Raw genomic sequence first — 72,089 nt, forward strand, 5'->3', positions numbered from 1 at the left:
TGCGTTCCCATTTCCACTCTGGTATAGTCATCTGCTGAAGTAGGCCACCTAGCCTCTGGTGCTCATATTTAACTTGCTGGCAATTTAAACACTTAGCTACATACTCAACTATGTCCTTTTTCATTCGTCGCCCAATAATGCTGCATCGGGTCACGATACATCTTCGTAGTACCTGGATGAATAGAATACTGAGAACTATGTGCCTCGTCTAGGATCATTTTCCTCAGTTCATCCACATTAGGAACCCATAGACCATCCTAGAGTCGCAGAACACCATCTGCTCCAATAGTAACTTCCTTGGCACCACCCCGTAGTAACAATTCTCGAAGAACCACTAAGTGTGGATCATCATACTGGCGAGCCTTGATCTATTCAAATAGTGAAGACTGAGCTACAACACATGCAAGTCCATTGGCCAAGGACTGAATATCCAAAGCTAATGGCCTCTCCTATGCTGAAATGAACGCCAAACTACCCATACTCTTTGCCTTTCTACTCAAGGAGTCTGCAACCACATTTGCTTTGCCCGGATGATATAGGATAGTAATATCATAATTTTTCAGTAACTCCAGCCATCTGCGCTGCCTCAAATTTAGGTCCATCTGCTTGAAGAAATGTTGCAAACTGTGATGATCAGTTTAAACTTCACAAGACACCCCATAAAGATAATGCATCAAAATCTTAAGAGCATGAACAATCGTAGCTAACTCCAAATTATGTACCGGATAATTCTTCTCGTGGGGCTTCAGTTGATGTGAAGCATATGCAATAACTCGCCCTTCCTGCATTAATACACAACTCAAACCAACGCGTGGAGCGTCACAATATACTGTATTATCTAACTTTAGTCCTTGATTATCCTCGATTATCCACTCGAATCTAACCAAAAATAATTCGATACAGTCACCAAGAATTATAGAATCAATTTCATAAGAAAATACTACATTTTCAATAAAATTTTGAAATTAATTAAAAATTCGTCTATGGGGTCCACATCTCGGAATATGACATAAGTTACGAAATCCGACAATCCATTTAATTACGAGTCCAACCATAGGAGTTTCACTCAAATCCGACTCCGAATCGATACCAAAATCTCAAAAATTCATTTCTATGAGATTTCAAAATTTTCCCAAATATCAATCTCAAAACACTAATTAAATGGTGAAAACAATGATATATTCGTGTATATTGACCAAATCCGAGTTAGAATCACTTACCCCAATGTCTTTCCTTGAAAATTTATCAAAAATTACATATGCTCAAGCTTCAATTTGTCAAAAATGACGAATGGGACGAATGCCCTCCTTTATAATTCTGCCGAGGTAGCCCTCGATCATGAACTCGATCCTCGGCCTCGATCGTGGTTCGATCATGGCGCTCGATCATGGTCTCGATCCTCGGCCTCGATCATGGCCTCGATACTCGTTCTCGATCGTGACTTTGATCATGGCCCTCGAGCCTTTGCCTTCGATCATGACCCTCGAGCCCTGCCTTCGATCACGCCCCTCGATCTTGGGCTCAATCACAGCCTAGAATTTCCAGCAGAAGAGAAATATTGCAGTAGTTGTTTTAAGTCCAACTTTTGATCCGTTAACCATTCGAAACTCACCCGAGGCCCTCCGAACCTCAACCAAATATATCAACAAGTCCTAAAACATAATACGAACTTATTTGAAACATAAAATCATATAAAACGACGCTAAAACCACAAATCATGCTCCAATTCAAGCTTAACGAAACTTAAAATTTCCAACATTCGATGTCGAAACCTCTCAAATCAAGTCCGATTGACCTCAAATTTTGCACACAAGTCATAAATAACATAACAGAGCTATGAAAATTTTCAGAACTTGATTCCAACTCCGATGTCAAAAATTCAACTCCCCGATCAAACTTCCAAACTTAAATTCCTATTTTAGCCATTTCAAACTTAATTTAACTACGAACTTCCAAATAAAAATTTGAATACGCTCCTAAGTCCAAAATTATCATACAGAGCTGTTGGAATCGTCGAAATTTTATTCCGAGGTTATTTTCTCAAAATATTGACCGAAGTCAAACTTGGTCTTTTAAAGCCAACTTAAGGAACCAAGTGCTCTGATTTCAACACAAACACTTCCAAATCCCGAGCCAACCATTTCTGTAAGTCATAAATCATTAAAAGTACATACGAGAAGTTTTATTTTAGGGAAGTAGGTTCTAAAAGTCAAAATGCCGGTTAGGTCATTACACAATATGAAAAGGGTAAGTATACACACTTAAAACCTTTTCACATGGGTAGTATTATCTTCTTTGGGAGCCGAGATTATCACTTATTTTCCTCCCAGTTTCAATCTTTCCTTACTGTTTAAGATGACTCTCGGTTATCGAGCACATATACCTCGATACTGGCTTGCATCGACCGGGAACCGGCGAAGCTTTGTCTATCTTAAAATCAGAGGTAAGAACACACCCCCCGGGAACACACTCCTTAGGTCGTGGCTCCACCGGTGTTTTGTTGGCGACAGGTCGCGAAAAGAAAGCATTTTCTTTCTCAAGAACGGTTTTTGACATTTTCGCCATTGGGATTTGAAGATTGAAGAGAGAGGAAGATAACAAGATTTGGTGTTCTAAAGAGGGATTTTTGCAGTAAAAATCACAAATTTACAGATGAAGATCTCAAAAGATGCGAAAGGGAACTTAGATGATTTGGGGATGTAAAAGTAAAAAATGGTAAAAAGAGGGGCTATTTATAGGGTTGGCAATGACGGTTCAATGTCAACAATGGCCGACCATCTTCTGACACGTATTTAATGCCTTGGTAAACTGAACCGACGGGACATCTATCACGTACGTCATGGTCAGGCTCGATGCAAATGTCAGTTTGAATCGAGTCATACCATTGAAAAATCATGTCGTTTCTCGCCACATTCTACCCAAGAAATGAGGGGACTATCTGTATACGGTCAAAACCGGTTTCGACCTTCGTATGATTGGTCAAGATTGGAACATAATGGACCGAAGGTCATCTTCATAATATCGGGTATGAGATCCGAAGCCAGGTTACCGAGCTCAAATTTCTAGGACCGATAAAATACCGAGCTCGAAGTCATTACCGAGCCTGAGTCCAAATCGAACTATGAAGTAAAGCGATGTCGTCGAGCTTAAGAGCCAGAGACCGACCAATATCGAGCCCGATTCGATACCGAGCCCTGAGCCAATATTTAGCTCGAGTCAATATCGAGCTTGAGTTATTATCAAGCTCTAAATCTGGAAATCGACCAATACCGAATCCAACCAAGATCGAGCCAAGAGACAAGAGTCGTTACAGCTGCACTAAGGGAGAGAATCTCGATGTGAATTTCGAAAAAACTAATATATCGTGGAATCCCCACTATATATTTTTAATTATATCTAAAGTAGAATTCCTCCACTATAAGAGGGATAACTACTATTTCTGTACAGAATCGAACATTAAGGCATATAAACACTCTTATATTATTGATATTCATAGAGAAAAACGTATTGATATTTATATTAAGATTATCCTCTTGTGAGATTTATACATTGGCGGCTTAACTCATATGTTCGGCAGAGGATCGAGTAGATCGGACGGCTTAACTCACAGGTAGAAGGGCTACTGGCCGAGGCAGAAGAATTTAAAAAGAGTATGGATACCCTTGCCTCGAAAAATGAAGTCGTTCAAGCTCAATTGGAGTTGTCTGATGCCCAACTTCGATCTGCAAAAGAGAATGCCTCGGGACTGATCGAGAAGATGAAAGAGCTTTAACATCGGTTGGATTTGGCCATTTCAGATAAAGCACGCTTGGCTAATGAACTTGAAGTAGTCAGATCTCAAGTGATCGAGGCCAATAAAAGAGCCAATACTAAAGTGGCTCAGTTCAGGATCGATGTTGAGGTTAACCAAGCCAAAGCCAAGAGCATGGTCGAACATGTAAGATGGCAATCTCAGATAGAAGCTCTCGAGGAGGTCAGTGCTCAGGGCTTCGATGTTGGGGACGATATTGAAGGTGTCAGGGCAGAGAAAAATAAGGCTCGAAGGTTGGCCTTTCCCGAGAAGGACTCTGATAGCTCGGGTGAGTCTGAAGATGAGGAAGATGCTGAGAACATGACCTCCGATGAAGATCGAGCCATTTAAGGCCTTAGGTAGTTTGTTTTGTTCTTTTTAATACCGCTTTCGGTCTTTGTATAAAGAACTTCCTTTTGGCTGAGTTGCCTTTGTACAAATTTTTGTATATATAAAACTTTCTTTCTTTTGAAGCAAAATAACCTTTTAAGCTAAATAGATAGTTTGAATTTTAATCATTGTTGCCTTCGGGCTTTGTGGGTAATTCCCTTTGCTTTGTCGAGCTCGAATAGCCTTCAACCTTAAATAGTCAAGTGTTTATTTGAACTCAAAATAATGAGTAACTCACTCGAAGTAATGTAGTCCTTAGGCTTAGTAGTCTAGTGAGGACTTGGTCGAACTTGAAATATTAATATCCCTTAGGCTTAGTGGTCGAGTGAGGACTTGCTCGAACTCGAAATAAGAATAGCCCCTATGCTTAGTAGTGGAGTGAGTTCGTGCCCGAACTCAAAGTAATGTAGCATGTAGTCTTAGTAGTCGAGTGAGTGATTGCTCGAACTCGAAATAAGATTATCCCTTAGGCTTAGTAGTCAAGTGAGTGCTTACTCAAACTCGAAGTAATATAGCCCGTAGGCTTAGTAGTCGAGTGAGTGCTTGCTCGAACTCGAAGTAATATAGCTCGTATGCTTAGTATTCGAGTGAGTGCTTGCTCGAACTCGAAGTAATGTAGCCAGTAGGCTTAGTAGTCGAGTGAGTGCTTGCTCGAACTCGAAATAATGTAACCCGTAGGCTTAGTAGTCGAGTGATTGCTTGCTCGAACTCGAAGTAATGTAGCCCGTAGGCATAGTAGTCGAGTGAGTGTTTACTCGAACTCGAAGTAATGTAGCCCGTAGGCTTAGTAGTCGAGTGAGTTCTTGCTCGAACTAGAAGTAATGTAGCTCGTAGGCTTAGTAGTCGAGTGAGTGCTTGCTCGAACTCGAAGTAATGTAGCCCGTAGGCTTAGTAGTCGAGTGAGTGCTTGCTCGAACTCGAAGTATTGTAGCCTGTATGCTTAGTAGTCGAGTGAGTGCTTGCTCGAACTCGAAGTAATGTAGCCCGATGCTTAGTAGTCAAGTGAGTGCTTGCTCAAACTCGAAGTAATGTAGCCCGTAGGCTTAGTAGTCGAGTGAGTGCTTGCTCGAACTCGAAGTAATATAGCCCGTAGGCTTAGTAGTCGAGTGCGTGCTTTCTCGAACTCGAAGTAATGTAGCCCTTAGGCTTAGTAGTCGAGTGAGTGCTTGCTCGAACTCGAAGTAATGTAGCATGTAGGCTTAGTAGTCGAGTGAGTGTTTACTCGAACTCGAATTAATGTAGCCCGTAGGCTTAGTAATCGAGTGAGTGATTGCTAAAACTCGAAGTAATGTAGCATGTAGGCTTTAGAAGTCGAGTTAGTGATTGCTCGAACTCGAAATAAGATTAGCCCTTAGACTTAGTAGTCGAGTGAGTGATTGCTTGAACTCGAAAGTAACATAGCCTGTAGGTTTAGTAGTCGAGTGAGTATTTACTCGAACTCGAAGTAATATAGCCTGTAGGCTTAGTAATCGAATGAGTGCTTGCTCGAATTCGAAGTAATGTAGCCCGTAGGCTTAGTAGTCGAGTGAGTGTTTACTCGACTTCGTAGATAGTCCCCGAGTGAGAATGGTTGATCGAACTTGTTGATTTTTCGGTTGGCGGTCCCCGATTTATGGGGTAATGGTCGGGCCTTAAGCCTGTTTGCATAATAGATCTCGAAATAGAGGAAATTTTCTTGGATATATGATATCGGTAAAGCTCAAATTTTTTCTTTGTAAGTCATTATACATGTATTCATGTTTTGTTCCAGGGCTCGGGCCAACTACATGGGCATGGCTCATTTGACCATTTGGCCCTTATAATTTTTCCTATCGAGACCTCATTGCCATGAAGTAACGAAGTAACTTCCTTTGCACCGAACTTTATAATCATCGATGATATATTCGATGACAATCCCCCCCCCAGTATTTGAGGTTGATTGTAAGGAGGCCTCGGATACAGTTGAGTGATTCCAAGTTAGCACGATCAATGGCTACCTCATTAAAAAACCTTACAGAAAAACCCATTTGGGACAAACACCGATCTAAGGGAAAAAGAGTGCAACGCATGCTTTCTGGCCTAAAGGCTTCGAGTTGAATTATCCATCCTTGTCTTTGGTCGAGCACCTGCAAGGGTTAGTTTCGAAATATAATTGAACATTGGAGGATCGTACCTTAGCAATAGTATCATTTTAGGTGTGACACGTTCCAATTGCTTGGTAGTTGATTGTCATTTATCACACCGAGCTTGTAGGATTTCCACTATACGGCCGGTATCGGTCTCTGATCGACCTTTGTTCTCGGTTGGTAGCCCTTTTAATAATTGATTATTTTGGATTGATATCGATTGTACGCATCAGCCCAAGTAATAGTTGGATACCCAATCAGGTTTTTCTTTAACCGCCGTGAAGCCATCGAACTTCGTTCGTTCAAACCTTGAGTGAAAGCCTGAACAACCCAGTCGTATGTGGCTGGTGGTAGACCCATTCGTTCCATTTGGAAACGAGATACGAACTCCTTTAGCATCTCGTTATCCTTTTGTCTTACCTTGAATAGGACTGACTTCTTAGTCTCGACCTTTATGGCCCCAACATATGCTTTTACGAAAGAATTTGCAAGCATAGCAAAATAATCGATATAATTAGATGGTAAATTATGATACCATATCATTGCTCCCTTTGACAGGGTTTTACCGATTTTATTCAATGATACGAATTCGATTTCATAGTCCTCTAGATCGTTCCCTTTAATGGCATATGTGTAAGAGGTAACATGTTCGTTGGGGTCGGTAGTTCCGTTATATTTAGGAATCTTAGGCATGCGAAACTTTTTAAGGATCAGTTTAGGAGCCGCGCTTGGGGAAAAGGGCTTTTGTACGGATTTTTTTAGAATCTAAGCCCTTCAATATCGGTGGTTCCCCCGATATCTGATCAACCTTAGAGTTATAGGTTTCCACCTTTTTGTCGTTTCCCTCGATCCCCCTTTCTCCTGATTCTATTCGTTTGGTCAAATCTTCGAACATCTTAGTAATTTCGGGATTCGTCCCCGACTCTTGCTCATTTGACCTTACTATAGCTGGTTCCGTTACGTGGGTGACTTCTCGGGGTGGACTGGGCTCAGTATCTAGGTTTGACTCTGTAACTGAGCTATTGCTGCTTGTTGAGCTTGCAACATTTCAAAAATCATGCGCAAGCTGATTCCGTTTTCATTAACGTTATGCGTATCTCAGGCTGTAGATCGAGTACCACCATGAATGCTATTTTCAGGTTCAAAACGTAGGTTTGCCTCAATGGCCATATGCGATTAACGTCTAATGGCACTTCGACTCGTGCTCCAACGACGTCGACAAGCGGTATTTCGGTCCTAGGCGTCAAGTTGTTGTTCTCACCTTGAAGGCCAACTTCGTTATCGATGGGTAAGGCCATTTAATTGATAGCTCGTCGTTGCTAATCCGAAATCAAAGACACTTCCGAAAACAAGCGTAAAATGGCGTGTTTTGCAGATTCTTATCAAATAACCACTATTATTCTTAGCCTCACGGTGGGCACCAAGATGTAGTTGAATTTATACGTAGTTCTAAGGGTATGTGGTATAACTTGACACCAATCGTAAAGAGTATGTAGAAATATCGAATATTGACTATAAATAAAAGAAACAAACTGAGTTGAAAGGAAGATGATTTATGAACAAGCAAAATGAAATTATGTATGGAGCTAAAAAGGATATTCTCTGAATATGAGAATGTCTCAACAGTATTTGAGTTACAGTGTATTTATGACCTCCCCTCTACAGAAATAATCACAATCCCTCTTATTGTGGAGGGATCCTACTTTAGATATAATAAAAAATACATTATGGGAAACTCATGATAAATCATCTTTTCCCTAATTTCCGAAGAGATTCCCTTTCTTAGTGCGACTGTAATGGCTCTTGTCTCTTGGCTTGATCTTGATTGGACTTAGTATCGGTAGGTTTCCAGGCTTAGAGCTCGATGTGGGCTCGAGTTCGATATTGACTCGGGGTCCGGTTTTGGCTCTTAAGCTCGATTCCGTCACTTCTTAGCATAGTTCGATTTGGACTCGAACTCGAACTCGATTATGACGTCGAGCTTGGTATTTAATCTGACTCCGAAACTCAAAGCTTGTTCGTGACTTCTTCAAATCTCACCTCGATATTATGAAGACGCTCTTCGGTCCATCTTCACCAATCGTACGAAGGTTGAAAACGGTTTTGACCGTATATAGTAATATATACGTCAAATTCAATCGACCAACTAAGTCCCAGTTCGAAACTTAGTTGAAGTTAACTGTTGATCATCTCCATATTCATTGCACTCTATCTAGAGATGTGTTTCAACATATTCTAAATAATGGGCCAGCTTATTTGGACGCTCCCATTTAACCTATCGCTATGCCAAATTTCAGACAAAGACGTTTGAAGTTGTGCTTGCATCCAAATTGATTGAAGTTAGGCTTTGACAGCCGAACTTTAGACACATATTTTTTAAAGAGGAATTTTGAGAAACCACTATTGTTTAGTGGCTATTAACTTCCTATAGGTACCATATACATAATTACCTCCGATAACTACTATTAAGTTGTTACGGTACTGTATTCACATGTATTCGCGGTGCTGTATTCATGAATACAACAACAAAAAGCGCCTAAAATCAGGGCAGTTCAGCTGTACGTGCATGTATTCACATATATTCGCGCCATGTATTCATGAATACAATAGTAAAAAATACCTAAAATCTGGGGCAGTCCAGCTGTACGTGCATGTATTCACATGTATTCGCGCTGCTGTATTCATGAATACAGTAGTAAAAAGTGCCTAACGTCAGGGGCAGTCCAGTTGTACGTGCATGTATTCACATATATTCAAGTTGCTGTATTCATGAATACAGCTGTACGCGCATGTATTCACATGTATTCGCGCTGCTGTATTCATGAATACATTAGTAAAAAGTGCCTAAAATCAGGGTAGTCCAGCTGTACGCGCATGTATTCACATGTATTCAAGTTGTTGTATTCATGAATACAATTGTACGCGCATGTATTCACATGTATTCACGCCATGTATTCATGAATACAATAACGTCAATACCTTAAAAATAGGTATGTCCAGTTGTCTAAGAGAGATGAAAAACATAAATAGCGTATTTCATGTCTCAATGGTAGTATATACTATAAAATACTTATTTTGCTATAAAATATAAAATGTAGCTATAGAAAATAATATTTTAAAATAATTTTGGCTTATAATAAATATGATGTATACCTTTGCGGTAAGAGGTAAAAGGTAAAATTTCCTTTTTAAAATTCAGACTCACGCGTCTGAAGTTGATTTGATTTAAGTGGAACTTCGGCTATGCCTTAAATGGATGTCCCGAAATCGGCTATCTGTACAATTCCCTCAAAGATGTCAAAACTCTATGGGCCAAGGCTTAACCAGGCCCAAATGAGGTGGTTTGGGTTTGTGTTTTCTGGGCCATTCTTGGCCCGTTGAAAGACTCTTAAGGGAAATAATGGCGGGAGACAACAAAAACAACAAGATATTTTTACCCTAACTTGTGAAGTATAGATAGACCGTTTTCAATAGACACTCTGGCTCAGTTAATATAAACAACATGTTAATGAAGCATCATATCAATGAAAATATAGATAAGAAGAGACAGTATCAAAAAGTCATATAAAAGCAGAATAAAAATAAAAAGATAATAAGATGATCAATAATGAAGAAAACACGTATAAACGATTAGTCATAAAAGCCTACTACCAATAGAAAGCGATAATGACTTCTATCAACTGCGAGAGACAGCAAAATGTTCAAACCATTTTTTCCGAAAACGCCGTAAAAACCCAAAACGCCAGTCACATTTTTTTCAACGCACATGGAGCAGTTCCTAACATTTATGTCCCTAAACTACCCCCGAACACACACTCATTACACTGTGTCATACTCTCCCACACGCACCACTGCCTCTCTCTCAACAATCATCGTGGAGTAGAAGAAGGTTGAAGAGAAAGCTAGACGTAGATTTCGAAGACTATCGCAAACTCTCTTCTCCTGAGGTCCGTACGCAGGTCGACATTATCGAGTCTACTTTCTCTTCAACTGAAGCTGATCGTGCCTCCGCAAAACGTGCTATTCACGTGTTCTTCGAGCTAGCTAAGAACGGTAAAACTCAAAGTCTAGTTTCTCTTTTCATTTATACCGGATCAGTTATTTTTTCATTTTACAGGCACTTTTCTGCTTATCGAGAGTTGATTCAACTAATTTTTTGAAGTTAATTCGGACTAAATTTATTTCATTTTTTTTCCTGAAAATTTTGAACTTAGATATCCAAAAACAGCACGAAAAGTATTGTGTTATATGAAAAAATTCAGTGCAACTGTTAGTAAAAATTGTGTAGTTTGAATATGGAGAAGTGTAGAGTTAACAACTAATTTTTTGAAGTTAAATTGGACTTGATTAATTGATTTTTTTTCTAGAAATATAGAACTTAAATATCTAAAAACTGCACGAAAAGTATTGTATTGTATGAAAAAAAATTCATTACAAATGTTAGTAAATTCGTATAGTTTGAATATCAGCTAGTGTCAAGTTAAATCAACTGTTTGGCACTTTTCTGCTTATTGACAGTTAATTCGACTAACTTTTAAAGTTAAAATTTAAATATATTAATTGAATTTTTTTTCTGAAAAATAAAACTTAATTCTAGTGGAAAGTTTGAGTACGGCAAAGTGTTGAGATAGAGCCATACCTGTGTACATGTAGAGAGTTGGATTAGTTTATTTCAATAAGTTTGGGACTGAGAGTTTGGTTTTTGATATTTGAGGATTTTTGTGTTGCAGAGGAATTTGTGAATGTGGCTGTAGACTGTGGTGCTGTTCCAGCTTTGGTGAAGCATCCTAAGGTGCCGTCCCTCGGGAGTGAATTAGGAGATAGTGGACAGATGCCGTACGGGCATGAGATCAAGAAAGGAAGTGCTTTTACACTTGGGCTTCTTGCCATAAAAGTTAGTATCTGGAATCGTATTTATATATGTTCTTTGAATTGCTCCATAATATCTGCACTTCAGCATATACAGGAGCTATGTTATGTTATTGAATACACGAGCTTCCTTGCTTACAGAATAGGAGCTATGTCTTGTTATTGAATACATTCCACTTCAATTGGTATTTTGGTTTTACTTGCATATTTGCATGTATCATTTGGTTTAATTGTGCACACTCTCTTGCCACTTTTGAAAAAGACGCATTAGCAATGACAGTAGAATGATTGCATACTTGTGTTTCTTATCAGTTCTTTTTTGCTCAACGGGAATTTGGATTTCTAGTCTATCCTGTATGTACCTTCGTTTATTAATTGTTTGTTTTTAACTATTTCTGTGTCTTTAAACAGCCGGAGCAACAGCAACTCATTGTTGATGCTGGAGCTCTGCCCCATCTTGTGGATCTGCTGAAGAGGCACAATAAAGCACAAAACCTCGTGCAGTCAATGGTGTTATCCGGAGAGCAGTTGATGCAATCACCAATCTTAATAACAGCATTAAAAGTCGCAGCAGGTTAATTTCTTTGTTCTCTGAAATTTTGGGTTTCTAAAAAAAATAAATCAAAAGAAGACATGTTGTTCATACTTCATCTGTATTTTGTATGTGTAGGATTGAAGGTTGTATTCCTCCTCTTGTTGAATTGATTGAGTTTGTTGATTCGTAGGTGCAAAGAGCAGCTGCAGGAGCCTTGCGAACTTTGGCATTTAAAAAGGATGAAAACAAAAATCAGGTTAGTAGCTTCATTCTGGTTTATGGAAATTATCTTTGAACTTCTTGCATTATCTGTTCTAATGGGATAATTTCTCCAAATTGATTTCAGATTGTTGATTGCAATGTATTACCTATTCTTATTCTAATGCTGCGGTCCAAAGATACGGCCGTACAGTATGAAGCGGTTAGGCATCATTTTACAAGTTCATAATACTATTTCTATTTTTGTTTCATATTTAATTAGGTATAAAGTTCTGGCAATGCTTCAAGTGATAATCATCCTTAGACGTAACAAAATTGTGGCATAACTCAAAAAGGAAGTTCTTCCTTGCTTATTGAACTTCCTTTTTGAAGTGTGACACATGCTCGTGCCTAGGGTGTACATAGGCCGGGTTTGTTCGGATTTTTAATTATTAAACCAAATCAATGGTGTTAGATTTTTAAATTTATAAACCAAATCAAACCCACAAAGTCGGATTTTTTCAATCTCGGTTTTTTCGGGTTTCCTGGTTTTTTTCTAGTAAAGTTTTCATATCATAAAATATGTAACTTGTGTTCCAAATATTTCTTAAGTTCTAGTAAAATACAACTATATAACGTGTTTTTCAAGAAACTAACGCAATAATATGAGATAAGTCATAGCATTATATTAAAATATTCAATAACAAAGATAAAATAATAAAATTACATAAAATAAATATTGCTAACTAATAAGCCATAATGAAAATTAACATAATCTAAAAATACGATATAGGTAAGTATAGCTAATAAGTACTAATATTAATTATATAACTAAGCACTAAAGAAAAAGATAAACTAACTTATGCATTTTCATTTTAAACCAATATAACACTAAAATAATTGTTTAACACTTTCGTCATTCCTAGTATTGAGTTGAATTTCTTTTGTTAGCATTAGTATTGATTTGAACTTTGTTTAAGTTACTACATTTATGGGCTATAAAATTTGTTTACCATTCAAGAATGTTAAGTCTAAATTTGAAATAATATGTTAAAAGATAAAATTGTGAAAAAGTTTAAGAAATATTTATAAATTACATTACAATAAATATTTATATGTATAATATATATTTAAAAATTATATAAATGTACTATCGAGTTTGTTTGGTTTCAGTTTGACTTTTTTTAGTTAAAACTAAACCAAACCAAACCAATTATGGTCGGGTTTTATTTTCCAATACCAAACCACATCGGATTTTTTTCCCGGTTTGACTCGGATTATCGGTTTGGTACGGTTTATCGGTTTTCTTTGTACACACCCTACTCGTGGCATCTTCGACATGGCCTTATCCCCTTTTATGAATCAAAACTTATACCAGAAAATATACTCATAGTAGTGGTTCCAGCAGACCATGTTTCTCTGATTATTTAGCATTCAAGAATTTATTTTCTGCCTTTACCTGTGTGTCGATAATGAATAGGCATGGCTTGTGCCTTAATGGAGTAGAATGATTACAGAGGATTCATATGGCATTGATTGATTGACTTGTATTTTTGGATGATGGATCATGTAGTGACACTTGATTACTTGTTTTTAGTTTTATTGGTAGATTCAAATACTGTTGAATATTTGATTATGGTATAACGTTGAATTCCACTGGCGGGAAGGACTAATAGTATGTTCTAAGAAGGTGCACTTCATATTATTTTTAATGGAAGAAAGAATTACTAGCTTGTTAAATGATGAAGAAGTTCATGTTGATTATCGCCACTAACTCTGTCAAGGATGATCTTTTCTACTATGTTGTTGCTTGGGTAACTTACATCTGATCCATGTAATATGACTTCTTTACCGTGAAATAGCATAAAATCCAACTATTGCGTCTTAACTAACACCTAATTTTGCTAGGGTAGAGAAGGAAATGTAATACTCCAAAATATATATGGAGTTAACGACAAACTTTTCTAGTGTACTTTCCTTTGGTAAAATTTTATTGACGGCAAAATTTTGTTGACTACTAGAAAAGTCTCCTAAACATAAAAGGAGAAATTTAGTACTCCAAAATATAAAATATTCCTAGATTAATTTTTATTAACTACAAAAAAAAAAATCTCCTAAGCCTAAAAGAAGAAATTTAATACTCCGAAATATAAAAGGAAAACTTTAATTCTCCAAAATATATATGGAGTTAACGGCAAACTTTTCTAGTGTACTTTCCTTTTGCAAAATTTTTTTGACTACAAGAAAAGTCTCCTAAACATAGAAGGAGAAATTTAGTACTCCAAAATATAAAAATTTCCAAGATTGTTAATATAGAGGAATGATTAATTTAGGGGAAATTAAATGACTATTTCTAAATTGTAGAAAATTAATTAAATAATTATTCCTAAATATTAGGAAAATACACAAATGACTATTTTTAAACAGTAAAAAAGACGAATGATATTTCGTTAAGGCTATTCGTATTTTTAATATAAAATATAAATATAAAATTTAAGTAAAAAATAAACAATATAGATCTATATTGTAGGAAAAAAGTAATTATAGTAATAAAACAATTTCCAAAAATCTCTACTTTTATAGTCGAAGGCCCAATTGACAAATTATTTATATCGTTATGCCCTCCCACATTCTCCTTCATCTCTTTCCTTGCGGCATAGCAAAAAAATACTGAAACTATGAAGGAGTTTACTGTTACTCGAGGTAGACGGGTAAAATTTCAGAACTGGAAACTGCAAAAAAAGGTAGCTACCTTCTTTTGATACAATATTTATTAGCCTTTTGATTTTATACTATAACAACTTGTTTGGATGGTTGTTACATATTGTATTGTATCGTATTATTACTTTAAATACAATATTTGTTTTGAATGTTATGGTATCATAATGTTAAATAATAACGAAAAGTGACATTTTACGTAAACGGTCGATTTCGTGTGGTCGCGTCTAAGGGTGTTAAAACGAATCGGAATACCGCATCAAACTGATTAAAAAATCGATTAGGTTTGGTATTGAGTAAAAAAGCCAAACCAAACTGATATATAAATATATAATTTTTATATATATTTTTAAGTCTTTATATAGAATTTTCTTTAAAAAAATATCTAGAAATATTTAGGAACCTCTCGTGGTATCATATAATCTACTATTATTTAATAGAACTATGAAGTGCTTCCATTTTATTTATTTTTAATAATGGATTGTATCATTACTTTCTTATAAAGTGTTATTCTCTTTGTTCTTCTATATTCATATGTCAATATCTATTTAATTTTATATCTTTTTCGAATTTGAAATGGTATTTCAATAATTTTAAACTTAAATATCTTTATTTAAATTTCATTTTGATTTTTATGTTTAATTATTAAATTCGGTTAACCTTGAAAGCATACATCAATAAAACTATTGTTAGACGATTAAGAAAATAACTATAATGTGTTACAATGTTTGTCATTTTTTTTACATCATATGTTTGTCATTTGTTTTACTAAGCATATATTCACTTATCAAATTTTACCTCTAACTTTAACAAAATAAGATATGAATAATATTTATATAACCGAAAAACCCGATAAAACCGAACCAATCCAAACCTGTATAGTTGGTTTGGTTTGGTTTTGATAAAAAACGAACTAACACGGTCCACGTACAATTTTATTTATTCTTTACCCTACTTTTTTATATTCTACTTTATTCATATCTTTTTTTCTTTATGAGTAATATTTCAAGTTTATTCTTCGTAATATTGGTGCATGGCATTATAAAACGATGACAAAAAATACAATCTATATATCCAAACATTGAATATATCAAAACGATACAGTACAATGCAATATAATACGATACGATACGATACATTATGAAACGACACATAACAACCATATATCCAAACAAGTTGTCAAGGGTTTGGATTAGTTTTTAGCGTATTGATTGAAGTTTTTTGCTGAATGATATTGGGTTTAATTGAAAATATCGTAATATGTGCTGTTGTTTGATGCTATTGCAGCCTAACAAGTCAATATTAAGGAAAAGTACAGAGGAAGAGGAGGGGAATAATAATAATAATGAGTTTAACAATCTACCTGTTGATGTTATAAGCTCTATTTTTATAAGATGCCCGGTGAATACGTTATCCATGTTAAGGTGCGTATCAAAGTCGTGGAATGACTTGATTGCTAGTCCTTTGTTCGTTCATTCTCACCTGGAACATTCAACGGAAACTTCCCAACTTCTTTTTCTGCAACTCAATTATTTGTCACGGTCAAAGAGGCGCAGACTACGATTTGTTTCAGTCGACATGGAAGGAAATGAGGGAGAAAGCAATGAGTTATACGCTGTCACTTTATCTCGTTTCCCATGTTCCGGCCTTTCCGGTTTCCATGTTTCCGCTGGTTTAGTTTTCTTTTCAATGGGTGATCATCGCATGTATTTGTGCAATCCTGTCAAGCAACAATTCTTTGAATTGCCGAAATGTTCACCTACTGTTTTTGATGGAAGTGACAAATTTGGGTTTGGATATCTTCGTTCAACTAAGGAATATAAAGTGGTGCGTATTTTCAATGGGGATCCCGAGATTAATGATTGGAAACCTCAGCTAAGAGGCAAGGTGCTTACCCTAAATGGCATTATTTCTAGTGAATGGAAAGAAATTGCTGAGATTCCTCCATGTGGTCCGTATGGTCCAGGACTGCTAGTAAATGAATGTATGTATTGGCCGACTAATATGAATTCTTTGTGCGATCAAATTTTATCATTTGACTTTGAAAATGGAAAATTTCTAACTATATCTTGCCCATCATCTTATAATAAGGTTATGGAGTTGAGAATGGTGGATTTGAAAGGGATGCTTTGCCTGCCAGATATGGATATGTGGAGTTCAACTCTAGACCTGTGGATACTTAAAGATAAAATAAGTTGCATTTGGGTGAAGGAGTGTAGCATCAATTTGGTTGGGCTCGGGTGTAATTCACCTATCTTGAGGACATGGAATGAAGAAATAATAGTTGGCGGTTGGTCAAATAGGTTTGTCTTCTATGACCTAAAAGGAAAATGCTTTAGAGAAAGGAGAATTAATATTGGACTTTGCCAAGACGCAGTGGGTTTTGAAATTTACCAGAAAACCTTGTTTTCATTAGGAAACACATAGGTCCTTCCCTTCCTATTTATTATGTTGCAGGAAATATGTATTATTGCATATGAAACATAATTGGTGAGGATTGTAACAAAGGTTAATGTTATTTTTGATAATCGAAAAATATAATGATGACTTATAACACTCTTCAGCAGCAGTTATTTGCAATTAAATTTATTAGTTGAATATTGATGGATTGATGATTCAGTTCCATGGTTAAAACCTGCAAAATTATAAAGCATTAATACTTATTTTTCAGTTGTCGTTCCTTTACTGACATATGTTCTTGAACTTGTAAAGACTAAATTGACAATTCGGGTAGAACTCTAATACCTTGTGCTTTTTCTTTGTTTGTGCAAATGGCATGTGAATTTGTGATTTTATTGACCTACTTGTCTGCAGGGAGGAGCTTATTTTGATGTTATTAAATGGAATACAACGTGAAAATCGAAACTGACAATTAGTATACAAGTTTATTTTGAACTATATATGTTAGGGAAACTAAAACTTCAATATTGACAAGACTGCCTACGTGGTTAAGATTGAGAATTAATCTTGATCCCTCTCGAGTAAAATATAGATTACATAATGTATTATTCGTAAGTACCGAAATAACATTCCTTTGACAATTAGTACCGAAATAACATTCCTTTGAGGGGGGCAGTGGGGTAAAAGAAGAAACATACGGCGGGAACGAAAAGGGAAGGGGTGTTGTTGGGGGGAGGCAGTGGGGAAGAAGAAGAAGCGTACATAAGGGACGAAAAGGGAGGGGGTGTTGTTGGGTTTTTTTTGGGGGGGGGTGGGGGGAGGGGGAGGGGGGGCAGTGGGTTTCGAAGAAGAAGCTTACGGGGGGAACGAAAATGGAGGAACAGAAAGAGACATCTCTTTCTTTTTTCTTTTTTTTTTTTACTTAATAATTTTTTCTTCTTATTTTAATTATTTCTGGTTCAAAATGTTCATATTCACGCTCATTATCCGCGTGAATTACACTCACTTTGTCCAGCTCAACCATTATTTTGCCACATGTGCTTGGTTAACGGTTAGAGGGGTTTAAAATATAAATTTTGAACAAGTTAAAGTATTTGGATTGAAAAAAATGAAGTAGGAGGACCGGCATGACAAAGTGGCACAAGTATAAGTGTCATTTAGGCCATTCTGCCGATAATTAATCCAAGTGGCAAAAAATAATTCGCTAACTTTACATGTGGGCAACAGTTATGAAAACGTGCCTGAGTTATAAGCGCAAGTCAGTGTTTTGTGTTTAAATGACACATAAAGCAAGGGGTTGGAGTGTCAAGATGGAAAATGCCTGAGTAAAGGTGCCAAAATGAAAAACGGAGCCAACTTAAAGGGGCCGCTTATGGGTTTGGCCTTTAATATTATATTATATGAATCCTCGTAAACCATATTTATCTATTTAAATTCATAATTCATCTCAATATTATACTAAAAAAGAAGGGGAAAACAAGATTGGTCTTTCTGATTTGACATATTGTCAAAAGCAAAATATGCGTAAACTTCTCTTCTTACTGTTGCTGAGAAAACTTTTAGCAAGTTAAATAGGAGCATAAAATATTCAACAAGTCAATGGTTGAAAATGTGTGCTTATACAGTTTCATGTTTGTTTCTTTTCATTTTCCATGAAAACACGTTTTTCATTAGTCAATACGTACACATGTTAACATTAACAAATACAAAAAAAACTTTTACTTACATTAAAAAACGTAAGTCCTGAACATAAAAAAAACTACCCCTTCTTCAAAAAGATGGTCGAACGAATCTGTAGTCTGCAGCCTCAATAAGGGCTTCGATGAAGATGATAATCCATTTACTCATCACCGCAAAAACAAATATGATATCAACAGCAAAATTATGCTCAGTGCCATAAATAGTGTGCTTTGACGAAGAAAAGCGCAAATAGAGAAAAACAATAAATATGTATGTGTTGTCCAAGACTAATATTTATAAACATGAATACCAAATATATGGACAAAAAAACAGAAAGAAAATTTATGTGAAATATTAATTGTTTAGTGTCGTCTCTTCAAAATTACGCTCATCGGCAAAAGAAAAGTATGCCTAAGAGCCTTGATGATAACACTGAAGTGCCCGCTAAGCGAGGCAAAGCGATCAACATGTTTTGAGCCTCGCTTCAGGGCTTAAGTGTGCATTAAACGCCCTTGATGATAACACTGAAATGCCCGCTAAGCGAGGCAAAGCGATCAACATGTTTTGAGCCTCGCTTTAGGGCTTAAGCGTGCATTAAACGCTCCTTTGATATGAAAGATAGAGAAACACTCCAGCTAACTAGCAACGAAGACATTTCCCTTCATGCTAAATACTCGCTTGAACTTTCTGCCAACGTCAGATCACTAATGCAAATCTTGAGCAGAACTATCTGAAGTATCACAAACCCTGATCCTATGCTCAAGAGGTACCAAGATTGGCTCAAATGACATGGCCAAGATACGAAGATAGAGATCAATGGGAAATGCACTTTGGGATTCACCAATCTAATGTCCTTTTTATCGACTTGTTCAGTTCCCTCAACCTTTCTTACAAACTCAGTGACAATGCATTTACAGACCTGACTAAACCAGGAATTCTGATCCATCCATTTAGGTAATAAGACAAATAAGCATTCCAGGCAGGCAGTACACAATTTTACCCTTGACAGCTCTACACAAAAAAGTAATAAGAGAGGCGCACAAACTAATTAATCATATCAGCATATTCCTGATTCCAAAAAGAGGAGTGATGATTCGGACAAAGAATAAGACCACTTAGATCAGAATTCCCGTTCTTGATTCTTTTTTAATGAAAGTTGGAAAAATGGGTTATTCCCGTTCTTGATTCTGTTTTATGCACTGGGCGACAGTGTGCATCGCGTTCGTGAGGCCATTGTCATGTTCGCAAAGAGTATTGGCTGCCAAGCCTTCGCGTTCGTGAAACCTTGCTTGCGTTCGCGATAGTTACTCCCCTTAGCCTTCGCGTTCGCGAGACATTGCTCGCGTTCGCGATGAAGGAACGACCAACCCTCCCCCAGGTCCCCAAGTGCTCCGCGCTCGCGATAAGCCGGTCGCATTCGCGAAGGGTAAATCCCCCATGCCTTCGCGTTCGCGAAGAAGAAATTTCAGCCTCACCAGTTTACTCTTCGCGTTCGCGAGAGTACCTTCGCGAACACGAAGAAGGACATGCCAAAATCTGCAGAAAACCAGATTTTCCAAAGTCCAAACATCCCGTGGCCTATTCGGAACTCACCCGAGCCCTCGGGGCTCCAAATCAAACATGCACACATACGAACTTGCTCGCGCGATCAAATCGCCAAAATAACACCTAGAACTACGAATTTAGCACCAAATCAAATGAAATTTTCAAGAACACTTTAAAATTTCTATCTTCTCAACTGGACATCCGAATCACGTCAAATCAACTCCGTTTCTCACCAAATTTCACAGATAAGTCTTAAATATTATAATGAACCTGTACCGGGCTCCGAAACCAAAAATACGGACCCGGTACTAACAATGCCAAACAATCACTCAATTCTTAAAAACAAATAATTTTCAGACTTTTAATTTTCATCAAAAATTCATAACTCGAACTAGGGACCTCCGAATTCGATTCCGGGCATACGCCCAGGTCCCATAATTCGATACTGGCCCATCGGGACCGTCAAAATACGGATCCGGGTCCGTTTACCAAAAATGTTGACCAAAGTCAACTAAAATCAACTTTTTAAGGCAAAAATTCTTATTTTCATCAATTTTCAATATAAAAGTTTTCCGGAAACACGCCCGGACTGCACACGCAAAATCGAGGAGGGTGAGAATGAGATTTTTAAGGCTTAAGAGCACAGAATCGAGTTCTAAAATATAAGATGACCCTTGGGTCATCACAGTACCCCACAATGCAGAGGAAGCTACACAAGCTGCAGCAACCAAACAACCCAGATTGGCAGCCACAATCAAATGGTTAAGAATTTAAGATTTTCACAGCTACTCTAAAATGATCAATCCTGGCTATATCCAAGATCAACGAGTGACAGTAATTAGCTATGCTGTAGAATGGCAATAAGTATTGGCTGGTCAAGCATCCGTGGGGTAGTAGCTGGGTTGAAGTGTGCGTTAACTGTCAAGAGAGTAATGTGTGTCATTACCATGAATCTTAGCTAACCTCTTACGGAATCTTAGAAAATATTAATGTGCAAGAAGCTCCTCCTGTTGAGTTGTCAATGTTATATAATTTGGTGTATCCTTCTGTCAAATAAAAGTTTAAACAACTGAAGTGCTAAAAAAAAGTGAGTATTACGATGGAGAAACTAGCCTACGATGGCGAAACTAGTCCAACAAAAATGACATACAATCAAGAAATTTGTGACTATGATTATGGAGCAATAAAAGCTAGTTTCTTCTGTGTTAACATTGACTAACTGACAGCCGTTGTCTATGCTGCATAACATAAGATATGACTAACATGCAACCAACAAGTCCCAGGTTATATTCTTTCCCTCATGAAGGTATTTCTTTCCTTTTCGGAACCAGATACAAATGTTGGTCATTTATCATGAAGCTTCAATAACTGAGGTTCCTAAACAGAGCAATTTGGGAAGGGCGAATGTGAGGTCTCTAGTTCAAGACAATACAAATAATAATTTAAAGATTGCATAACTCAAAAGTATACCCGTGTATCGCACATCAACACTCTCACACCTTCAAGAAAAATGGCTATAGCTTTTAAAAGTAAAAGGAAAACTTCCAATCTTGCTAGTTACAATCTTTTTTACTCCATGTCCATTTGCAGGAATATTAAAAGCACAATATACAATTTCACATTGTATAATGTCAAAGATAAATTGTCGGAGCAGACAGCTAGCATACAAAACTGATTTTCCATACATGCCCAATGCAATGAGATCCTCTGCAGTACGCAACTTACTTGTCCATTCGAACGACCAAGATAGTCAAAAGTTCATAGGAGCAGTTAATAACATGATACTTCGAGAACTGGTGTAGGGCTTAATAGTTTGTTGTCACAATCCCGTCGTAATAGAGATATATGTAAGAATCATTAAAAGAAGAACGTCAACAATCAGCAAGTTGGACCTTCAGGTTGCAGCCATCTCTTAGATATACAATTATGCCTTACGGAACACAACTGCACTCTGAAGTTAGGTCAAATAATCATGGTTGGGAGACAACAAAAGACAAAGAGGAACGGAGAAACTTACTGAGAACATACTGTGATAATAACAGTAATCTTGGGATCAATTCTCAACGCAAATGTCTTCTTTTAAACCTGGATCGGCGATATAATTTCCGGGAAACCAGAAAAATAACGATAACGACCACCTGTACAAGTACCAGTATCTTCAGACCTGCAATGAACAAACATCAAATAGTTGCTACATGAGATGGTTCACAGTTCATGCCAAAGGTTACAGAAAAAGGGGAAAAAATAGAATACCTTGCAGTCTCGGAGTCGAGTCATCCATATTGCCCCCATTAGCATTTTTTCCACCAATTAGATCGAGATGTTTTCTTCGTGAACCATAACTTCTTGTTCGATAAGAAAAATCCCCACCCATTACGCAAGTATTGGGGCAATTGACAGTACTATCATACTCATCACTTCCGTCACAACAATCTGAAAGTATCTTGAATCAGCAAGCATGAACCCAACCACAGGGTAGATAGAGATTAACAAATCAATAAATGTTGCAGCCAAAAAGCTTGCATACAGCCCCATTCAATACGTACACATAAATGAATCCGTGTATCAAAGAAACAAATAAGCCTCAGATAAGAGGCTAAACTTTGAAATAACACATAAATGGAAGCAAAAATTAACTATATAAAATCGTTTTTTAAAAAACCCACACTAGCTTAACAAGGAGCGCTTACCACAGATATTATCATTCACGCGAGAAGAGAACATAAATTTAGGCGTACTGCCCACATTTCTGCAATAAAATTTCCCAGCTGGACAGGCAGCTGTTCCTATCAAAGGAGAGAGCGATTTAGTTGACCGGAGAACTCAAACAAAATATACGTCAATATTTTATTCGTTAAAAACTGCAAAGCCATCAAAGGAGATGGGAAAAAGTAACAGAAAATGTACAAATAAAAGAGAAAAGAGTGAATCATGTGAAACACACAAGTTTACAGGTAGTGCATCCAAATGTTCAAAGCACTTTCACCCATCATATCTAATGGAGCTAGTCTAATCTAACATTTTGAAGTCACTACTGGAGTTCTCTTCCTAGATGCCATGCAAAACTATCATATCTTGTATCTGCCGAGCAACATTTGAAGATTCATCGACTGCGTAGCAAAACAATTTTAGGCTAGTCTATATAAAGAAAATGGCATATTCAACATATCCCTTTTTCATTTTGAGACTACCCTTGTTGGCAATTTTGGCAGATGACATCAATTATTGATGTCATGCCACCATTTTACCTCTTACAGGCAAATAAATGGAAGAAACGGCAGAAAAATGACATTTATTTCAGTACCAACTGTGATCAGAGGTACCTATGATTAAGTAGAATACGTGTATCTTCTTCGTTAGTATTTATCCCATTGGACAACAGAAAATTATTTGCACCAAGTGATAAGAAGTCCACATTTATCAATATGATCACTTCCTTCCTCTGGTAACGGGAGGCTGAAAGAAAATAATAGGCAGCTAGTTGTAGCACAGTTGCCAGTTCATAGCATCACTAAGTTTCTTTTTAAATATATTAGTACCAATAAATTCCTATTAGTTACCAATAAATTCCTATTAGTTAGATATATTTCTCTATTTTACATGAGATTTATCATGATATATGACGATGCAAAATACACAAAATAATACAACAGTTTCCCCATCACTCATTTCAAAATTTTCTAGGTTTAAGATTTAAGAAACACTTGGAATCTGTAAAATGTGTTAAACAAAAACTAAAACCTGCAGTAGTTAGATTTAGCACAGCGTAAAAAAGAGCTGAAACATATTATCTTAACAAGAAGAAACACTTTGAATTTGAATACTGTGTTGAACATAAACCAAACCTGCAGTAGTCACGGTGTATAAAAAGGTGAAACATACACTATAAGAACGAAGACATCAACTTAATACAATTTACTCAAGTTGATTTACATATGTTGTATTTTCTGAAGTCTCCTTACTAATGGAACAAGCGGCTTGTAATTCGAACGTGCCTACACCAAAATATGATTTTTTTTCCATCAAGAGGCTCAAAATTGTGAGGGTTAGAACTTCAAAATACAAGACTTACTATAGAAACTACCTATGTAAATCCAAAGAGAATCATGACCTGATCCTTGTATATTTCGTGGTTCTTGTGGTCCATTTTTTTTTTTTTAGAAGGATGTTGAAGTCTGCTTTCTAACGGCACAAGAGGGTTGTAATTTGGACGTGCCACCATCGAAATATGATTTTCTTGTCAAGACGCTCAAATCTATGAGGGTCGGAACATCTAAATCCAGAAGTGACCTAAAAAAATATTATGTAAATCCAGAGAAAATCAGGACTTGGTTTCCATATGTGTCGTAGTTCCTCATGTCTACTTACAACGCAAACAACTTGCAATTCCGATATATCTACTGAAAAGTATGATTTTTCTCGTGACGACATGCAAACGTAAGGTATCATCAAAATTGAACTCAAGCCATTTGCACTACCGAAACTATACTTTCAGTGTTGCATCATCTATAAAACTCATAGTCAGAATCATCAGTACTTTCTCAGGTAATTTTTGAAACTCAATTTTGAATTCAGATTCATTGATCCCTTACATTTTGGGCGTCTTCACTTGAAAAATCATATTTTTCTGAAAATATATTGGAATTGCAAAATATCTACGATGTTGGAAAGCAGACTTTAGGAACTAAAAGATATATAAAAAGGAACTATGAGATATATAAAAACTGAGTCTTGATTTTCTCTAGATTTATGATGGTACTTTTTCAAAGTTAATCTGGACTTGGGCGTTCTGACTCTCGCAACTTTTACGCGTCTTGACGAAAAACTCATCTTTCGTAGTAGGCAAGCCCGAATTACAAGACACTTGTGCCGTGGAAGGCAGTCTTCAAGAACTACGAAATAAATAAGAATCATGTCTTAATTCTCTTTGAGTTTCCACATGTACTTTTCCAAAGTCAGTTCAAGATTTGGACATTACTCTCACAACTTAGAGCATCTTGACAATAAAAATCATACTTCCTTCAAGGCACGTCCAAGTTACAAGCTACTTGGACCATTAAAAAGCAGACTTCAGGAAATATAACTTATTTAACTTGAGCCCAAAATTTTATTTGGATTTACACAGGTAATATTGAATATTAGCCTTAAAATCAAGTGCATTGTCTTTTAGGTAGCAACAACAACAACATACCCAGTGTATTCCCACAAGTGGGGTCTAGAGAGGGTAGTATGTACGCAATTCTTAACCCTACCATGTGAAGGTAGAGAGGTTGTTTCCGGAAGACCCTCGGCTCATTGTCTTTTAGGCAGTATGTTCTTTATTTTTAATTCTTTCTTCCTTTCTCTTTGTTTGCAGCTTTGAGAGCTAACCCACGACTTTAATATCAAGTGAACACGAGGTTCTACATCCATATCTCGAGATCACTGGAGACAAGCACAATCTTCGCGCCAAAGTTCTTGCATTGAAAGTTCATCCCAATTATTGGTGCCTTCCGACTAGTGAGGACAACCATTGACTCTTTCCTTCACCTTTCCGAATGGTCCAAGGAGGTAAATGAAATTCTTGAAACTTTCTCGAGCAAGGTCATCAACGCAGTTTCTCATGTTGAATCATCAACCCATGAGAAGAATGTTGTATTTGCTAGCATTAAATGTTCCGATTAAGGTTTTTCCACTTGAACTATACTCATTCTAGCTTCCATGAAGTTCAGGGCACGACTTGTTATTGGAAATGAGCGGAAGATGCCATTGGACATAACAAGGAGGTTTTGAAACGTATCAAGATGTTATGATGCCATTTTTACTTCTTTATTCACATATGACCTTAACGAGAACATACTGCACGCCTTTTGCAAAACTATGACATGTGTCAACTAACATAGTTTATACTGACATCGGCGAACTCTCGGTCTCACTGTGTGATTTGTGCATGCTTGGAGGCCTTCCGATATATGGAGTTTTCTGTAATGAAGTTGACCCTTCGGCCTAGGAGTTAACGCAAACAAATCCACACGGCAACCCATTCTTGCCTATAATATTTTGCATACTTGTACTAATATCAATATATCATACACAAGTAATGAACAAGTGGATGTTACAACCCTAAAATAAAGTGTTCTCCCTCAACATATGAAACATTTAGATAAGATGGTTCACACAATTCAATATGGTCAGAGCAGCAGGGCTTGAGTCTCAATGTAACACATTAGTAAGTATAATATTTCCACATGTTTATTCCAAGAAAAAGAATACAAGTTTATTCCAGCATATACCAAACCTAAAATAAATAAATAAATGAATGTGCTATCTCTCTAAAAGTGCTGTTTCTGAGGGTTTATAGGGTTAAGATCTATACACACACTGCCCTCCCCATACCCACTCGTGGTATTACACCGGTTTTGTTGTTGTTTTTGTTGTTGTATCTCTCTAAAGTTTAAGCTTATAGGCAAATCACATAGTTTAATTAATATATAAAAAAAATGCCTACCGGGCTCATCAGTTCCGTCGAGGCAATCACAGAAGTCGTCGTTGAGACGATCTTTGGTAAAGGAATTAGACCCATCTTTGCATTTGATCACCTCCAAACCATAGTATTTCTCATCTGCAAAATAACAACGGAGTAGTTAAAATTCAAGAATTTATTTCAAGAAATTTAAAAGAATTTAAGCAGTATGAGGAGGAAAACCTAGAGGATGGATTCCAAGGGGTAAGTCAGTAGTAGAGGAGACATGAAAGAAGAACCAGCTGATTAGGAGGAGACTTTTAAGCAGAACAGTAGTCTTCATTGGAACTGAAGGACTGTTGTGTCGTGGGTTTTATCTGCAATTGACCCACAAAAGTTTTTCTAATTCTTCATTTGACAATTTTGTTTGTAAAAGCAGTTACTCATGTGTCCCAGTTTATATGGCATAGTTGATTTCGGATATAATATTTTTAAGGTTTTATGAAATAAAATTTAAATATTTAAAAACTATGTAAAAAAATATTATAAATTATATTAATTAATAATTTAAAATAATTAAAATATATATATAAAAATTACGGTCAAAGAAAAAGTAGTGTAACCCTCAAAATTTAAATACCGTTATATAAATAAGGACGGAAAGAGTAACTAAAAGCCATAAAAATAAGGTTTCCAAGTTTAGCCAAATTATTACAATTACCGAAAAATAAAATCTTACTTTATATTAACAAAAAGAGGAGAAACCCTGTAGATGGACCAAATCACCAGGTTTGCCTTGCTTGGATCCTTCCTATGTCAAAAATTGTGCTACCTTATTCCATTCCCTAAAATTATGCCTAATCACTAAGCTCCCCAAAAGGGACAAACCTATATTGATCAAACCGGCTTAATTAAAATCGCTTCGTCAAAAAAAAATACTATTATCATGTATAAATTCATTATAAATTTGTCTATATAAAGAAAGATGAATTTGATTTGATGAATGATGAAAGGGTGGCTCACCGGTGAAGCGGGATCAATCATTGTGCAACCTTGAGTTCTCAGGTCACGAAGAGCATAAATACACTTCTCTATTGTGGATGTCATATTATTTTAAGTTCAAATTAAATCAATGTAATAATATCCGAACATTATTAGTTTTGTTTCCATTTTAAATTTATTCTTTGAGAATTATACTGAAATTATTCTAATAATTTGGGGCTATAAATTTATAGCTTTTAAATAGTACTTCTTATTTTGTTTAATTACTTTAAATTCTTTTGCAATCTATAGAGTTGTGTATCTTTATTCTTCTTCTTTTATTAAAATAAAGGTAAGGTTAGTTCGTTTTTATTTATTTACTATTTTAGTAAATTTATTTTTTTATTTTAGTTATGGTGTTTGAAATTGCTACATTTTTATTGTTTAACTAATTATATGAGTAAAACGTAAAAACTTAAATTGAGGACATGAGAAAAATTTGCACTCGTATTAGTAGTTAAAATTTGATATATTTGGTACCTTTGTTATTTGTTTTCTTACTTTATTTTTATCTTATGATGTTGTTTTGCTAACTATTTATTTTTAAATTGGATATCACCTCAAAACGATATTCTTAAGGGGCATATATATATATATATATATATATATATATATATATATATATATATATATATATGTGTGTGTCTTGCTAAACCTACTATACGAAGTAGGGGTGTCAATGGTTCAGTTCAGCTGTTTATTTTATAAAATTTATACCATACCAATTTTTCGGTTATTCTATTATGTATAACCAAAACTTGACTTTTCTAAATTGTCCCAATTATGTCGGTTTCTCTTCGCTGTCAGTACCGTTCGGTTAATTTTCGGTAATTTTTTTAAACGACATGTAAAAGTCACTAGTAGAAGTAGAATGCAATAATATACGTATTTATATAGGGCTTAGCAAAATTCTCTAGACATTTTTACTGTTTAAATGGTGATGAATTAAGAAAATACGAAAGATGGCGAGAGTATAGATCCATCAACAATTCTACAGCAACGTAAAAGAAACTAAGCAAAGTGTTGCGACCAAACACACTCACGCAAGTATACGTGGTCGTCAAGTAATAGAGTAGTGAATAGAGTATCGTTTCCACGAGTACTTATGATTAACTTTTGACTAATTCAAAATCAAATAGCTTATCGATTCAAGCGATTTCTTATAAAATAGATAATTGTCTAATTTACTACCTAAAGACTATCAAGTAATGAAATACTAGAAATCAACACAACACTTAAATAGTTTTAAATAACAATCAATGAGAGATAATATTCTAGGGTCACGGGTTATTCAACAATCATGTTGCATTCTTAGCTTAAAATAATTAATTGATTTATCTGGATTGTTGGTTCACAGGGTTGATATTACTCATAAGAATCTGTCGAGCCCTTACTCGCCTATTCAAGCTAACTTAATACATATATGTCTATGGAATTAAATTTAACAAGAACGTATTTACAATTCCTGTATTGCAACCGAGCAAGGAAATTAGGTATATGTCTATCCCAATTGCGAATCATTTTCCCGATGCCTGGGGTTTAAGAACTTGCTCTATTTAATTCTATATGCAATCTAGAGTTCCCACTTTCGAGTTCAACTCTAGATTCGTAGATAGTATTTTACTGTTAGCTACTCAGCAAAATAATTAAAAACAGAATTAAATAAATAACCCAATATGATAAAATCAACTTCGTCAAATTAAACTTCAAACATCAACATTCATGTATACCCATGACCCTAGAACAATAGGGTTCTTAGCCATTCATATTCAGGCAATCATCAAAAACTCACTAGAGTACATAAGAATCAATAAAAGAAAAAGAAAATAGGAACTCAAGACGAATTCCGTGGTTTTAGAACTTTGTTGTAGCTTTTTCCCCTTCTCCAATATGTTAGATAACCTAAAGGAGGCGATTTTGGCTTATATATTGCGTACAAAAGTCGTGGGCCAAAGCTCTCCTATTCCTAGTCCAAATCGGCTTCAGGGATTGATGATAAGGTGGATGCGACGCATCCACCTCGTCCTCCATTTCAGCTTTGCCTGCGAGGGTGGATGCGACGTATCCACCTCGTTCTCTATTACTCAGTTTTGCATGCGAGGGTGGATGCGACGCATCCAACCCTAGTTCCTCCATCTCAGCTTTGCCCAGGTGCGGATGCTATGAGCCGACTTCACTGCTAAGGGTGCACGAAATCTGATCTTTTTCTAGATTGGATGTGACGCATCCAATCTCTCTTCCTCTACCTAGAGCACATTTTCTTCATATTTTTGCACTCCAAACACCCTAATTCACCACACACAACTCAATTAGTCATAAAACTAATAATTAAACCATGTTGGTCATTTTAAAGATCAAATAATATCAAGAAGCGATTAAAACATGGGTAAAGTAACATCAACACATATCGAAATATGCCAAACATCACTACCCCACACTTAAACCTTTGTTCGTCCTCGAACAAACCATCCTATAGTAGACGAAACAAAATTAAGCTCTTATCATTCAAAGCACATTGCACCTATGACCATGGTTATTTGCAACAATTAGGCTCTAGACTATGCATCACATACACTTCCCTTTACTTATGCCCTTCTTTAAACATATTCGAACAAAGACAACATGCTCACAGCAACCCTAACCTCAAAAAACCGACTCAATGTCACAATGCACTCATGGCTTGAACACCCAACATCATAGAGAAGTCTAATAACGTTACCTATCCCACGCGAAACCATGTGCCCTCATAACAAGAACAAGAGAGCGAGTTCAATCCACACATTCGAATCTCATGATCAAATATATTTTAATGACTCACATATATCAAAGAAAATCGCTCACTCTCACAACGAAGTCACATGCATGAAATTGGTACCATAGGCTTGCCCTTAATGTAAATCTCTACTAATGTAAGCTCGCTCGATCTAAAATCAATTAGTACTTTTTCATGGTTGTACTGTGGGCTAAGGGACGGGTAGGATATATTTAAGGAATAGTGACTCACCCTCCTAAGCACTTTAATACATCACAAAATTACTTTAAGCGTATTTTCTTCAACACCACTTCAATTTCACAAACAATATCACCCCCAAAACAGTCCTTTTTTCTTTAAGCACTACTTTAGTTCATACCCACTAGCAAGAACAAGACAACAATTTATTCATTTCTATTTTTCCTTCTTTCTTTTTTTTTCTTTGATTTCAAATTCCGCTAGTGGTGTAGTATTTTACAAAACAAGTGCATCTTTCTTCCTTTCATTGGTTCCACTCAAAAGTCACCTCCACACTTAGTCCCTTTTTACTTCTTTTAGCGCTCATCTAACAATTAAAGTTCTTTAAGAGGTAAGAAGATCAAAACAATGTCAATTAAGAATAAAAAGGGTATAGGCTTGTAATGTGGGTACCAAATAAAAGTCATTAGGCTCAAAATGGTTAACTAGGGATAAATTTTATTTGTGATAAGCAATAAGTTCAAAAAGATCAAAGAAAGCCTAAAATCATTTTCCAAACCGAGCATCACCTCAAATTTCGCTTCAACTCACATACCGGGCAAGTTCTAGACACAAGTACAATACATGGACTACACAAAAACCTCATCACACATGGCACATGACTCACTAAGGATGATCCCATTCCGATTCTCAAATAATGCAAGTATTCACGGAGCCACGAGATATTAAACATTAAGCGCAAAGTGAACATAAGTCATGTAAACGAGACATAGGTGTCACAAACATACTGTCCAATATATGAAGGCTTCATGATCAATTTCAAAACATAGGAAAGGCACTACATATGCCAAAGCCTGAATATGCTACTATCAAACAAGTCATGAGCCCCCTAGGAATCTCATATTTCTTCCTCCATTTATTTTCTAACTCTAATCTATTCTAAAAGAAAAAATTTACTACCCGGTTCAAAATACATCCCATGGAAAAGAACCGATGCACAAACAAAAACCACAGGGGATTATTACTACCTACACAAAAAAAATTACTAATTACTCAAGGCTACTACTCTAATTTATTTTATTTTTTTAAAATCAACTTAATACTTTCAAGAATCAACTGAGAGTTACTCCATATAGATGAATTTACTGCTATTACATGCCATTAATCCAGTGAATGTTACAGCCCCCAACAGTCAAATTGTAACAGTTTAGTACATTTATCCATACAAAAAATATGAATAACCCCCACCCGACACTTAGAACTGTGCGTTGTCCCCAATGCACACAAATAAGGTAAAGTAGGGTGAGAAGAAACTCCCTCAAGTCAAGGTGGAAGGCTCATCCGCAGTCTGTGGAAGAGCATCTGCATCCATGGCATTCATCAGGACCCCCTCCGGCCTTGCAACATCATCCTCACGCATAGGGAGAGCTGTCATTGTCCTATCATCACCAACTGGAGCTGATACTGTAGCAGGTGGTACAGCAACCTCAGTAGGCCTGGTGTGTGGATCCTCAGGGACTATAGGAGGAACATGAGTGGATGGTCTGGTAGTGGACGATACAATCAGTTATGAGATGTCTATATCTGCACGTTGAACCAGAGCTCTGAGTAGTAATGATATCTCCCTCATCATCGTGGCCTGCTCAGTCTGGACTCGTCTTAGATCCGCACGAGTCTGACTCAACTCATCCCTGGTGGCACTCAACTCGACACGAGTCGCTATCAACTCAGCCATGTTCTCTTGCATATCTGCTTGCATCTGCTCAAATAACTGTTGAATGGTGAGCTTAGAAGACCTTCCCTTGTTCGGATCTAGAACATGAGTGACATCGTATGGTCCTGGAGCTTTAGCCTCAATGTCGTCATTCTCCTTGTCCCATAGTACGCACATCTCTGTCAAGAAAGCCGATAAGGTATTTGCAAAGAACAACCTCCACTTGTAATTCATCTCGGTGCGCTGCATTTGATCATGCATGATGGCTCCTAAGTTGAGCGGTATCCCCTCCAATAAAGCATACAATACTAGTGCGCGGTGACGAGAGACATCAGTTTTGTGTTGGCATGGCATCAGGCGGTTGCATATGAAATTTAGAGCCACACGTGTTAACGCACTCATGAATTCCTTGGCTATAGAATGGTACTCCATACTCCCATGCTTCCAATCTGCATCCTTCCTGGTAGGGCATAGGACAGACTTAATGTGTGCATAATCTGGTGTTTTGCATATGGAGTCAAACCTATCTGTTAGTGTGTGGCACCCCTAAGAAATTATTCAGAGCTTCAGCTGACACATTAATATCTACCCCTCTTACTCTCACAGTGTTGCCCCTGGCGTGATGCCAGTTGGCGTAAAGCTCTCTAACAATAGTGAGGTTGGCTTTGCCGTGACCCTTCAAGATGGGTCCCCATTGTTGCACCTCGCGAATTGATTTTAGAAACTCTGGGTACTTTTTCTTAAGTGTTCCGATGTTGATCGGCTTTTCTAGAATGTACTTCTTTGAACCCAGTATCTTATTATAGGCTCGGAATGCCTTCTCATTAACAAAGTTCTTCTCCCAAGCAACTCGGTCTATGGGTTCACCCTCATCTTCATCACTCATGTCGACATGTAGAAGGTTATTATCCGAATCGGATTCGGACTCAGATTCTGCAGTAATATTCTCCTTTCCTTTATTAGTCGGATCACTCTTTTGGAGGCTTTTCTCTGGTATGTCACAAGCTCTCTTATCTTTATCCCTTTGCTTGGTGGATTTAATGATGTTTTTGTAATACCCTTCTTCACTTTCCTCCTGACTAATGGTTCCTCTTCTTCTTGCTCTGAATCATCACTTAACTGCCTAGGTTGCAGTTCCTTTTCCTTCTCCGTCCGCTTCCTTTTTTCGGTGGATTTGGGGCACCAGCTGCCTTTCCGGTAGGCTTTTTGGGTGGTTGCTTGTTATTATCTTTGTCTTGTTGCTTGGACAGTTTACTCGTTGCTGCTATTTTACGAACCTAAGTACCTGCAATGCAAAGAAATCAACAATTAGCGTATAAAACAGTGAAGTTCAGCTTTAAAGCAGTTGCAACAGCTTGCACTTCCAATTATTCGCAGAGTCATGCCATTCAATACTTCATGAAACTATAGCTCATGGCTTTCAGCAGGGATGTGATAACTCTCTTCAACTTTACAAATAAGCATTGCACTATATAGATATCATTATGCCCAACATGAGGTTTATCCGAGCGACGCTCACTAACCACGTTCAATTTCACATAGCACCTCACTCGACCCCACACTTATTCTCACGACATATCATTACGCATAGCGCTCACACAATGTAAATCGAGTAACACTTTATGATCCAAGATGTCTAGCATGTGCCGGATGTTCAATTCATTTAGACAATATATCATAGGCTCAAAACATTGTTGTACACAATCAACACAAACGACCTCACACTTATTCACAAGCATATACCAATGTTGCTCGGTTACTCATACTTCACCGGCGCCTAAATTTACTTCACGGTCAATTCGTCGAACATGTGATATGCAACAGTTATGCCTAGTTCATTCTATCAGTTGGGTAATGCGACTACCCTCCCAAAATTAATGAGATGAAGGGAATTATAGTTTATCATCTCGCAACCATTACAACTAACAAGAACGACAACCCTAAACCTCATGCTTTTTCAGTTCCTCTCTTAATCATATGTGTGATATTTGAAATTGGCAAAACCTAACTTGTTGCTACCATTGAGAGAGGAAAGAGAGGAGAATTAGGAAAGAATAAAAAAAAAGAACGAAGATGATGCGTACCTGTCGCGTTTGGATGCGTCGCAATTGGGATTAAAGAAAGAACAAGGAAGACGGGCTTTTTATGTTAGGGTGTCGTGTTTGTTTTTATGTTTGAATTTTGTTTTTGGCCTAAGATGTGTTAAAATATAGCACTTACATGTGCGTACGAGCTTGGACACGACGCATCCTCTCTGCTTTCTCCAAAAATTGGTTGGACGCGACGGGGACGCGATAGACAGACTTCGCTGCCTTGAGCAATTGGTCCGTCAATTTTTTTCATGTTGAGGGGGATGCGACGCATCCGCATCGTTTTCCCATATCTGGACCCCCAGTTTTTGGACGCGACGCGTCCTAAGTGACTTCTCTGAATTAATTTTTTGGACGATGTTGTGGACGCGATGGGCATACTTCACTGCCTTGAGCAATTAGTCCATCAATGTTTTCATGCTGAGGGGGATGCGACGCATCTGCCTCGTTTTCCCATATCTAGACCGAGTTTTTTTAATTATTATTTAATTTTATACATACAAGATCTAATTCCTACAAAACAATGAACTAACTAACTTGGGTGGCCTCCCAAGAAGCGCATGATTTAACGTCGCGGCACGACGCAACACGTTCTTTATGCCTCCACTAAATCCATCGAGGTCTTGTGACGTGCAATGTCACCACCCCAATAGTGTTTTACTCTCTGGCCATTTACCAAGAATGTCGCATTGGAACCAGTATCACGCAATTCTACCGCACCATGAGGTTTAACACTAACCACTTCAAACGGACCCGACAATCGAGATTTAAGCTTTCCTGGAAAAAGCTTTAGCCTTGAATTAAACAAGAGAACTTTTTGACCTGGCTCAAACTCACGATGTTGGATGTGCTTATCATGCCACCTTTTGGTCTTTTCTTTATACAATTTGGCATTTTCATACGCATGCAATAGAAACTCATCAAGCTCGTTGAGTTGTAGCAATCTCTTCTCACCGGCCAAGTCCATTTCCATATTTAGCTTTTAAATCGCCCAATATGCTTTGTGTTCAAGCTCGACGGGCAAATGACATGCCTTCCCATAAACCAACATGTACGGAGAAGTACCTATGGGGGTCTTGTATGCAGTGCGATACGCCCATAATGCGTCATCCAGCTTCCCGGCCCAGTCCTTTCTATTCCCACTTACTGTTTTTTCCAAAATCTGCTTTACCTCTCTGTTGGAAACTTCTACTTGACCACTCGTTTGGGGATGATAGGCAGTGGAAACCTTGTGCTTAACTCCATATTTTGCAAGAATATTATTCAGCAATTTGTTACAAAAGTGAGTTCCCCCGTCGCTTATCAACACTCTTGGAGTCCCAAAACGTGTGAAAATGTGCTTCTTTATAAAGCTTACCACTACCTTTGCGTCATTAGTAGGAAGAGCAATGGCCTCCACCCACTTAGAAACATAGTCGACCGCCACCAAGATGTACCTGTGCCCATTAGAATATGGGAATGGTCCCATGAAATCAATCCCCCAAACATCAAAAAGCTCTACTGCCAGAATATTTTGCAAGGGCATCTCGTGCTTCCTCATGATAGTTTTGATTCTTTGGCATCTATCACAATTTTTAACAAAGGCATGTGCATCTTTAAACAATTTTGGCCAATAGAAACCTGATTGTAGCACTATTTGGGCGGTTCTATCCCCGCCATGATGACCTACATATGGCGAAGCATGGCAGTCATGCAGTATAGCATTCATCTCTTCCTCAGGAACACACCTTCTCACCAACTGATCTACGCACTGCCTATATAAGAATGGTTCATCCCACATGTAGAGCCTTACATCATGTAAGAATCTTCTTCTATTGTCATGTGTCAATTCTAGTGGCGTCACCCCACTTGCAATAAAATTCACATAATCTGCATACCATGGGGCTTCACCTGAGGTGACTGCTAATAATTGCTCATCAGGAAATGTTTCTTTGATTGACCCTCCTTCAGCTACATGGTTCCAACTTTCTAATCTGGACAAATGATCAGCCACTTGATTTTCTGTCCCTTTTCGATCTCGGATCTCTAAGTCAAATTCTTGCAAGAGGAGGACCCAACGAATCAGCCTCGGCTTGGCGTCTTTCTTTTCAAACAAGTATCTGATAGCTGAATGATCTGTGTAGACGATGACTTTGGTTCCCACTAGATAGGATCTGAACTTGTCAAACGCCCACACCACTGCAAGCAACTCCTTTTCAGTAACTGTATAATTCATCTGAGCTGGATTCATAGGTTTGCTCACATAATAATGAGTGAAATATTTTATCCCTCATTTGCCCCAAAACCGCTCCGATTGCTATGTCACTTGCATCGCACATCAACTCAAATGGTTGTGCCCAATCTGGGCCAATGATAATTGGTGCAGTCACCAATCTTCCCTTCAGCTCCTCAAATGCTTTTAGACATGCATTATCAAACTTGAAGGTGATATCTTTCTCTAGAAGCCTGCACAAAGGAGAAGAAATTTTTGAAAAATCTTTAATGAAACGACGATAAAAACCTGCATGACCTAAGAAACTGCGAATGCCTTTGACGGATGTCGGTGGGGGCAATTTTTCAATCGTCTCCACCTTTGCTTTATCCACCTGTAGACCATCTTTTGACACCTTGTGCCCCAAAACTATACCTTCACGTACCATGAAATGGCACTTTTCCCAGTTTAGCACCAAGTTCGTCTCTTCACACCTAGCAAACACTTTATCAAGGTTCATCAAACGACTATCAAAAGAACATCCAAACACAGAAAAATCGTCCATGAATACTTCTACAAATCTTTCAACCATGTCAGTAAAAATAGCCATCATACACTTTGAAAAGTCGCAAGTGCATTACAAAGACCGAAGGGCATTCTTTTGAACGCATATGTACCATAAGGACATGTAAATGTAGTTTTCTCTTGGTCCTCTAGGGCTATAGCAATCTGATTATACCCCGAATAACCGTCCAGGAAACAGTAGTATTCCTGGCCAGCTAACCTATCAAGTATTTGGTCAATAAAGGGAAGGGAAAAGTGGTCTTTCCGAGTAGCATTGTTCAATTTTCTATAATCTATGTAAACTCTCCATCCAGTGACAGTTCTTGTAGGAATTAAGTCATTATTTTCATTAACTACTACAGTCATCTCCCCTTTCTTCGGCACACATTGAACGGGGCTTACCCATTTACTATCAGAGATTGGAAATATAATACATGCATCAAGCTACTTAATCACTTCTTTTCTTACCACTTCTTTCATGATTGGATTTAGTTGGCGTTGATGCTCTACACTTGGCTTGTGTCCGTCCTCCATGAGGATTTTGTGCATGCAGAAAGCTGGACTAATGCCTTTAATGTCAGACATTGTCCACCCAATTGCTCGCTTGTGCTCACGTAGCACCCTGAATAGCTTTTCTTCCTGCAATTTAGACAAGTGAGAAGAAAAAATAACAGGTAAAGTGTCAGAACTACCCAAATAAGCATATTGAAGGTAAGGGGGTAGGGGTTTAAGCTCTAATTTTGGAGCTTCTTCAATTAACGGCTTTGGAGGGGGGCACTTGGCCTATTCAAGGGCTCAAACAGGTGTATTCCTTGCATGTAAGCACATGATGCATCTAGGATATGCATCATTTTCAACCTCATCATCAATCATCAAGCTATCAAACAACATGATTGTTTTTTCTAGAGAGTCATCTAGATATACACTCGTGTCAAGAAGTTGCACATCCACCTCCACAACAGATATCATAGAAAGCTCCTCATAGTGGCAGGGAAGTTGGATTGCTTTGTAGACATTGAAGACTGCTTCCTCGTTGTCCACCCTCATTATCATTTTCCCTTATCTCACTTTAATTATTGCATCACCAGTAGACAAGAGAGGTCGTCCCAATATGATTGGAACTTGTTCATCAGCCTCGAAATATAGAAAAAATGAAGTCAGCTGGGAAGATAAATTTCCCAATTTGCAGCAACACATCTTCAATCACTCCTTCGGGGTAGGCTATGGACCTATCAGCTAATTGCAACATCACAGTGGTTGGTCTCGGAGCTTCCAGACCCAATTGCTTAAACAAGGACAAAGACATCAGATTTATGCTTGCACCCAAATCACAAAGAGCACGACCCACATCAATATTACCAATTCGCACTAGAATAGTGAAGCTGCCAGGATCCTTAAGCTTTTGGGGAAGCTTGTTTTGGACCCTTGATGTGCACTCCTCAGTAAGTGCAACCGTCTTGAACTCAGTCAATTTCCTCTTGTGAGCTACTATATCTTTTATGTACTTAACATACTTTGGAATTTCACGAAGTACATCCACTAATGGAATATTTAATTGAACCTGACTCAACATAGAGAGAAATTTGTTGAACATGCGATCGTCATTCTTTTTCTGCAATCTCTGGGGGAAAGGTGGTGGTGGCCTTGTAGCCTCTATTCGCTCTGAACTTGCATTATTTTCCTTTGACTCGTGTATTGCCTTAGGTGTCAGCTCCCCCTCAGGTATAAGTTTTTCCTTTCTCTTCTTTGGCCTCTAGTTCCCTCCCGTTTCTAAGTGTAACTGCATTAACTTGAGGGTTCTTCTCTGTATCACTGGGAAGAGAGCATGTAGGTCTAGTATTTTGATTTGCTGCTAACTGCCCCATTTGCCTCTCAAGATTTCGGAAATCGATCCTGAGCTGTTGATTGTCTAGCAACAACTTTTTCAGCAAGTCATTCGTACTCTCTTCTATTTGTTGGGGTGGCTTCTGAGGCTGATTAAAATTTCCTTGAGGCCTATACTGATTCTGATTCTGTTGATTTCCGCCCCATGAGAAGTTAGGATGATTCCTCCAATTTGGATTGTAAGTGTTCCCATATTGTGCATGTTGATTCATAGGACCTCTATTTTGTTGCCCCACAAAGTATATAGATTCAGGATTCATGGGGCACATGTCACTCATATGACTGTCACCACATATTTTGCAACAAATAGACATTTGCTGTACATGTTGCGTTTGTTGTGTTGTCATTCGGTTCATCTGATTTGCTAGCTTTGCAATATCTGCTCTCATTGCTGAGAAGTCATCAAGCTCAATCAACCTGGCTGACTTCTGTTTAATTGCTTTTCTTGCATCCCCATCTCCTTGCCAATTATGATCGTTAGTTGTGAAGTTGTTTAGCAAGAGTTGAATTTCACTGTACGGCCTTGCCATGCAACTACCCCTACAAGCTGAATCCAGATTCATCTTTGATGCCTCGTCTAGCCCATCAACAAAAGTGTGACCCAATACCTCATCAGTCTGACAATGATGCAGGCAGTCTCTGAGTAGCTTCTTGTATCTTTCCCAAGCTTGACGAAGTGTCTCGCCATCCCGTTGTTGGAACCCAAGAATTTGGCTTCTCAGCAATTTTGTCTTCTTAGTAGGGAAAAACGTGATTAGAAATTTCCTTGCTAAATCATCCCAAGTGTGGATTGAGTTTGCGGGATCCTTTTGCAACCATTCCTTAGCTTCCCCCAACAGTGAAAAGGAAAATAATGTCAGCTTAACATAGTCCTTGGAAACGTTCGGATAATTGTAAGTGTTCGTAATTTCCAAGAAGTTCTGAATGTGCCTCTGCAGGTCTTCATGAGATAGACCCACATATTGTCATGTGGATTGAATCAGCTGTACCATGTACTGTTTGAGTTCAAAATGCCCCGTGATATCAGGCTTCACGATAGCCTGAGTCATATTAGCAAGATTGGGCCTTGCGGCTTCTATCACCAGACGCTCTTCATTACCTGCCATCTCTATTGGATGTGGTTGAACTACGATGTCCAACTCCCTTTCTATTCTCGTTCTAGCTTCGACTTCCTTTCTCACTCTATGAAGTGTTCGTTCACTTTCTGGATCAAAAGGAATTAGGTTGTTTGCACTTCTACTCCTCCGCATTCAAGAGAAGAGCCTATGTTAACACAAACAAGGCAAACTGAAAATTAAAACTTGAACAAATAAGTAATAACAGCTTAACTCAGTCAAGTAGCTAATTTCTAGGTCCCCGGTAACGGCGCCAAAAATTTGTTGGGACCAAACACACTCACGCAAGTATACGTGGTCGTCAAGTAATAGAGTAGTGAATAGAGTATCGTTCCCACGGGGACTTATGATTAACTTTTGACTAATTCAAAATCAAATAGCTTATCGATTCAAGCGATTTCTTATAAAATAAATAATTGTCTAATTTACTACCTAAAGACTATCAAGTAATGAAATACTAGAAATTAACACAACACTTAAATAGTTTTAAATAACAATCAATGAATAATATTCCAGGGTCACGGGTTATTCAACAATCATGTTGCATTCTTAGCTTAAAATAATTAATTGATTTATCTGGATTGTTGGTTCACAGGGTTGATATTACTCATAAGAATCTGTCGAGCCCTTACTCGCCTATTCAAGCTAACTTAATACTTATATGTCTATGGAATTAAATTTAACAAGAACGCATTTACAATTCCAGTATTGCAACCGAGCAAGGCAATTAGGTATATGTCTATCCCAATTGCGAATCCTTTTCCCGATGCCCGGGGTTTAAGAACTTGCTCTATTTAATTCTATATGCAATCTAGAGTTCCCACTTTCGAGTTCAACTCTAGATTCGTAGATAGTATTTCACTGTTAGCTACTCAGCAAAATAATTAAAAACAGAATTAAATAAACAACCCAATATGATAAAATCAACTTCGTCAAATTAAACTTCAAACATCAACATTCATGTATACCCATGACCCTAGAACAATAGGGTTCTTAGCCACTCATATTCAGGCAATCATCAAAAATTCACAAGAGTGCATAAAAATCAATAAAAGAAAGAGAGAATAGGAACTCAATACGAATTCCGGCCTCCACAGCTTTGTCGTGGCTTTTTTCCCCCTTCCCAATATGTTAGATAACCTAAAGGAGGCGTTTTTGGCTTATATATTGCGTACAAAAGTCGTGGGCCAAAGCTCTCCTATTCCTAGTCCAAATCGGCTTCAGGGATTGATGCTAAGGTGGATGCGACGCATCCACCTCGTCCTCCATTTCAATTTTGCCTGCGAAGGTGGATGCGACGCATCCACCTTGTCCTCTATTTCTCAGCTTTGCATGCGAGGGTGGATGCGACGCATCCACCCCTAGTTCCTCCATCTCAGTTTTGCCCAGGTGCGGATGCTATGGCGGATGCTATGAGCCGACTTCACTGCTAAGGGTGCACGAAATCTGATCTTTTTCTAGATTGGATACGACGCATCCAATCTCTCTTCCTCTACCTAGAGCACCTTTTCTTCATATTTTTGCACTCCAAACACCCTAATTCACCACACAACTCAATTAGTCATAAAACTAATAATTAAACCATGTTGAGCATTTTAAAGATTAAATAACATCAAGAAGCGGTTAAAACATGGGTAAAGTAACATCAACACATATCGAAATATGCCAAATATCACAAAGACAAAGAAAATATAAATAACACGAGCGGAAAGATATTTACCAAGTTGAAACTCAAGAATAAAGTCTATAAAGATTAAACATTCGGAAAGATAAATCTAAATCATATGAAAGTAAACATATTCAATACATTATAGTTTTCTACTCATAATCGCAAGAGTAGTTTGTTTCTTGCTAGTGAATATACTGAAAATAACTTAGTTTCAGTATGAGTAGCATAATAAGTTTGGAAATTAGGATTTTGAGTTTTATTATTTTTGAATGTAGTATATAAATATATTTTTCACAAATTTATTCGGTACGGTTCAGTATTTTTTCGGTTTATTTTCATAAAATAAAAAACATACCCTAATTATCGGTACAATTATAAATTTATATAAAAACCTACGGTTTTATTAAAAGAAACTTAAAAATCGATTCGGTACGGTACGATTCAACTGATTTAGTCAGTTTTTAAATATCCATTGACATCCACTAATACGAAGGTGTGCAGTAGCATTGATTACACCTACTTTTGAGTTCTCACAAATGTCCTTGCTTGTTTTTGCCAACACATTAAGGGGGCGTTTGGTATGGTGTATAAAAATAACGGAATATGGTGTATTAGTAATGCAGGGATTAGTAATGCATGAGTTAGTAATGCAAGCATTAATTATGCAGATATTATTTCTTATAAACTGTTTGGTGTGGTGTATTAAAAACTATAATGTATTGCATAATGTTTTAGAAAAATAGTTGTTTACAAAAATGCCCTCCATATTCTCTAGCTTTAAGGGGCTTTAAGGACAATTTTGTCTTTAACCATACTAATCCATGCATCAATAGCCTTGGTATTACTAATGCCATGGTTATACATAGGTTAATACCAAGTATGATGTATAATGCAAGTATTAATTATACATAGGTTGAAAAAATATACCAAACAAGGTATTAGTAATGCATAGAGCTAATGCTTGCATTATTTTTTCTAATACCTCCTGCCAAACGACCCCTAAAAGTGGAGACCTTTTGTCATTCCAACCCAAAATTTTCCAAATTCATTTCCCTCTTGCAACTCCTTTCCTTCCATGTACTTATCAAAATTTTTGGGGGACCGTTATACTCTTCTTTCCTTGTGTGATATTGGTCCTCAAATATTGGTGCTGGTCATTATACAGGTTGAAAGAAAGTATTTTGACATTATATCCTACTTACATTGCTTATGGTCCAATATTTTTAATTGGCTCTGGTATTCCCCAAAAGTTCCAGTAGAGTTCCATTTGCAGTTGAACTATCTATAACTTTAAACATGTTTCAACAACACAACAACCACTCGTATCAACATCATACACAATAACAATATTCCAATTCATATGTTAACATTTTCTACACATAACCCTATGCAAAATAGATTTACATCTATATATAATCGTAAAGAAGATCATATACATGAATTCTCTTGTCTGAGTACTTGAGAGTAGTGGCGGATGCAGAATTTAGACGTTGTGGGTTCTGAATTGAGAAAATGTATATATATAGTTCAACCTTGAAGCATTGGATATTGTCAAACCAACGAACTCATGATTGGATCTATCACTGCGCTTGAAAGAGATAGTAATATTTTGCATTAGGTATGATTAGAATTATTATTTTTTGGTTTATATTCTCAACTCCATTGGGCTTCTCCATTTTCCTAACTAGTAATAGTGAAACGCATATAGAGTTGTTTTGTATGCTTATTTTGCAAGAAGTCTTTGATTATACTTTTGTGTATATCATATATGAAATTTACTGCATGGAGTTTGATATAGTCTAACCGAAGATAGTGAGAGTGTCTTTACATATTTTACTTCCCAAATATTGATCAAATTCCTTTCGACAATATTCTTTACTATTCATCTTTGGTGGCTAACGGATCAAAGGAAATACAACGAAGCATTTACATTTAAAAGCGCTACTAGTTTTTCTATCTACTAGTCTCTGGACACATGCGTTGCACCTGTATCCCATATAAATTAGTATAAACTTTTAAACTATATAGATAATATCAAAACATATGTAAGTAAAGAGTAACTAAAATTTGAAAGGAAAGTACAATAGTATGTAGTTACACATGTAGTTCTAATATATCAAAAATTCAGTGTGACATTTTCTTTTTTGATATTTCAACAACACATATGTATATAATATAGATAGATGTGAATATGAGTACTATCAAGAAGATGTTGTGAAATAAAAATTTTGCAAAAGTTGTACAAAAATGGTTTATTACTGATATTAGAAAATTTAATCGATCTATAAAAATAATAAGTTACATGTACAAGTATCCATTGCTTGATTCGATTATGAATACTTTTGTCTGATTTTGACATAAGGATATGAGTTGAATTGTTTAAATATAATTGTATTACGAAATATGACAAAATCGATCACTTGATATAAACTGTTCAAATATGTAAAACCTGTTTAAAAATAATGGATATATTTAAAAAATGTGAAATACATAAACGACCAATTTAAGTTGTCCTCAACGATCAGGCAAACACCTCAACTGAGCTCATTTTCGGTTTGACACTTCAAGCCTACAATAAAATAAGTCAATTAAGAGGACCATTTTCTTAATTGGTAAGGAGCGTTTTACCCCAAAGTGGTACTTCGAAGTGCTAATCTAGATTAGTGAGAACCCAAATAGGCTACCGGACAACGGGTAAGAATTTAAACAAAAACAATCTATTTATTAGCTTTTCAGGGAGACATAATCTGCATTTAAAAGATTCTTCAGCCTCACGTAAAATTCAATAGTGCAAAGACTATCATTAGCATCATAATTTAGGTGTAGATGGAGATTTCAGCTGCAAAAAGCCCAGTTAAATAGGACCATTTTTTAATATAATTAATATGTAGTAGTAAATCCAGATTTAAACGCTAAAAATTGAATTCTTAATCCTAAAATAGACAACTTTTGTTAGGAACACACCATGTGGAGTCTAACTATGGGCAAAAGTTTTAGCAATCAGCAGTACAAAAGTTCTGGTGATGGTATGAAACAGAACATTCAGAATTAAGACAGTTACAATGGCTATCTCATACAATACAACATCATTTTTGTTCTTCACTTTCCTTTTACTCCTCGTACCCGAAAATCATTCCTTAACTTCAGATGATTTAGTTTCTGAATTGATCATCCTTCGTTCTAAATCTCCCACTGGTGTTATTCACCTTTCTAACAAACTACTTAGACGAATTTTATCGATACCTGTCCCCAGGCCATTTTCTTTCGTTGTATTCTTCGATTCACAGAAGCTACATTCAGAGCCAGAGATTTCACTTCCAACTATTAAAAATGAGTTCTTGCTTCTCTCATCCTCATTCCACACAGACAATCCACATAACAAGAAGTTGTTTTTCTTTGACATTGAGTTTCAAGAATCACAAGCTTCTTTTGCTCTATTTCGAGTCAGGTCTCTTCCCTATATATGTTTAGTCCCCCCTTTAGCTACTGATTTCAAAAGGGATTCTATTCGAATGAAGTCCTCGGACTTCTCTGGGCATGCTGAATCGATGGCAGAATTCATTGAGGCTAAAACTAAGCTCATTGTTGGTCCCATTCATCGGCCAGCTTTTATTTCCAAGAAACAGAAGATGATTATCATCGCTCTGGGGCTAATCTTGACTCCATTTCTAGTGAAAAAAATTGTTGCTGGAAACACCCTTTTGCATAACAAGCATATATGGATGGCGGGGTCAGTTTTCATATACTTCTTCAGTGTTTCAGGGACAATGTACAACATAATCAATAAAATACCTATTGCTATGGTGGATAGAGATGATCAGAAAAAGTTGGTTTTCTTTTATGAAGGAAATGGGATGCAGTTAGGGGCCGAGGGGTTTACCGTCGGGTTCTTGTACACGATTTTCGGGCTGTTGTTGGCCTTTATCACTCATGTTCTTGTCCATGTGAAGAGTAGGAACATCCAGAGGTTGGTGATGCTTTTAGCTATCTTTGTTTCATTCTGGGCTGTAAAGAAGGTGATTTACCTGTATAATTGGAAGACTGGGTCTGGTCTTCCTGCTTACATATAACATATGTAAGAATATTGTACCAGCTTATACTAGTTGCTACACATATAGCTGAGTTGACTTAATGCTAAGTAGTGTACCAAAATTAGGGAACAGATTACCTACTCTTAACTGACAAAGTGAGCACCTTTATTCTGAATTAAAGAATCCAGAATCAGTAGGCTCTCAAACCTACGACCTGTCGACGGAAATTTGACTAAATCATTTAGAAGTAAAGAGGTAACAAGGATTCATTTCTTCTCTAACTCAATAATGTTAATAATTCGAGAAATGTAAAATAACGGAGTCCTATATTTAAAGTAGAGTGATACTATCAAACATACTGTTTGCAAATTAAACCCCGTCTCCAGTACATAAATGCCTGCCTAGCACATTCCTGTGGTACTATCTCCCTTCATTTGTGCAACCAAAGAGTGTTGAACTCCTCTTCGAATTCACATATAAACAGGATGTTAAGGAATGATGAAGTCAGATGAGCAACCAAGATTTAAGAACACATGAATGAGAATAAGAACCAACTAGAGCTTTATGTATGCACGAGCATCTGAGCCACATATCACGGCTCGATTGACCACAAACACAATTTTAATCTACAAAGTCTTTGCATTGTTGGATCAACCCGTGGCAGAGTTAATGTATGTTATGGTTTCAGTTAATTGATGCTTTAAACATTAAGAAGCTTTTAAGTTGCCATCAACCATCATAGGTTGTTATATATATTTAATTGATGTATTCTTGTAGTTCTATGTTGCTATGACTGGTTTAAAAGAATATGTTCTTAGATTGTTATTGCCTTGTTAAGTAGTTTTACTTTTGTTGTGTTGATCTTACAATTTAGGAATTTTTCATGTTTTCGACTAACTATTTTGATGAATCTATTGTTTAAGAGTCTCCTATTATCTCGAAGGGGAAATATCTCTTTTCGATCGCTACAGTGAACTCTACTCGATTCAAATCAAATACCCAAATTTGCCTGCTATTTAGAGTCGAAAGAGTCCTCCTGAATATATTCCCATAGAGGTTTTTTTTTTTATGAAGTAAGGTGTTCCATCAAAAAAGCATCAAGAAGATGCATAGTTACAGGCAAAAACAAAAAAGGAGAAGCTCCATCAAAAAAGCATCAAGAAGATGCATAGTTACAGGCAAAAACAAAAAAGGAGAAGCTCCATTAAAAAAGCATCAAGAAGATGCATAGTTACAGGCAAAAACAAAAAAGGAGAAGCTAGGCCCTATACAAAGTGTCAATTTAGGACAAGAGTACTAACAAAGTCCAAAAACTGACCAGTACTAATTATACAGGGGACAGTTTTGTCCAGCAAAAAAGTTTAAGTGGGCATTTTGCCTTGAGAGATTGATTTGAAGTTGAGATGCCATCAAAACATCTATTTCTCTCTGTCCATAAACACCAAAAAATAGCTGCAGGAATCATCAACGAAATTTTCTTGACAGCCTTATCAACTTTCCACAAACACCAACTAATGTGTGTCTGTCTCATGTTTTGTGGCATAACCCAGCTCAGACCATTCTGCATTTTTCCACAAACTTCTATTCCCATGGCCTTATCAACTTTTTCATTTTATTTTCCAATTTTTCTATGGCTATTATCTCTCTTCATGTATTTTTTTTCTTCCCGATGTATTTAATTTCAGTTATTCAAAATTGCCCCGGGACAAAGATATAAAAGTACACTAAATGCCAGGCAGGTCGCAGGGATGCGAAAAACAAATTTTCAAAGACATGCTGATAGAGAAAATTATTAAGAAGGCAGGTATACGTCAGATCTGTCTTACATAAACCAGTCTAGGTCGCAATTGATTTCACGTGCTTTTAACATCTGCCTTTTAATTAGTTGACGCTTTTAAATATAGAGGTTAAAAGAACGTGAAATCAATTTCGACCTGGACTGGTCTTATGTAAGACAGATCCGACGTATACATGCCTTCTTAATAATTTTCTCTATTACCAGGTTTTTGACAATTTGCTTTTTGCATCCCTGCGACCTGCCTGGTCTTTAGCGTATTTTTGTATCTTTGTCCCGGGGTAATTTTAAATAACTGAAATTAAATACATCAGAAAGGAAAAAAAGTACACGGAAAGAGATAATAGCCATAGAAAAAATTGAAAAATAAAATGAAAAGACGCAGAATGGCAGTAAGGGTAAGTAATCACCATGAGAATATATTCAGGAAGACTCTTTCAAATCTGAATAGCAGGCAAATTTGGGTATTTGATTTGAGTCGAGTAGAGTTCACTGTAACGATCGAAAAGAGATATTTCCCCTTCGAGATAATAGGAGACTCTTAAACAACAGATTCATCAAAATAGTTAGTCGAAAACATGAAAAATTCCTAAATTGTAAGATCAACACAACAAAAGTAAAACTACTTAACAAGGCAATAACAATCTAAGAACATATTCTTTTAAACCAGTCATAGCAACATAGAACTACAAGAATACATCAATTAAATATATATAACAACCTGTGATGGTTGATGGCAACTTAAAAGCTTCTTAATGTTTAAAGCATCAATTAACTGAAACCATAATATACATTAACTCGCCACTGGTTGATCGGACAATGCAAAGACTTTGTAGAGAATCACTACGGTATGCAACTTACTTGTCAATTTGAAGAATCAAGATAGTCAAAAGTTCATAGGAGCGCCTAATAAAATGATACTTCAAGAACTGGTGCAGGGCTTAATAGTTTGTTGTCACAATCCCGTCTCCGGATAGATGTATGTAAGAATCATTAAAGAAGAACGTCAACAATCAGCAAGTTGGACCTTCAGGTTGCAGCCATCTCTTAGACATACAATTATGCCTACGGAACACAACTGCACTCCGAAGTTAGGTCAAATAATCGTGGTTGGGAGACAACGAAAGACAGAGTGGACCAGAGAAACTTACTGAGAACATACTGTGATAATAACAGTAATCTTGGGATCAATTCTCAACGCAAATGTCTTCTTTTAGACCTTGATTGCCGATATAATTTCCGGAAAACCAGAAAAATAATGATAACGACCACCTGTACAAGTACCAGTATCTTCAGACCTGCAATGAACAAACATCAAATAGTTGCTACATGAGATGGTTCACAGTTCATGCCAAAGGTTGCAGAAAAAGGGGAAAATAGAATTACCTTGCAGTCGCTGAGCCGAGTCATCCATATTGACCCCATTAGCATTTTTTCCACCAATTAGATCGAGATGTTTTCTTCTTGAGCCATAACTTCTTGTTTGATAAGAAAAATCCCCACCCATTACGCAAGTATTAGGGCAATTAACAGTACTATCATACTCATCACTTCCGTCACAACAATCTGAAAGTATCTTGAATCAGCAAGCATGAACCCAACCACAGGGTAGATAGAGATTAACAAATCAATAAATGCTGCAGCCAAAAAGCTTGCATACAGCCCCATTCAATACGTACACATAAATGAATCCGTGTATCATAGAAACAAACAAGCCTCAGATAAGAGGCTAAACTTTGTAACAACACATAAATGGAAGCAAAAATTAATTATATAAAATCGTTTCGTAACAAACCCATACTAGCTTAACAAGGGGTGCTTACCACAAATATTATCATTCACGCGAGAAGAGAACAGGAATTTAGGTGTACTGCCCACATTTCTGCAATAAAATTTTCCAGCTGGACAGGCAGCCGTTCCTATCAAAGGAGAGAGCGATTTAGTTGACAGGAGTACTCAAACAAAATATATGTCAATATTTTATTGGTTAAAAACCACAAAACCATCAAAGGAGATGGGAAAAAGCAACAGAAAATATACAAATAAAAGAGAAGAGTGAATCAGGTGAAACACACAAGTTTATATGTAGTGCATCCAACTGTTCAAAGCACTTTCACATCATATCTAATGGAGCTAGTCTAATCTAACATTTTGCAGTCACTACTGGAGCTTTCTTCCTAGACGCCGAGCAAAACTATCATATCTTATATCTGCCAAGATATATTCGAAGATTCATTGACTGTGTAGCTAAACAATTTTAGGCTAGTCTATATAAGGAAAATGGCATATTCAATATATCCCTTTTTTCATTTTAAGACTACCCTTGTTGGCATTTTTGGTAGATGACATCAATTGTTGATGTTATGCCACCATTTTACCTCTTACAAGCAAAATAATATTAAAATTAAATGGAAGAAACGGTAGAAAAATGACATTTGTTTTAGTAACAACTGTGATCAGAGGTACCTATGATTAAGTAAGAATACACGGATCTTCTTCATTATCATTTATCCCATTGGACATCAGAAAAATATTTGCATCAAGTGATAATAATTCCACATTTATCAATATGATCGCTCCCTTCCTCTGGTACGGGAAGACTGAAAGAAAATATTAGGCAGCTATTCGTAGCACAGTTGCCAGTTCACAGCATCACTAAGTTTTTCCTTTTAAATATATTAGTTACCAATAAATTCCTTTTTGGTTAGATATATTTCTCTATTGCACATGAGATTTATCATGATATATGACGATGCAAAATACACAAAAAAATACAACAGTTTCCCCAGCACATCAGTTCAAAATATTCTAGCTTTAAGATTAAAAAAAGAAGAGACACGTTGAATCTGTAAAATGTGTCAAACAAAAACCAAAATCTGCAGTAGTTAAAGTTAGTGTAGTGTTAAAAAAGTTGAAACATACATTATCTTGAAAAGATGGAACACTTTTGAATTTGTAAATGTGTTGAACAAAAACCAAAACCTGTAGTAGTCACGGTGTATAAAAAGTTGAAACATACATCATAAGAAAGAAGACATCAACTTAATGCAATTTATTCATAAGAGAATGTTACTCAAGCATGTTATGCACTCCATGACCAGGAACAACTTTCCATGTTGATTTGTTTGCATCAACACCTGTATCGAAGGGACAACTTCGTGTAGAAAACTCCATGTAAAGGAAAGACTTCAAAAATATGCGCAAATTTCACAGTAAGTTGAAGAGCTTGTCGATGCCCATACAAGCGGTGTTAGTTGATGGATGCCAAAGCTCAGAAAAAACCCGCAACACGTTCTCAATGAGGTCATATGTGAACAAAGAGGCAAAAATGTCAACATACACCTTGATATGTTCCAAAACCTCCTTGACACTAGGGGTGGGCATAATACCGGTCGAACCGAAAAAACCGGCCGAACCGTGAATTTCGATTTTTCGGTTTCGGTTTAATCGGTTTTTCGGTCGGTGCACGGTTTTTAAATTATTAATTTTCGATTTTTCGGTGCGGTTTACAGTTTTGGTGTTTCGGTTTTCGATTAAACCGAAATTTTGGGTATTAGTTAAGAAAAATAGGTTTGAACATGTGGGTTCTTTTATGAGTCCAAAACTTATTACCAATTTTAGGCTGAAGCCCAATAGTCCAATACCCATTTGAACTTTGAAGCCCAAATTACCCAAACTTACTGATAGTATGATACGTTACACTTAGTCACTTACTTCTCAATTCCCATTTCCCAAACCTAAATAAAAAATTAGATTTAGGGTTCTTTCTCAGCTCTGTCTCTGTGCGACTGCTGCGACTGCTACCTTCTTCCTCAGCTCTGTGCGACTGCTGCCTTCTTCCTCAACTCGACTATAATGCCTTCTTTCTCAGCTCGTCGCTCATCCTTCTTCCTCGTGTTAGTGCGACTTCTTTTGAGTTCTGAGTTGAGTTGGGTCCAGTGTCGTTTTGCAGTTTTGCTCACTGTTAATGTTGTTTTGGCAGAACTTTCTGATAGAGTTTTTGCTGGAAAAGGTGTTCAAGATTTCTTTGGTTGATTTTTTATTAAGATAAGGCTTCTTTTTTTGTGTTTTAGTTCTTTTCTATTAATTCATTATGACAATATCTTCTTTTCAATTCAATGGTTGTTAATGTCGTATCTGTTATGTACAATGGTTGTTGGAGCAATATCTTCTTTTCGATTCATTCATTATGACAATCTATTTACTTTTGCAAGAGAAACATAAAATTTCCTTCAACCGTTTAAAACCGAAAAAATAAACCGGAAATAACCGAACCGAACTTTGAAAAATCCGCACCGAACCGTAAATACTTTGGTTTGATTTGGTTATTAATATTACAAAACCGATAAACCGAACCGTACTTTCATAATAACCGACCGAACCGACCGACGCCCACCCCTACTTGACACAGCTAAGGACGTCTTCTCTCCATTCACAATAACAAGTTGTATATCGAACCTCGCCGAAATGAGGATAGCTCCAAATGACAAAAGCTTCATTGAAATGTCTGGTGCTAGCAGATACAACTTTCATGTCATGAGTTGATGAATTGAACACGAGAACCTTTGCGTAGCCTTGCTTGAGAAAGTTTCAAGAACATTGTTTGCGTCCTTCATCAACCATTCAAAAAGGTGAAACAAAGAGGACAAAAGTTTTCCTCACTGGGGAGAGGAAACCTCGTGATCCTTAAAGTGCATCGTGTACGCTTGATTTCAAATTTGTGCCATACCTATAAAGTTGCAAACAAAGAGAAAGAAAGAAGAATAAAAAAAAATAAAGAACATGCTACCTAAAAGACAGTGCTCCAGATTATAACATTGGGATTCGGAAAATTACCTATGTAAGTCCAAAGAGAAAATGGGTTTGATTTACATATGTTATAGTTGTTGAAGTCTGCTTAGTAATGGAACAAGCGGCTTGTAATTCAAACGTGCCTACACCATAATATGGCTTTTCCCATCAAGAGGCTCAAAATTATGAGAGTTAGAACAGCAAATTACAGGACTTACTTGAGAAACTACCTATGTAAATCCAGAGAGAATCATGACCCAATTCTTATATATTTCGTAGTTCTCGTGGTCTGCTTTCTTTTTTTAGAAGGATGCTGAAGTGTGCTTTCTAACGGCACAAGAAGCTTGTAATTTGGACGCGCCACCAATGAGATATGAGTTTTCTCGTCAAGACGCTCAATACTATGAGGGTCGAAACATCTAAATCCAGAAGTGACTTAAAAAGGAACGTACGTAAATCCAGAGAGAATCAAAATTTTATATGTACCTAGTTCCTAATGTCTACTTTCCAACAGCACAAACAACTTGCAATTCGAATGTCTACTGAAAAGTATGATTTTTCTCGTAAAGACACGCAAACTGAAGGTATCATCAAAACTAAACTCAAGCCATTTGCACTATAGAAACTATACTTCCAGTGTTGCATCATATATATAAAAGCCACTGTAAGAATCCTCATGTACTTTCTCGGGGTAAATTTCGAAACTAAATTTTGAATTTAGATTCATTGAACCCTTTTATTTTGCGTGTCTTCATTTGAAAAATCATAATTTTCTGTAAATATATTGGAATTGTAAACTTTTTGCGATGTTGGAAAGCAGACTTCGGGAACTAGAAGATATACAAAAAGGAACTATGAGACATATAAACTAAGTCCTTCTAGATTTACGGAAGCACTTTTTCAAAGTTAATCTGGACTTGGACATTCTTACTCTTGCAACCTTGAGCGTCTTCACGAAAAATTCGTATTCCATAGTAGGCAAGCCCGAATTACAAGCCACTTGTGTCGTGGAAAGCAGTCTTCAAGAACTACGAAATAAATAAGAATCATGTCTCAATTCTCTTTGAATTTCCACATGTATTTTTCCAAAGGCAGTTCTAGGTTTGGACATTACTTTCACAGCTTTTAGTATGTTGACGAGAAAAAACATACTTCCTTCAAGACACATCCAAATTATAAGTTACTTGTGCCATTAAAAAGCAGCCTTCAGGAAATACAACTTATATTATCAAGCCCAAATTTATTTGGATTTACACATGTAAGTTTTAAATATTAGCGTTAAAATCTGGTGCATTGTCTTTTAGGCAGCATGTTCTTTATTTCAATTCTTTCTTCCTTTCTCTTTGTTTGCAGCTTTGAGAGCTAACACACGACTTTAATATCAAGCAAACACGAGGTTCTACATCCATTATCTCGAGATCATTAGTGACAAGCACAATCCTCGCAAATTTCTTGCACTGAAGGGTTCATCCCGATGATCGGTGCCTCCCGGATAGTGAGGAAAACCAATGACTCTTTCCTTCACCTTTCTGAATGGTTGAAGGTAGGGTTGTCCATTATTTGGGTCGATCCGAAAATCCGAATCGATCCGTGTTATTCAGATTGGTTTGGATTGGATTTTAGCTCTTTGGATCGGACTTCGGATCTTTAATTTAATTATTTTGGATATAGGATCGGATGCGATTTAGCTCAATTTACATCCAAACCGATCCGAAAACTGAAATTTATATTTTACATATAAAAGTGAGGAGTGCTCTTTTAAAAATTCTAAGGTTTCTTTGTTATTTCTCTCAGTGTTTTTGCCTTTTTGAATATTAAAAGTAAAAGATATGAAAATGAATGAGTTTTGCTACTGAAAATGGTAGGAGATAGCATATTAAAATTATTTATTTTAGCATCTTAATAAGGCGTACAATCCGAACCGAAATCCGAAATATTTATCCGATCCAAATATCAAAATCCAATCCAATCCAAATTACGAATTCAAATTGCAATTTACAAAATCCAAAATTATAATCCGAAAAGTGCTAAATCCAATCCAATCCGATCCATGAACGGGCCTAGTTGAAGCCTGAAGGTGGTACATGAAATTTTTTGAAACTTTCTCAAGCAAGGTCATCAACACAGTTTCTCATGTTGAAATCATCAACTCATAAGAGGAATGTTATATCTGCTAGCATTAAATGTTCCGATTAAGGTTTTGCCACTTGAACTATACTCATTCTAGCTTCCATGAGGTTCGGGGCACGACTTGTTATTGGAAATGAGCAGAAGATATCCTTGGCCACAATAAGGAGGTTTTGGAACGCATCAAGATGTTATGATACCATTTTTGCTTCTTTCTTCACATTGACCTCAATGAGAATGTCTTGTGGGCCTTTTTCAGAACTATGGCATCCGTCAACTAACACAGTTTATATTGACATCGGCGAGCTCTCCATCTCACTGTGTGATTTGCGCATGCTTGGAGGCCTTCCAATATATGGAGTTTTCTGTAATGAAGTTTGATCCTTCGGCCTAGGAGTTAATGCAAACAAATCCACACGGGAATCTACCTATAGCTTTTTGCATACTTATACTAATATCAATATATCAGACACAAGTAATGAACAAGTGGATGTTACAAACCTAAAATAAAGGGTTCTCCCTCAGCAGAATAAACATTTAGATAAGATAGTTCACACAATTCAATATGCACAGAGCAGCAGGGCTTGAGTCTGAATGTAACACATCAGTAAGTATAATATTTCCACATGTTTATTCCAAGAAAAAAAATATAAGCTCATTCCAGCATATACCAAACCTAAAATAAATAAATGAATGTGCTATCTCTCTAAAAGAGTTGTTTCTGATAGTCTATTGGAAACAACCTCTCTACCTTCTTAAGCTAGGGGTAAAATCTGCATACACATTACCCTCCTGACCCCACTCGTATCGTAGGATTGCACTAGGTTTGTTGTTGTTATTGTATCTCTCTAAAGTTTAAGCTTATAGGCAAGTCACATAGTTTAATTAATATAAGAAAATGCGTACCGGGCTCATCCGTTCCGTCGAGGCAATCACAGAAATCGTCGTTGAGGCGATCTTTGGTAAAGGAATTAGACCCATCTTTGCATTTGATTACCTCCGAACCATAGTACTTCTCATCTGCAAAATAAAAACGGAGTAGTTAAAATTGAAGAATTTATAGAAGCTGATTCAAGAAATTTTAAGAGAATTTAAGCGGTATGAGGAAAACCTAGAGGATGTATTCCGAGGGGTAAGTCAGTAGTAGAGGAGACATGAAAGAAGAACCAACTGATTAGGAGAAGACATCTAAGCAGAGGAGTAGTCGTCTTCATTGGAGTTTCAATTACTAGCTGAAATCCATGTCCCAAAATTCTTTCCTGCTTTATCCGCCAAGGCGGTCGAATTAACAAATAAAGGAGGAACCCAGTAGATGACCAAGTCACAAGGTTTGGCTAGCTTGGATCCTTCCTTTGCTAAAAGATGTGCTACCTTATTCCATACCCTAAAATTATGCCTAATTTCAAGGCTCTCCGTCAGGGCCGGACCTATATTAGATCAAATGGGTTCAATTGAATTCGCTTAATCGAAAACATTTAGTATTTTATGTATAAATCCATCGTAAATCTGTGTATATAAAAGAAAGATGAACCTGCTTGGATTAATGATGAAAGGGTGGCTCAGAGGTGAAGCAGATCAATCGTTATTCAAGCATCTGAGTTCAAGCCTTGCCGCAAATAAATCATTTTTCACTTTAGCTTTTCTAGGTCACGAAGAACATTGGCCTCATTTGTTTTTTTACAAGATTAGTACGTTAAGACACGTATTAATATCTAAATAATAAATGATTAACACCGTTTCATTTTTAACATTTAAATTTATAATATTTATCTTTATTTGAAAATTAATAAATATAAAATTCAAATGAAATACTAATTAATTTAATATTTTATCAATAAAATATGTATAATTTTTCAAAAATATGGTAATTGCTGGTGGTGGCTAACGACTATGGTTGGTGGTAATTTTGTTGATGGTGGTGGTTCATGGTAGTAGTTAATGGTGATTAGTAGTGGTGGCGATTATGATTGAAGATGATAGTGGTGGTTGGTGATAATTAATAATGGTGAGTGGTGGTTGGTGATAATTAATAATGGTGAGTGGTGGTGGTAGTTTATAATGATGGCGTGATAGTAGTAAACATGTTGTTGTACGTGAAAGAAAGAAAAATAGACAACAAAAGAAAGAAAAGTAAAAAAGAGATAAACTTATTATGTAAGCATTTACATCGGCATTCTTATGATGTATGCGCTTATATCGACATTTTTATGATGAAAGCGCTTACGTCGGCAGGGCATTCAAATGGCTATAAAAAGGGTATGCATTTTCATTTGCAGATCATCCTTCAACTTCTTCTTTCTCTCTTCAATTAATAAAGAGCTATTATTTGTGTGACCGTGGAGTAGGCAAAATTGCTGAACCACGTAAATCTTGTCTTGTCTTGTCTTGTGCACTTTATTGTTTTTCTCTTTCAACTATTTTTTCCTTCTATTAGCCTGGCATGTTTCTCAACAACTGGTATCTGAGCACAAACAATGTAATTCTGGTAGAAAAGTACGGTATTGGTGCAAGTACAATTCAGAAGAATAATGTGACATTATTGATCATCGTTACTATTCACATAAATATTTTTTTGTGAAAAATGGCATCGGAAGAAGGGAAGGTTAAGATTGACAAGTTCAATGTTAAAGATTTTGCATTCTGAAAAATGCAAATAGAGGATTATTTATACCAGAAAAAATTATACTTACCTCTGACCGAGGTAAACCCGAGAACATGGCCAAAGCGGGTTGGGATCTATTAGATCGCCAAACTCTTGGTGTGATTCGTTTGACGCTAACACGAAATGTGGCATTTAACATCATTAACGAGAAGACCACTGCATGCCTGATGAAGGCATTATCAAATATGTACGAGAAGCCATCTGCTTTAAATAAAGTCTATTTGATGTGTCGATTGTTCAACTTAAAGATGACAGAAGGTGGATCTGTTACGGAACATATCAATGAGTTTAATGTAATATTAACTCGGTTGAGTTATGTTAATATAACATTCGATGACGAAGTCATGGCATTGATTCTACTATCATCTCTATCGGAGAGTTGGTCTGTAACAGCAACTGCAGTTAGCAGTTCATCGGGAAGTACCAAACTCAAATTTGATGATATTTGAGACTTGGTTCTAAGCGAAGATATTCGCCAGAGAGAATCAAGTGATTCCCCAGGATCTTTTTTGAATATCGAAAGCATGGGGGAGAAGCAGCCAAGAGAGGACAAAGCCATAGTCGTGGTAGATCAAAGTCAAGGAGAAGAGGGCAATCCAAAAATCGCAAAGACATTACGTGTTGGAATTGCGATAAAAAGGGTCACTACAGTAGTCAGTGTAGAGAGCCAAAGAAGAAGAAGAACGATCAATACAAGGATGATAATTCAACAAATGCAATTGCTGAACAAGTTGGTGATGCACTAATTTGTTGTGCAGACAGTCAAGTCGAATCTTGAATTCTAGACTCATGTGCATCCTTTCACTCTACATCATGCAAAGAATTATTGCATAATTATATTGCTGGAAAATTTGGGAAAGTTTATCTAGCAGACGGCGAACCTCTGGACATTGTCGGGAAAGGTGAAGTTCATATAAAGACTTCACAAGGCACGCTATAGAAATTGCAAAATGTGCGACATGTTCCTGACCTCAAGAAAAATCTGATATCCATGGGTCAGATTGACAGTGAAGGATATACAACAACATTCGGTAACAGATCGTGGAAGATAACCAAAGGAAATTTGGTTGTGGCTCGAGGATTCAAGAAGGGAATATTGTATGCAACTGCAATACAACGAGATAATATAGCAATAATTGATCATGATCGTGATACAACATTATGGCATCGGAAGCTCGGGCATATGAGTGAGAAAGGAATGAAATTGTTGGCATACAAAAGAAAAGTTTCCAAACCTAAAGAATGTTAAATTAGATTTGTGCGAAGATTGCATTTACGGGAAACAAAAGAGAGTTAGTTTTTCAAAGGCGGGAAGGATGCCAAAGAAAGAGAAGCTGGAACTAGTGTATACAGATGTGTGGGGACCAGTTCCTGTAACTTCTCTGGGAGGCTCACGCTATTTTGTCACCTTCATTGATGATTCCACAAGAAAGGTATGGGTTTATTTTCTAAAAAATAAATCTGATGTATTTGTTACCTTTAAAAGATGGAAAGCTGAAGTTGAAAATCAAACAAGTCTAAAGTTAAAATGTTTGAAGTCTGACAATATAGGAGAGTATGATAGTCAAGAGTTTAAAGCATTCTGCTATGAGAATGGGATCAGAATGATCAAGACAGTTCCTAGAACACCATAACAAAATGGCGTTGATGAGAGGATGAACAAAACCATGAATGAACGAGCCAAAAGTATGAGAATACATTCTGGATTGCCGAAATATTTTTGGGCCAAGGCTGTTAATACGGCAGCTTACCTCATAAATAGGGGACCCTCTGTATCACTGGATTTTTAAATTCCCGAGGAGGTATGGATAAGAAAGGAGGTAACTCTCTCACATCTGAAATTTTTTGGTTATGTTGCTTTTATGCATGTAAACTCTAATGATAGAGATAAACTTTATCATAAGGCCAAGAAATGTTTCTTTATTGGCTATGTTGATGATAATTTTGGTTATTGATTTTGGGATGATCAAAATAGAAAGATCCTAAGACACATAAATGTCACATTTAATGAAAATGTGATGTACAAGGACAAGCATGAAGTAGAACCAACCAGTACCAGTAGACAGAAATCTGAAACCTTTGAGTTAGAAGAAATCTCAGAAAATGAAGTGGCTAGAGAGACTATAACTGGATCTGAAATTGAAGATGCCAAACCAGAAGCCGAATCTGGATCAGAATCAGAACCATAACCAGAGATAGAATCAGATGGATAACCTGATATGGAGTCAGGACTTAAATCAAATTCAGGATCAGTTAATCCTGAACCTACACTAAAGAGATCTAAAAGAGTCACGAATGTTCCAGATAGGTTAACTCTCTCTCCATTATTTACTTCTGACTGATGCTGGAGAACCATAGCATTTTGTTGATGCAATGCAGGTGATAAGCTCTGATAAGTGGAAGCCAGCCATGAAAGAAGAGATGAATTCTCTTCAAAAGAATAAAACATAGATACTTACAGAGTTACCAAAAGGAAAGAAGGCATTGCAAAACCAGTGGGTGTACAGGGTCAAGGAAGAGCATGATGGTAAGAAGAGATACAAAGCACGATTAGTAGTAAAAGTCTTTCTGCAGAAGGAAGGGATTGACCACACCGAGATTTTTTCTCATGTAGTAAAATTAACTACTATCAGGTTGGTGCTAAGTATCGTAGCTGCAAAAAATTTACATTTGGAGCAACTAGATGTTAAAACTGCTTTCTTGCATGGTGACCTTAAAGAAGACATCTACATGAAGCAACCTGAAGGTTTTCAACTTTCTGGTAAAGAAAACCCTATGTGTAAGTTGCAGAAGCGTTTGAATGGTTTGAAACAAGCACCCCGACAATGGTACAAGAAATTTGATGGATGGATGCATAATGATGGTTTCACACGATGTGATATGGACCATTGATGTTATATCAAAAATCTTGATAAATCCTATATCATTTTACTATTGTATGTTGATGATATGCTAATTGCAGGATCTAGCATAAATGAGATCAACAGGGTTAAGCAATAACTATCAGAGGAGTTTGAAATGAAAGACTTAGGACCAACTAAGCAAATTCTTGGGATGAGGATTAGTAGAAACAGGTCTGAAGGATCCTTAAAATGTCTCAAGGAAAGTACATACATAAGGTACTAACCAAGTTCAGTCTTCATGATGAAAAGACCATAAGCACTCCACTCGGAAGCCATCTTAATCTGTCAAAGGACCAATCAATCACCTAAGACAAATGAAGAAAGAAAGTACATGTCCAAAGTTTCATATGCTTCAGCAGTAGGAAGTTTAATGTATGTTATGGTTTGCACTAGACCTGACATAGCATATGCAGTTGGAGTTGTTAGTAGATACATGTCATATCCTGGAAAAGAGCATTGGGAAGGTGTAAAATGGATATTACGATATCTCAAAGGCACCTCAGGTATGACACTTTGTTTTAAAATGAGCAATATTATCTTACAAGGTTTTGCTGATGCAAATTTAGGCAGTTATCTGGATAGTCGAAAAAGTACCACAGGCTACGTGTTCACCTTGGGTGGTACTGATGTTAGCTGGATGTCCAGACTTTAGAAAATTATTGCTCTATCTACCACTGAAGCAGAGTACATGGCAATCTCAGAAGCTGGAAAAGAGATGTTTTAGCTCAAGAATTTTCTTTAAGAGCTAGGTAAAGAGCAGGACAATTGTGAGCTTTTCAGTGATAGCCAGAGTGCAATTCATCTTGCTAATAATCCATTGTTTCATGCAAGATCGAAGCATATCCAGTTGAGGTATCATCATATCCGAGAGTTGATAAGTGATGAAACTATTTCCCTCAAGAAGATACCAGGATCGAAGAACCTGTAAGATATGTTGACTGTCGGTGTTGACAAACTGAGGCTGCGCACTGCCTCAGGAGCCTTCAAGATTGATAGCGTGAAGGCGCCACCATAGAATAACAAATCTTTTTTTTTTAAATTTCTTTCTTGATGTAAAATAGGTTTGAGGGGGAGATTGATAGAAGCAAATATGTTGTTGTATGTGAAAGAAAGAAAAGTAGACAAAAAAAATAGAAAGAAAAGTAAAAAAAAAAAGATGAACTTATGATGTAAGCACTTACATCGACATTCTTATGATGTATGTGCTTATATCGACATTCTTATGATGTATGCGCTTACATCGACATTTATTATGATGTAAGTGCTTACGTCGGCAGGGCTTTCAAATGCCTATAAAAAGGTTATGCATTTTCATTTTCTAATCATCCCTCAAGTTATTCTTTCTCTCTTCAATTAAAAAAGAGCTATTCTTTGTGTGGCCGTAGAGTAGGAAAATTTTTCGAACCATGTAAATTTTGTCTTGTCTTGTGCAATTTATTGCTTTTCTCTTTCAAATATTTATCCTTTCTATTAGCCTGACACGTTTCCTAACAGGGCTGTGCCGACCATGGTTGTTGATGGCCATGAGGTGGTTAGTTGTGATAGTTGAGTTGGATGAGTGTTGGTTGTGGTTGAGAATGATGGTGCTCGGAGTGGTGGGGATGGTGGGTGGTGGTAGTCGATAATTATGATGGCTATGATCGAGGATGATTGTGGTGGTGGTGATGGTTGAGTATGGTAGTGATGGTGGTGGTGTCATAGTGGTAGTTGATAATGGTAGGCGGTGGCAACAACTAATAATGAATATAGATGATAGCATCTTAATGAAGTTAAGTCTATGTTATAGATCTTAATCATACATGCCTATTCTGACCCATTAAGTGGTTGTGAAATAAAAAAACAAACACACTTAATGATTAAGATTTGAATAATTAAGAATTAGACTTAAAAAATAAACCCACTTAATATCTGATATCTGAATGATTAAGATTCATACCAATATTAAGTGCAAACAAATGAGGCCTAATACACTTTTCTATTGTGGACGTCATACTACTTTTGTTTAAATTAAATCAATGTAATAATATTCGAACATCATTAGCTCTGTTTTCATTTAAAATTTATTGTTTGAGAATTATATTGAACTTATTCTAGTAATTTTGGCTATAAATTTATAATTTTCAAATAGTACTTATTTTACTTAATTACTTTAAATTCTTTTGCGGCCATTGACGATCATTTAAAGGGCCCTATATTATAAAGTATAAAGAAAGTCAAGATTGTTTTGTGATGACCCGATAGGTCATTTATAGTTTTACCCTTCATTTATATGTTCCGAGATCCCGATTAGCTCCGTTTAGCCTTCTTTGATTTGTGTGCATAATCCGTGTCCTTTTCAGAAAGTTTTTCATGATATAATTGATGAAAATATGAAATCGTGCCTTAAAACTCATTTGAGTTGACTACAGTTAACGTTTTGTGTAAACGGATCTGGATCTGTGTTTTGATGGTCCCGGTGAGTCCGTATTGTGATTTAGGACTTGGGCGTATGCCCGAATCGAATTCGGAAGTCCTTTGCTTGATTTAACGTAAATTGTTGAAAACTAGAAATTTAAAGGATTTCTAAGTTTGACAGTGAATTGACTTTGTTGCTACCGGCTTCGGATTTAGGTTCCAGAACTTGGTATAAGTTAATTACAGTATTTATGACTTGACTTCAAAATTTGGTGCAAAACGGAGCTGATTTGACGTGATTCGGACGTCTGGTTGAAAAATTATAAGCTCTTAAGTTTTATTGAAAATTTCATTCATTTCGGTATCTGATTCGTAGTTCTAGGTATTATTTTGGTGTTTTGATCGCGCGAGCGAGTTCGTATAATGTTTTTGGACTTGTGTGCATGTTTGGTTTGGAACCCCGAGGGCTCGGGTGAGTTTCAAATGATTTGAACTTAGGAAAATTTCTAGTTTTTGGGCCTCTGCTGTAATCTGGTGCTTTCTTCTTCGCAATCGCGAAGAGCAACCAAAGATGGGAGGGATTTACCCTACGCGAATGCGGGGAATAGGTCGCAAACACAAAGCTTTGGGGGCTTATCTAGGAAGGATGTGCAGGTGTGCTAAGCGAACACGATCACTAGGCGCGAACGCGATGGTCGGTGGAAGAACCATCGCGAACGCGGAGCACATCTCGCGAGCACGAAGGCCATTTCGGCCACAGTGCTTCGCAATCGCATCAGGCGCTTTGCGAATGCGATGAAGGCATGACACCAATGATTTAAAATATCTCAAACACAAGATTTCACCCATTTTCACCATCTTCTCATTAGATCTTGGCCTAGAGGAGATTTGGGAGAGAAATTTCATCACCCTTTCATAGGTTAGTGAACTTTAATTTGTTTTTTTCTATTTCCATTAACACACATTAATTTCTAACCTTAATCTATGTTCTTTCATGGTAGAAAATTAGGGATTGGGGGAGAATTCGGGGATTTTGTAAAATTGGGATTTAAACCTCAAATTGAGGTTGGATTTCAAAACTAATTACATAATCGGGTTGGGGGTAAATGAGTTTCTGTCCGAACCTCGATTTTTGACCAAGCGGGCCAGGGTTGACTTTTGTTGACTCTTTGGAAAAAGTGTAAATATCTTAATTTTATGTATTGTAATTGATTTCCCTAGCATTATTTGATGTTATTGAGTCGATTTTGGCTAGATTCGATTAGTTTGGAGGCGTATTTTAGAGGAACGACCCCGGTTGAGCTTTGATTTGCTTGCAGAGCTAGGTAAGTGTTAGGTCTAACCTTGATTTATGGGAATAGGAATCCTTGAGCTATGTGTTATGTGAATTACATGTGTAGTGACGTATATTCAAAGTGACGAGTGTATATATGCCGTCAAAGTAATTGTTTCCATGCTTTCTTGTATTCCATTAATTATTTTATTCCATGTCCTAATTGTTACATGCTTTAATTATCTATTATGCCTTAACTTTCTATTTGTCATTTATTATTCTTGTATTTAAAATGTTACTTTCTTCCGTGCTTCCGTGATTAATTGCTACTTGCCTTAATTGTCTTACTTGTACACTTTAACTGTCATATATTTGGCTTGTCATGTTGCTTAGTATTAATTATAACATTTCTCGATTTGGTTCGAGATTCCTTTATGATTTTGCTTTCATATTCGTTAATCGTAGAGATTCTTGTGTTTTGAGTTGATGAGTTGATTACATTTATTGATTTTGTTTATGGATCGGGTTGCACGCCGCAACAGGTGGAATAAGGAAAGACTGATATTGATATGGTGGGATCAGGTTGCACGCCGCAACAGATTTTATATATGATTTTGATACAGTAAAATAAGGGAGGAATCTGATATTTATTATGATTATATGGTTGAATCGGGTTGCGTGCCGCAATGGATTTTTACATGTTATTATTGATATTGATATGGTGAAATAAGGGAGGATTGTGTGTGTACGATGGGATCGAGTTGCGCGCCGCAATGGATTGTGTGTTTGTTGTTCATTGTTGTACTGTGTTAGCTTTTGATGCTTTCATACGAGATTCTGAGTGCTGGTATTTCTGGTTTTACCGATTCCGAGGATTGAGTTTAATTTTATAAGTTGGCTATCTTAATTTCCTGTATTTCTTTCCAGTTATTATTATTGTAATGCGTACATATTATTGTAAGTGACCTGCTTTAGTCTCGTCACTACATCGTCGAGGTTATGCTCGGCACTTACAGAGTACATGAGGTCGGTTGTACTCATACTACACTGTGCATTTCTTGTACAGATTTTGGGGTCGGTCCTAACGGCGGTCAGTAGATTGCTCGGATTGATTGCCGGACTGGAGACCGGATTGAGAGATCTAGGTTGCCTATATCTCACGAGTCATGAGCAAGCTTAGTAGAGTCTAGAGGATTGGTACGAGACATTTGTACTTATCTTCCATAGGCTATGGAGTTTAGGAAACATATCACTTCTTTCTTACTCTATCGTACGATTTTTATTCTATCATTGATGATTGGACCCTTATATTCTTGTTCTCGTGCATATGGAGAGAACACGCACTGCATGTACAGCCGGACAGGAGCTGGAGTCCCCTGTGGCAGCTACTACCAGGGACAAAGGTCGAGTCCGATATCGCGCCAGAGGCCGAGGCAGAGCTCAGCCTAGAGCTCGAGCAGCAGCACTTGCAGTGGATCCTCTAGTGGATTTTGAGGAGAAGGTTCCATCTCAGACAGTACTCGTCGGACTAGCTCAAGTTCCGGAGGGGTTCATAACCACTCTAGTGCTTCAGGACGCTCTAGTCCGTTTGGTGGGCCTTATGGAGAGTGTGACCCGGATCAGTACATTCCTAGTGGCACCAGTCGTCTCTCGGGATGGGGAGGAGCACAGAGTCCCGCTACTAACACCCCCAGAGCATGTGGCTCCCCAGTATCAGACTTCATCAGCCCCGCGAGTTGTGATGGTTCAGCTGGTTGTTGCGGAACATACCAGTGATAGTCCCGCCATGTCTTCTTAGGCTTTGTTTAGGTTGGACAAGTTTACCAAGATCTTCCCTATTCACTTCTGGGGTGTATCTTCTGAAGACCCACATGATTATCTAGACTTCTGCCATGAGGTGTTACGGAACATGGGTATAGTTGAGACCAACAAAGTCGATTTTGCAGCATTTCAGATGACGGTTCTGCCAAGAGGTGGTGGAGAGATTATATGTTGACTAGACCATATGGGTCACCTGCGCTTACCTAGGATAAGTTGTCACAGCTATTTCTAGAGAAGTTCATTCCTGTCACTCTGAGAGAGGAGTACTGCATGCAGTTTGAGCGTCTTCAGTAGGGTAGTATGACTGTCACCCACTACGAGACTCGGTTTGTGGACCTAGCTCGCCTTGCCACTATCTTGCTTCCTACTGAGAGGGAGAGAGTGAGGAGTTTTATTGATAGGCCCACTTTTACTCTTAGGCTACAGATGGCCAAGGAGACCGGGATTGATATTTCTTTCCAGACGGCCGTAGATATTGCTGGGTGGATCGAGATGGTTCGTGCTTAAGAGAGTGAGGCCGGTATCTGATAAGAGGCCTCATCATTCCGGTAGTTTCAGTGGCGCGTCATCTGGAGGCAGGGGTACTTTTGGTAGAGTCCATCCTCAAAGGCTATTTTATTCAGCTCTTTAGGGAGTCGTGGTCCTTATGTGCCTTTACTTTGGGCAGCCAACCTACAATGCACCATCAACTCCTATTAGTGCACCTCTAATTTAGAGTTATCACTATGGTTATTCGGCCCATTCGGGTTAGCTTCAGCTTCAGCTGCCACAACAACAGGATGGGTGTTTTGAGTATGGTGGCATTGGTCACATCCGGAGGTTCTGTCATAGATTATTTGGTGTCATGGCACAACAGAGTTTTCGTGCCATGGCTCCGGCAACGGTTGCTACACTTCCCGCCCAGACAGCTAGATGTAGGGGTCAGGAAGCTAAAGGTAGAGGCCAGGCCATTAAAGGTGGAGGTCAGGCCGTTAGAAGTGGAGGCCAACCAACTATAGGTCATCCTAGAGACATGGTTCAGAGTGGTTGCCCCCAGCTCCGATGTTATGCTTTCCCAACTAGGCATGAGTCCGAGTCATCTAACGCCGTTATCACATGTATTGTTCTTATTTACCATAGAGATACTTCAGTTCTATGATCCTGGATCTACTTATTCCTACGTGTCATCCTATTTTTCTTCATATCTGGTTGTGCCTCGTGATTCTTTGAGTGCTCATGTGTCTGTGTCCACGCCCGTAGGAGATTTTATTGTTGTAGATCGCGTCTATCGCTCGTGTGTGATTACTATTTGGAGTCTTGAGACTAGCGTAGATCTTCTACTTCTTGATATGGTAGACTTTGATGTTATCTTGGGTATGGATTAGTTGTCACCTTGTCATGATATATTGGATTGTCACTCTAAGATGGTGACCTTAGCCATGCTAGTGTTGCCTCGATTAGAGTGGAGATCGACTCTTATCCAATCTACCAGCATAGTTATCTCTTATGTGAAGGCTCGACGTATGGTCGAGAAGGTATGTCTAGCTTATTTGGCCTATGTCCGTGATTTTAGTGCGGAGGTCCCTTCCATGGATTCAGTATCAGTTGTTCGTGAGTTTCTAAAGGTGTTTCCTATAGATCTGCCGGGGATGCCACCCGACATGGATATTAACTTCTACATCGATTTGGCTCCAGGCACTCAACCAATTTCTACTCCAACATACCGTATGGCTCCGCCGGAGTTGAAGGAATTGAAGGAGCAGTTGCAATATTTGCTTGATAATGGCTTCATTAGACCTAATGATTCACCCTAAGGTGTGTCCATGTTGTTTGTGAAGAAGAAAGGTGGGTCAATGTGAATGTGTATAGACTATCAGCAGTTGAACAAGGTCACTATCAAGAACAAGTATCCGTTGCCGAGGAATGGTGACTTATTTGATGAGCTTCAGGGGTCAAGGTGTTTTCGAAGATTGATTTGAGGTCTGGCTACCATCAGTTGAAGATTAGGGCATCTGATATCCCTAAGATGGCTTTTCGGACTCGATATGGGCATTATGAGTTCCTAGTGATGTCATTTGGGTTGATAAATGCCCTAAAAACATTTATGGATTTGATGAACCGGGTGTTCAATCCCAATTTGGATTTTTTTATGATTGTATTCATTGATGATATCTTGATCTACTCCCGCAGTCGAGAGGAAGCATCTTTAGATTGTACTTCACTCTTTGAGAGATAGACAATATATGCCAAGTTTTCAAAGTATGAGTTTTGGTTAGACTTAGTCGCCTTTTGGGATATATTGTATCGGAAGAGGGCATAAAAGGTGGATCCTAAGAAGATTGAGGCAGTTTAGAACTAGCATAGACCTACTTCAGCTACAGAGATCCGGAGTTTCTTGGGTTTGGCAGGTTATTATTGCCGGTTCGTGGAGGGATTTTCATCCATAACATACCCATTGACTAGATTGACCCAGAAGGGTTCCCTATTTAGATGGTCGGATGCATATGAGTTGAGTTTTCAGAAGCTCAAGTCTGCTTTGCCTACGAGCCGATGTCGGTGTTACCCAATGGTTCATGATCATACACGGTGTATTATGATGCATCTCGTATTGGGCTCGATGCAGTATTGATGCAGAATGGCGGGGTGATTGCATATGTGTTGCGACAGTTGAAGGTTTATGAGAAGAATTACCTTGTTCATGACTTAGAGAATGTAGCCATTGTTTATGCACTAAATATTTGGAGACACTATCTTTACTTCGTGTCATGCGTGGTACTCACGTATCATCGGAGTCTACAGTATATGTTCAAGCAAAAGGATCTCAACTTGAGGTAGATGAGGTGGTTAGAGCTGTTGAATGACTATGATATCACCATTTTGTATCATCCCGGGAAGGCCAATGTGGTGGTCGATGCCTTGAGTAGAAAGGCAGTGAGTATGGGTAGCCTTGCATATATCCTAGTTGGTGAGAGACCGCTTGCAACAGATGTTCAGGCTTTAGCCAATCAATTCGCGATGTTCGATGTTTTAGAGCCCAGTCGTGTGCTGGCTTGCACATCCGCTCAGTCTTCCTTGTATGAGTGCATCAGAGAGCATCGGTATGATGATCCCCATTTGTTTGTCCTTAAGGACGTGGTGCGACACGGTGATGCTAAGCAGGTTATTGTTGGAGACGATCTTGCGGATGCATGGTCGTATTTGTGTGCCCAATGTGGATGGGCTTCATGAATTGATTCTTGAGGAGGTCCACAGTTCCCGATATTTTATTCATCCGGGTGCTGTCAAGATGTATCAGGATTGGCGACAACGTAATTAGTGGAGAAGGATGAAGAAGGATATAGTTGCATATGTAGCCTAATGTCTAAATTATCAACAAGTAAAGTTCGAGCATGAGAGGCCCGGTGGTTTTCTTAAGAGGTTAGAGATTTTTGAGTGGAAGTGGGAGCGTATCACTATGGATTTTGTTGTTGGACTCCCACAGACTCAGAAGAAGCTCGACGCGGTATGGGTTATTATGGACAGGTTGACCAAGTCGACACATTTCATTCCAGTGGCAGTTAACTATTCTTCAGAGTGGTTAGCTGAGATCTACATCCGCAAGATCATTCGTCTCCACGGTGTGCCAGTGTCCATCATATATGATTGAGGTACGCAGTTCACCTTGCACTTTTCGAGGGTCGTATAGTGTGAGTTAGGTACGTGGGTAGGGTTGAGTACAACTTTTCATCCCTAGATAGACGGGCAGTCCGAGCACACTATTCAGATATTGGAGGATAGGATTCACGCTTGCGTTATGGATTTTGGGGGTTCTTTGGATCAGTTCTTGCCTCTTGCAGAGTTTTCCCACAACAACTACTAGTCGAGCATTCAAATGGCTCTCTATAAGGCATTATACGGCAGGTGGTGTCGTTATCCAGTTGGATGGTTCGAGTCAGGAGAGGGGGATGGGGGGCTCGATTGTTGGGTATAGATTTGGTTCAGGATTCCTTAGATAAGGTCAAGGTTATTCAGGATCGACTTCTCATTGCTCAGTCTAGGCAGAAAAGTTATGCTGATCGTAGAGCTCGTGATGTTGCATTCATGGTTGGAGAGAGGGTATTGCTCCGGGTTTCACCTGTGAAGGGTATGATGAGATTCAGAAAGAAGGGCAAGTTGAGCCGTAGGTATATCAGACCCTTTGAGATTCTTGAGAGAGTGGGTGAGGTGGCCTACAGGCTCGCATTGCCACCTAGTTTGTCAGATGTCCATCCGATGTTCCATGTGTCCATGCTCCGAAAGTATCACGGTGATCCGTCACATGTGTTAGATTTCAGGTCAGTCCAATTGAACAAGGATTTGACTTATGAAGAGGAGCTAGTGGCTATTCTAGCCCGACAGTTGAGGTCTAAGAGTTATCCTTCAGTTCGAGTGCAGTGGAGGGGTCAACTGATCAAGACAGTCATGTAAAAGTCTGAGTTGGACATACATAGTAGATATCCACACCTTTTAACCAGTCTAGGTATTTTTCTATGTCCGTTGGAGGACGAATGCTTGTTTTAGTGGTGGAGAATGTGATGACCCAATATGTCATTTTTAGTTTTACCCTTTATTTCTATGTTCAGAGACCTCGATTAGCTACGTTTAGCCTTCTTTGATTTGCGTGCGCAGTACATGACTTTTTCCGGAAAGGTTTTCATGAGAAAATTGATGAAAATGTGAAATGGTGCCTGAAAACTCATTTGAGTTGATTACAATCAACATTTTTTGTAAACTATTGATACCAATTTTTCTCTCATATTTGTTTCAAATAGTATATATACTTTCAAAATATCATTTTGCATCATTACTTAATCTACAAGATTATACAAGTACTTTCAATAAAATTTCATAATTTTTAAAGCTTTAAAATTTATTTTCTTGCATTCAAATTAATTGAATATTTATTAATTACCCCTTAAATTATTTTGTGATGACTTAATCATCCAATGTTATTATTTTTATACACATATATGTTTCAGAATATTTTACTTTATTTTATATAATTATATTTGCATTTTGAAACTATTTTACATAATTTTGCAGTAATAGCCTATATGATGTGCATAATCACATTTTATTACATTATTTGTGCTCAAAATAGCATTTTTATATTTTTAAATGTTAAACTATTATTTCAAAACATCTTACTACATAAATAATACTTTTACTATTTGGTAGTTGCTTTTTATAAATTTTTTTATAATTATTTTGTGTATTTAATTTGTAGCCTAATTTGGAGCCAATTCTGGACCAATTTAATGGCCCAAACGTCCAAAACCTCCCCAGCGCAAACCAGACGACCCTCTTAATCTCAACCCGGTTGGTACCCATTTAAACGAACTGCCCACTCCCTTGTGATCCTGGCCGTTGATCTAACATGATCAATAGCCCATAATAAATCCCTACCCTTTCCATATATCCCCTCACCCTAACCCTTTCATCCTCTCTTCTTCTCTAAGAAACCCTAGCCTCCACTGCTTGTTTCTTCTCCGATTCCAACCTAGAGATGGAATCCACATACGATATACTTACCTTATTAATGTCCTCTCATTAGTGGTTATCCGTTTATGGTGTTACTTAGGTACTTGCCTAAGTTTGGCAAGTATCACTTCTGAGATTGGACTGGAATGTTTCGAATCTTTGATTTAGGCATTATTTCGTCTATATACGCTCAACGAAGAGCGATCTGCACTCTTGGTTTGATTTTCAGACGAGTGAACCCTAATTAGGATTTGAGACTCTCCATCTCCTTTACTGATTTTGATTTCCATATTATATTTCTTTCCTTATTTGTGCTTAATTGATTGTTTTTCATGTTTGTTCATTCAATTTTACTACTATATAAACCCCTCCCCTAATCCCCTTTAACAGACCTGAATCCCTGTTATTCTATCATACTCTCACTCACTCGATACTATTATGAATCTATTGCTCTTGGCCGGCTGAAGGCCAAAGCCACCAGAACCCTCTCTACCGACCACCCTAGTATGAGCCCTACTCGGGGTTCATTCGAGGTTCCTGTGAACTCTGACTCACTAGGATTTGAGTCTTTTGGTTATTCTCCTTTCTGGTGATATTCAGGTTGTTTCTGACACTTAGCCTTCTCATCTAGTTTGTTTGTTGAATCTGCAAACTGGTGAGTGTCTTGACTTTTGCAATTCTATCCTCTTTTGCTTATTTCAGTGCTTCATATACCCATGTTATTTGAACCAATATGACTCCAATATTATGTTATTTTATCTGCTTTGTAGCTATCCTGCAGTTCTGAGTCTTCAAATGTCACAACCTGTCTAGATTTTTATGTTCAACTTGAATGTCTGTGTACCTTTAAGTTTAGTTTGTTGTTCCGCTACTTATTATGAGTTTTTCTCATGCCTTGTTCTGGATTCTTGCACTAAAATTCCT

At 37.4% G+C, this 72,089-nt stretch overlaps 5 protein-coding genes across 15 annotated transcripts; 3 read left to right on the plus strand and 2 right to left on the minus strand.

Moving 5' to 3' along the window:
* The first annotated feature begins 14,501 nt into the window (after positions 1-14,501).
* Positions 14,502-17,161, plus strand: LOC138896764 (F-box protein At3g07870-like). Of its 2 annotated transcripts, XM_070182066.1 has the most exons (3): positions 14,502-14,631; positions 15,893-16,589; positions 16,697-17,161. In XM_070182066.1, exons 1-3 carry the CDS (start codon positions 14,566-14,568, stop codon positions 16,786-16,788), a joined length of 855 nt encoding a protein of 284 aa, XP_070038167.1. In that variant the 5' UTR covers positions 14,502-14,565; the 3' UTR covers positions 16,789-17,161. The 2 variants fall into 2 exon arrangements, with proteins under 2 accessions (XP_070038167.1, XP_070038166.1); XM_070182065.1 differs by having other exon boundaries at positions 15,893-17,161.
* Positions 17,162-21,730: 4,569 nt separating this feature from the next.
* LOC104098256 (glucosidase 2 subunit beta-like) lies at positions 21,731-27,098 on the minus strand. 4 transcript variants are annotated; one of them, XM_070182068.1, is made up of 6 exons: positions 26,916-27,096; positions 26,718-26,831; positions 22,921-23,016; positions 22,484-22,663; positions 22,259-22,394; positions 21,731-22,122 (listed from the first exon to the last, which is right to left on the minus strand). In XM_070182068.1, the coding sequence occupies exons 1-5, from the start codon at positions 27,013-27,015 to the stop codon at positions 22,291-22,293; spliced, it is 594 nt and encodes a 197-aa protein (XP_070038169.1). In that variant the 5' UTR covers positions 27,016-27,096; the 3' UTR covers positions 21,731-22,122; positions 22,259-22,290. The 4 variants fall into 4 exon arrangements, with proteins under 4 accessions (XP_070038169.1, XP_009603233.1, XP_009603229.1 ...); XM_009604938.4 differs by having other exon boundaries at positions 22,248-22,394; XM_009604934.4 differs by having other exon boundaries at positions 21,731-22,394; positions 26,916-27,098.
* LOC104109997 (glucosidase 2 subunit beta-like) lies at positions 21,731-56,317 on the minus strand. 7 transcript variants are annotated; one of them, XR_001971964.3, is made up of 8 exons: positions 56,166-56,317; positions 55,746-56,061; positions 55,541-55,654; positions 49,540-49,635; positions 49,103-49,282; positions 48,868-49,014; positions 48,578-48,794; positions 46,162-48,256 (listed from the first exon to the last, which is right to left on the minus strand). XR_001971964.3 is itself a non-coding variant. In XM_070182067.1 (7 exons), the coding sequence occupies exons 2-6, from the start codon at positions 55,846-55,848 to the stop codon at positions 48,911-48,913; spliced, it is 597 nt and encodes a 198-aa protein (XP_070038168.1). In that variant the 5' UTR covers positions 55,849-56,061; positions 56,166-56,317; the 3' UTR covers positions 21,731-22,174; positions 48,868-48,910. The 7 variants fall into 7 exon arrangements, 6 of the variants coding, with proteins under 6 accessions (XP_070038168.1, XP_009617707.1, XP_009617706.1 ...); XM_070182067.1 differs by lacking the exons at positions 46,162-48,256; positions 48,578-48,794 and adding an exon at positions 21,731-22,174; XM_009619412.4 differs by having other exon boundaries at positions 46,162-48,794; positions 55,806-56,061.
* LOC104109998 (probable dolichyl-diphosphooligosaccharide--protein glycosyltransferase subunit 3B) lies at positions 44,939-46,022 on the plus strand. Its single transcript, XM_009619413.4, has one exon. The coding sequence runs from the start codon at positions 44,953-44,955 to the stop codon at positions 45,958-45,960; it is 1,008 nt and encodes a 335-aa protein (XP_009617708.1). The 5' UTR covers positions 44,939-44,952; the 3' UTR covers positions 45,961-46,022.
* Positions 56,318-60,530: 4,213 nt separating the features above from the next.
* LOC138897052 (secreted RxLR effector protein 161-like) lies at positions 60,531-60,851 on the plus strand. Its single transcript, XM_070183007.1, has 2 exons — positions 60,531-60,702; positions 60,745-60,851. Exons 1-2 carry the CDS (start codon positions 60,531-60,533, stop codon positions 60,849-60,851), a joined length of 279 nt encoding a protein of 92 aa, XP_070039108.1.
* The last annotated feature ends 11,238 nt before the right edge of the window (positions 60,852-72,089 follow it).

The sequence above is a fragment of the Nicotiana tomentosiformis genome, chromosome 8 (genome assembly GCF_000390325.3).
Source record: "Nicotiana tomentosiformis chromosome 8, ASM39032v3, whole genome shotgun sequence".
Lineage (NCBI taxonomy): Eukaryota > Viridiplantae > Streptophyta > Magnoliopsida > Solanales > Solanaceae > Nicotiana > Nicotiana tomentosiformis.

What these genes read in the sequence shown, in the direction of transcription:
- LOC104109997 (XM_070182067.1), bottom strand. Translation starts at nt 55,848, where the DNA reads ATGAAGACGACTACTCCTCTGCTTAGATGTCTTCTCCTAATCAGTTGG. An exon ending in CCTCGGAATACATCCTCTAG is followed by an intron (nt 55,655 to 55,745) that starts GTTTTCCTCATA and finishes TTTATTTTGCAG; the next exon opens with ATGAGAAGTACTATGGTTCG. An exon ending in CTCGGCTCAGCGACTGCAAG is followed by an intron (nt 49,015 to 49,102) that starts GTAATTCTATTT and finishes TGTTCATTGCAG; the next exon opens with GTCTGAAGATACTGGTACTT.
- LOC138897052 (XM_070183007.1), top strand. Translation starts at nt 60,531, where the DNA reads ATGTCCAAAGTTTCATATGCTTCAGCAGTAGGAAGTTTAATGTATGTT. An exon ending in ATATCTCAAAGGCACCTCAG is followed by an intron (nt 60,703 to 60,744) that starts GTATGACACTTT and finishes TTATCTTACAAG; the next exon opens with GTTTTGCTGATGCAAATTTA.
- LOC138896764 (XM_070182065.1), top strand. Translation starts at nt 14,566, where the DNA reads ATGAAGGAGTTTACTGTTACTCGAGGTAGACGGGTAAAATTTCAGAAC. An exon ending in ACTGGAAACTGCAAAAAAAG is followed by an intron (nt 14,632 to 15,892) that starts GTAGCTACCTTC and finishes ATGCTATTGCAG; the next exon opens with CCTAACAAGTCAATATTAAG.
- LOC104109998 (XM_009619413.4), top strand. Translation starts at nt 44,953, where the DNA reads ATGGCTATCTCATACAATACAACATCATTTTTGTTCTTCACTTTCCTT.
- LOC104098256 (XM_009604934.4), bottom strand. Translation starts at nt 27,015, where the DNA reads ATGAAGACTACTGTTCTGCTTAAAAGTCTCCTCCTAATCAGCTGGTTC. An exon ending in CGACGGAACTGATGAGCCCG is followed by an intron (nt 23,017 to 26,717) that starts GTAGGCATTTTT and finishes CTCCTTTGATAG; the next exon opens with GAACAGCTGCCTGTCCAGCT. An exon ending in CTCGACTCCGAGACTGCAAG is followed by an intron (nt 22,395 to 22,483) that starts GTATTCTATTTT and finishes TGTTCATTGCAG; the next exon opens with GTCTGAAGATACTGGTACTT.